Source organism: Vicia villosa, linkage group LG3, assembly GCF_029867415.1.
Source record: "Vicia villosa cultivar HV-30 ecotype Madison, WI linkage group LG3, Vvil1.0, whole genome shotgun sequence".
Taxonomy (NCBI): Eukaryota; Viridiplantae; Streptophyta; class Magnoliopsida; order Fabales; family Fabaceae; genus Vicia; species Vicia villosa.
The window spans coordinates 20738508-20810596 of NC_081182.1; the positions used below are offsets into that span (position 1 = coordinate 20738508).

At 33.8% G+C, this 72089-nt stretch overlaps 4 protein-coding genes and 1 non-coding gene across 5 annotated transcripts in view; 4 read left to right on the forward strand and 1 right to left on the reverse strand.

Moving 5' to 3' along the window:
* LOC131655086 (cryptochrome DASH, chloroplastic/mitochondrial-like) overlaps positions 1-1857 on the forward strand; it is a 3748-nt gene extending 1891 nt beyond the window's left edge. The window contains exons 6-13 of the mRNA XM_058924986.1: positions 35-151; positions 245-291; positions 476-552; positions 647-722; positions 837-906; positions 1024-1147; positions 1213-1262; positions 1363-1857. Of these exons, the coding sequence (XP_058780969.1) occupies positions 35-151; positions 245-291; positions 476-552; positions 647-722; positions 837-906; positions 1024-1147; positions 1213-1262; positions 1363-1572 (771 nt within the window). The 3' untranslated portion in view covers positions 1573-1857. The remainder of the gene's footprint in view (positions 1-34; positions 152-244; positions 292-475; positions 553-646; positions 723-836; positions 907-1023; positions 1148-1212; positions 1263-1362) is intronic.
* Positions 1858-17136: 15279 nt separating this feature from the next.
* Positions 17137-21193, forward strand: LOC131660579 (uncharacterized protein At2g24330-like). Its single transcript, XM_058929839.1, has 6 exons — positions 17137-17336; positions 17587-17872; positions 18582-18726; positions 19380-19489; positions 19909-20341; positions 20483-21193. Exons 2-6 carry the CDS (start codon positions 17603-17605, stop codon positions 20884-20886), a joined length of 1362 nt encoding a protein of 453 aa, XP_058785822.1. The 5' UTR covers positions 17137-17336; positions 17587-17602; the 3' UTR covers positions 20887-21193.
* Positions 21194-33412: 12219 nt separating this feature from the next.
* LOC131660581 (ubiquitin carboxyl-terminal hydrolase 26-like) lies at positions 33413-47133 on the forward strand. The gene is made up of 15 exons (XM_058929840.1): positions 33413-33429; positions 33622-33695; positions 33843-33923; positions 34021-34617; positions 35193-35448; positions 36162-36898; positions 37073-37181; positions 37806-37984; positions 38217-38501; positions 43452-43650; positions 44831-44902; positions 45194-45430; positions 45842-46105; positions 46459-46606; positions 46754-47133. The coding sequence occupies exons 3-15, from the start codon at positions 33844-33846 to the stop codon at positions 46846-46848; spliced, it is 3258 nt and encodes a 1085-aa protein (XP_058785823.1). The 5' UTR covers positions 33413-33429; positions 33622-33695; position 33843; the 3' UTR covers positions 46849-47133.
* Positions 47134-53972: 6839 nt separating this feature from the next.
* TRNAL-UAA (transfer RNA leucine (anticodon UAA)) lies at positions 53973-54055 on the reverse strand. Its single transcript has one exon. It is a non-coding gene; the product is annotated as a tRNA-Leu (tRNA).
* Positions 54056-57851: 3796 nt separating this feature from the next.
* On the forward strand, positions 57852-62671 carry LOC131660582 (syntaxin-32-like). Its single transcript, XM_058929841.1, has 5 exons — positions 57852-58345; positions 58441-58691; positions 58777-58925; positions 59801-59998; positions 62317-62671. The coding sequence occupies exons 1-5, from the start codon at positions 58069-58071 to the stop codon at positions 62474-62476; spliced, it is 1035 nt and encodes a 344-aa protein (XP_058785824.1). The 5' UTR covers positions 57852-58068; the 3' UTR covers positions 62477-62671.
* Positions 62672-72089: the final 9418 nt, after the last annotated feature.

Sequence of the window (72089 nt, forward strand, 5' to 3'; positions counted from 1 at the left end):
TATCTAACTCATTCTTGATATTGCATACGCGTAGGATTTACTCAAGGTATACAAAGAAACCCGAAATGGGATGTTAGGGTCCGATTATTCTACTAAATTCTCACCATGGCTTGCATCAGGAAGCTTGTCACCTCGTCTCATACATGATGAGGTTATAGTTTGATTACATTCTCTGATTTATGTATTACTTGATATTAAAAAGCTAAGTTGTTTTGACAAATTTTTATCGGTCTGCGCATCATAGGTGAAGAGATATGAGAATGAAAGACAAGCAAATAGTTCTACCTACTGGTAACATTCATTTTCTTCTTATTATTGTTATATATTTACACCATCATATATCTTATTGGAATTATCGTATTGCCCCTTTTTAAATTATTCTTGTTTCTCTAGTTGCATTTTGCAAATTTGCTTTAAGTACAACTATAGTAGTAAAGCTCAAGTCTTCTTCTGAAACCATCTTCTTTTTTTACAGGGTTTTGTTCGAGTTGATATGGAGAGATTATTTTCGATTTCTATCAGTCAAATATGGAAATTCACTTTTCCATATAGGTATGGATTGTTCAAAGTCTTTGTGACGCCTATGGTGTTTTTTTTCAGTCTAATTTGTTCAGATTGCTTATTTGTTTTCTTTTTTTCTTTGTAGGTGGACCGAGAAATGTTCAGCGTAATTGGAGCCAAGACAAGAAATTATTTGAATCCTGGAGAGATGGTTGTACAGGGTACAACATCGTCTATCACATTATTAGCAATATTTCTTGTTTATTTTAATGCAATACTATTTCTTGATATTATGTTTGTTTTCCAATCCTCAAACCCGTAAATGACATTTTCAGGTATCCTCTGATAGATGCTAACATGAAAGAACTATCAACTACATGTTTCATGTCAAATCGTGGACGGCAGGTGAATCAAAGTAGTACATAATGTGTTTCTACAGTATAGCAATTGATACATTGAACTAATGCGAATCTGCATACACTTTTTGCATCTGAAACATGAAAATGTTACCTTTTTTGACAGATTGTGTGCTCCTTCCTAGTTCGTGACATGGGCATAGATTGGCGCATGGGCGCAGAATGGTTTGAGACGTGTCTTTTGGATTATGATCCGTGTTCTAATTATGGGAACTGGACTTATGGATCAGGTAAATGTTTGGAAACTTGTGTGGATTTTTCTAATGAAAATCATAATCCATACTCTCTCTTGCAGGAGTTGGGAATGATCCCCGGGAAGACCGTTATTTCAGCATACCGAAACAAGTAAGTGGCTATGAGAAGGTTCATAATTTACTTTTGTAACAAAGATTTGAAACAGAAATAATCAGTAAGTTTTGTGACACTATTATATGCTTGTTGGCAGGCACAAACATATGACCCCGAAGGTGAATATGTTGCGTACTGGTTGCCACAGTTACTAACAATTCCAAAAGAAAAAAGAAATTTTCCTGGTAGTTTATACATTCGTCAAATTGTGCCTCTCAAGTTTGGAACTACTGGGAGACAGAATAAGGAGGAGACTTCATTTGGTGGAGCAAGAAGAAGAAATGATCGAAGATGGAACAGGAATTAGTTTTCTTGTTGTTGAAGGATAGCTTATACTTTGCCTCCTTATAGAGTGGATCATTAAAGAATAAAAAATGATATCATATGATAAATTTGAGTTTGCTTTGCCACCTCTTGTAGTTTTTGTTATTGTTATTCACCGATAGAGACTTTTCATATATGAATTTTTTTAGGTTTTTCTTGGATTCTTTCCTTTTTTTTTGACAAAAGAAAACTCATAGCATATCGTTGCATGACAAATAATTGGTACAAATGATAAATGAAAAGTCAGAATGACAGGTGAAATTATGAATGCTTACGATCACCAGAAACAAACAATTTAGAAGACCTATTTTAAATTTAAAAAGGTGGAAATACTTATCTCATATGATGCAAAGTTGAAGGATAAAAAAATTGATTTTTAAAATGAAAGAGATAAAAGTTAAAAATCATCTAACTAGGGGGACTAAAAATGTATTTAATTAATTTAAAATAGATATAATGCAAAAATAAATAAATAAATATACCTCTCCTTTCCAGACATGCCTAGCAGCATGGTCTACATAGAGATGAAGTAAGAAAATGTCATATGGACCTCATGGATAACTATCTACAAGAACATTTGAATAAGCAGCGGGTTTCTCTTGATTGGCTTCATTGGCTTCGGGGAATTCAAAAGAGGGAGACACGTGGTCTCATGCAGCAGATGTCTGAGTTAGACGACTCCAGGAAGTTGAGGCAGATGGTTGTGAAGCAGTAGCCTCGACTCGTGGCCTTGTAGCCTTAACCGTGGCCCTCTCACGCTGCACAGACGCGTATTGAGACACACAATCGATCCTAATTCTATCATGATTGTATTCATCTATTGTACATGTAATAAATCTAGAAAATCACATCAAAATGTTGGCAGGGGAAATTCGAAGATACATCTCGGAAAACAGTTCAGACAAAATCTAGAGACGCATCTTTGAATAAACACGCGATTTTGTAGAAATGGAGAAACCCCATAGATGCCCTAAACTCCAATCAAATGGGAATGCGTGTCTATACCAACTACCGATTTCGAATTTACTAATATCTAATGCATCTTAAACCACCTATATATGTTACCAAAAACATCATTCAAATCTCAAAAAAAAAAAGAAATGAAATGAGAAACTTACCAAGTTAGTTGTGGATGAAGAAGTTTGGTTGGAATGAGTGACTTTGTAACAAATGAAGTAGAATGGAGTGAGTGACCTTGAATAAACTTGCTCAAATGGGGTTTGAAAATGACTTTGCAACAAAAGATCTCAAATGAGGGTTTTTGTGACTTTGAAGCAAATTAAGAAGAAAGAAGGAAAGGTCTGGAGCAGGCATATGAATAAAACGTGTCCAAAGATGCATCACTGTAAAACTCAATGGATTTTGAATTAAGGATTTTTACAGAGATGCATTTACGGAATCACCTTAATGTTGATACGAAGATGCATCTCCGAATTAAATTTTGGAAAAATAAGTGTGGCACGTCATTTTACGATGAGGAGTAGGTAAAAAAGGTGCGTCCGGATATGCATCTCTGAATTTTAGGGGCAGTTGTGACTTTTTAACATGGTGGGGAAACACCCCTAAGAAAGGGAAAATTAACTCCCAAAAGTTTTTGATATCATCATTTTCAAAAGAGATTAGGCGTGCATCGATTTTATTAAATACCACCATCATCATTATTTTTTGTGCATGAAAAAATGGTGAATAATGAAATCATTGTTAGAAGGTCTTCGATTTTGTAGTGAAAGTCACTCAAGTTAGAGTGGTGAAATTTGTTATTATGTAATAATCGTACCAACGCGGTTATGGGTAGGTTTCTAATGTCTTTGAAGACAGAGTTCATTGATTCCACAAGGTTTGTTGTCATGTGGTCTCATCATCGACCTTCATCATATGCCTTAGTCCACTTCTCCACTAGAATATTATTGACCCACTTTAATGCATATGCATTAGAAAATCTAATTCCACAAACGGGGTCCATTATGGTCCCTTTATCTTTAAAAAGTTCCAAAGTGGTCCTGTCCATTATGGTCCCTCTATCTTTAAAAAGTTCCAAAGTGGTCCTTTAATTGTTCAAAAAGGTTCGCGTTAGTCCTTTCCGTCCAATTTTCACAAACGACGTCAATTTTTGCACTAGTGGCATCTGACAAGGCACCTGGTTATAGGTGTAGCATGTGACTTGGCATACATTGATCTCCTAGGTCATCAAAATAAACGACGTCAATTTTTGCACTAGTGGCATCTGACAAGGCACCTGGTTGTAGGTGTAGCATGTGACTTGGCATACATTGATCTCCTAGGTCATCAAAATTCCAAGAAAAAGTTTAAAAATTTTACTTGAGCTAGGATTTGAACTGGGATCACATGACTTGTCAAGGTAAATACTTTACCACTACACATGTTCACCTTTTGTGATTTTGTTAACAAATTAAATATATTGTTGCATCTGAAAACAAAACAATGGTTCCTTATTATTTTTTCTCAATGTAAACCATTTGAAGAGACTATTAACATTGCAGTCATAGTTTTTCTTCTACCCAACAACTCCAACTTCCTTTGTTGTATCATATGCACTTGAATCAGATTTTCTAATCATTTATGTCAATGAAGTGTTTGAGATTTCAACTGGGTATCAGATTTTCCAATCATTTACCTTGACCCATTTTTCTTAATTAGTAAATTTGATTCTTGTTAGAAAAATCAATTTAAACCGAATGGAATCGAGGCTAGAATCGTGTACGGAACACTTTCCTTATAGTATTTCAAGCACTCCCAATTTGTCTTGGAGTTTCTACGCAGGAATACCCAGGATAATTCAGCCTTATCGAGTTTGCGCAAGACCGGCGAAAACTCGAATGTAGCGAAGAGTGCACTGGAATTATTCTAAAGGATTTGCATTTTTTCTGATTAAGAATTCTGAATCCAAAGTTATGATTTTATAGGCCATGCTGATATTGTTTCACAAGGTAGCGACCCTTGGTGAAACAATTTCTTTTCCAAGAGTTATGACTTTTTGCCCCCAGCATGGTTCACCAACAGTTGCAACATTCCATGAAGAGTTACCACTCTTCGAATTCAAAATTCAAATCATAACATATTTTCCTTGTCATTTTGGAACACAATCATATTATTAATTATCATTAATAATTTGCAACAATCCCCCACTTGTTCTAATAATGACAAGTCTAATTCCAGAATATAGAAAGCAAAAGAGTGTTAATACAGTTAAGTATCTTTCGATTTGAACTTAACCTTAGTAAAGACAACGCAAAGTCTAATCGGAACGTTAGGTAGCTATGCTTTGAACCATTATCCCATGTGATCAGACCGGCATTGCTATACACACACTTTTAAGGTTTTCTTCGCCTACATATCTCGCCTAGCACTATTTATGGCCATGTGCTTTTCCTGTTTTCATGAATTTTTCATGAGAGAAACTCCAACTCTCACTTTGAGACGGCACCATCTCGAAATTCATATAGGTGAAGTTTCATTTGTATCTGTTTCTTGAGATACATATCCTCCTCGATATAAAACTTCATTAAGAGTTTTTAAAGAAACTCAACCCTCAATTATGTAATAGTCAACATTGTCACAAAATGTTGCACCAACTTCCAAATCAACGACTTGTTGTTACCCATTGAATCTTAGGTTAAGATGTATTAACTTCAGATTGGGTTGCTATCATTGTTGGAACACTTATTCAAGAAGTTTCAACCTCACACCTCTTGAGGTTGTCTTTACTAAATCCCTGGCCAGTAGTTTAGTAAATGAATCATTCAAACTATAGATCGATCGTATATGTGAATGAAATGATTATATCTTTAATCAATTTTCTCACGAAAGAATGTCTAAGGCCTCAGTTCCCAGATTTTTTAATTTACACTTATCTGAATTCTCATGCTAAATTGGTTTGATTATCACATTGTGTTAACACCTTTGAAACACTGTATTTAGCCAATGGAACTTTCGACAGAAGGTCCCTCAACCATTAAACTTCTTTGACCAGTGGAAGCAAGATCCACACACCATGGCTCCATGGTTAAAAGAGTGATGCATGTTTGTTTCTTGCTCTTCCAAGAAATCTCACCTCCAACTAGTGTAAATATCCATTAAGTTGTAAATATATGATCTCCAACACTCGATATCCAACTCATATTGGTATATCCTTCTAATATGGCAGGAAACCTACCATAATGGAGGTCAAGATTTTGATTTTTAAAAGATAATCAAAATCCTTGTGATAGCCTCCTAATGCTCACCATTTGTACTTCTAGTAAATCTACTCATTTACTAAGTGCAAATTCTATGTCAGGTCTAGTACATTACATTAGAAAACCAATTTCACTTGCGTATTCTAATATAGCCACATTTCTTCCATCATCATTTTGACACTAAGATCAAATTGAATATTCACTTTCTTGAAACGTGATAGTTTGAACTTATCAAGAACTTTCTCAAAGTGTCTTTGACTAAGTTTATAACCCCCACTATTTTTGCATTACTTTGATCTCCAAAAGAGTGTCAATTAGTCCAAGATCTTTCATCTTGAATGTGGTTTTCTCAACCCCCACTCTTTCGTTTTACTTTGATCGCAAAGAGTGCCCACTATTTCAAGATTTTTCATCTTGAATGTGGAAGTTAGAAACCTCTTTGTTTCTAAGATTTCATTCGTCTCTTTGATAATGATCAACATGGAGACAAAGGAATATCACAAAATTCTTACACAACTTTGTGTACAAACACTTATCACAAGAATTAAATGAAAGAGGTTTTTAGATAATCATGCATGATGATGCAAGAAGGTTTTTAGATGAAGTGAGAGATTAAATTATGAGCAATTTAAAATAAATAGTATGAATTGCAATTAGTACCTTAGTTATATTTACTTCTCTCAAATTTCACTTGAACTTTTATGTTCAACCTTCTTGATCAACTTCATCATTGATGTGAATGATACTTTTGATTTATTTCTTCTTTAATAACCTTTGTCTTCATCAAAACTATATATAAGATATATTTCACAATCTCCCCCTTTTTGATGATGACAAACTCTTTGCATTCTTGTTTTGATAAGAATTAAAAGTCTCCGCCTAAGTTGTGCATCTCCCTTTTAATCTGGGAATCTTGTAATGATAGAATCAAACTTCTAGTGCCATTGTTTCGGTGCATATTTTAATCCACACAAAGATTTGACAAACTTGCACATCTTTTGTTAATTACCAGGAAGCATATAACCTTCTGGTTTCTTCATGTAAATCTCCTCATCGAGATCTCCATTTAGGAGTGTCGTTTTGACATCCTTTTGATGAACTATAAAGTCATTCAAAGAAATTAAACCAAACGAAACTCCAATTTTCGTTGTGTTTGCTGCTATTGTACATGTGTCGACATAATCAACAACTTTCTTTTGTCCAAGCCTTTGTATACTAATTTATCCTTGTAAATTTTAGTATACCATCATTATGATCCTTCGTTCTAAGCGTATCACATATATTATATATAAACAATAATGTATGCCAATTAATGTATGCCAATTATACCATCTTCATAACTTATGGATTTGAAAGTTATAACTACAAATATAATTAGTATAATGATGCATTTTTAAATATTGATACACTATTATTTCAAAGGCAAACTTTCAGAATTTATGTGCACTTTTCAACCCAACAACACATATACATACACGTTCATGTAATTTACGATTCCGCATAAGGAAAAAAAATCAATTATGACATCACAATTAGTTATCTTTTCAAATTTATTGCATCAATTTGATATCAATACTGAACCACATAAAGAATAAAATATATTTTAATAAAACCACATATATATTGCCAAACAACCCACTTCGTTTCAATTATGAATATACTTTTTCAAAATTTCCAAAACAAATTATGATATGTATATGCACCGTAATTATGGTTTATGAATAATGATTAATGTTCATGTCTCTTCCATATAAATGTTTCAGAAATGTAATTTATCATTTGAAACAATTCTAACATTATAGTACTGTTACTATATCTTTATACTCAAATAGAAAACTATAATTTGAGAGATATAATTATTAAAACTAGAACAATATATATTGAATTTGTATCCAGAATTTTCACAAGCCAATGTGTTGGTTCTGTTGCTAGAACAGCCGCCTTTTGATTGAAGGGTTGTGTGTTTGAACCACCCCAAGTTCCATTTTCATCTCATTTCAATTTTATAAACATAAATGAAACACATTAGTTGTTAGAAAATTAATTCAATTTCATATTATATATAATGGTTTTGTCTATGTATCAGCATGCTGCACTGATTATTTTTGTCTTCAACATTTATTATACGAAGTACAGTATAAAACCGCAACTGACAAAATATAATATGTATTCTGCAATTGCTTGCGTTTCAAACATATACACATGTCAATGAAATGTTAACATATATCACATCCAGTTTTAATTTTCCAGACAAAAACGTATCATCAAACAAATAGTGGTATCTCAAAATTTAAATTTTGAGATCAACTAAAAAACACACTCTGAAATTTACTATTGGAAAATTTCATGAAGAATCATAATATTATACTTTTGTAGTGGTTTAATTTCTATGAGAAATTATAAAACATACCTCGACCCATGATATGATTCTTGAAGCGAAAGCTCCGGTTGCCATTCTTGAAACTACTATAAGATTGTTAGAAAAATCAATTTAAACCGAATGGAATCGAGGCTAGAATCGTGTACGGAACACTTTCCTTATAGTATTTCAAGCACTCCCAATTTGTCTTGGAGTTTCTACGCAGGAATACCCAGGATAATTCAGCCTTATCGAGTTTGCGCAAGACCGGCGAAAACTCGAATGTAGCGAAGAGTGCACTGGAATTATTCTAAAGGATTTGCATTTTTTCTGATTAAGAATTCTGAATCCAAAGTTATGATTTTATAGGCCATGCTGATATTGTTTCACAAGGTAGCGACCCTTGGTGAAACAATTTCTTTTCCAAGAGTTATGACTTTTTGCCCCCAGCATGGTTCACCAACAGTTGCAACATTCCATGAAGAGTTACCACTCTTCGAATTCAAAATTCAAATCATAACATATTTTCCTTGTCATTTTGGAACACAATCATATTATTAATTATCATTAATAATTTGCAACAATGAATTGTTAGAAAAATCAATTTAAACCGAATGGAATCGAGGCTAGAATCGTGTACGGAACACTTTCCTTATAGTATTTCAAGCACTCCCAATTTGTCTTGGAGTTTCTACGCAGGAATACCCAGGATAATTCAGCCTTATCGAGTTTGCGCAAGACCGGCGAAAACTCGAATGTAGCGAAGAGTGCACTGGAATTATTCTAAAGGATTTGCATTTTTTCTGATTAAGAATTCTGAATCCAAAGTTATGATTTTATAGGCCATGCTGATATTGTTTCACAAGGTAGCGACCCTTGGTGAAACAATTTCTTTTCCAAGAGTTATGACTTTTTGCCCCCAGCATGGTTCACCAACAGTTGCAACATTCCATGAAGAGTTACCACTCTTCGAATTCAAAATTCAAATCATAACATATTTTCCTTGTCATTTTGGAACACAATCATATTATTAATTATCATTAATAATTTGCAACAATCCCCCACTTGTTCTAATAATGACAAGTCTAATTCCAGAATATAGAAAGCAAAAGAGTGTTAATACAGTTAAGTATCTTTCGATTTGAACTTAACCTTAGTAAAGACAACGCAAAGTCTAATCGGAACGTTAGGTAGCTATGCTTTGAACCATTATCCCATGTGATCAGACCGGCATTGCTATACACACACTTTTAAGGTTTTCTTCGCCTACATATCTCGCCTAGCACTATTTATGGCCATGTGCTTTTCCTGTTTTCATGAATTTTTCATGAGAGAAACTCCAACTCTCACTTTGAGACGGCACCATCTCGAAATTCATATAGGTGAAGTTTCATTTGTATCTGTTTCTTGAGATACATATCCTCCTCGATATAAAACTTCATTAAGAGTTTTTAAAGAAACTCAACCCTCAATTATGTAATAGTCAACATTGTCACAAAATGTTGCACCAACTTCCAAATCAACGACTTGTTGTTACCCATTGAATCTTAGGTTAAGATGTATTAACTTCAGATTGGGTTGCTATCATTGTTGGAACACTTATTCAAGAAGTTTCAACCTCACACCTCTTGAGGTTGTCTTTACTAAATCCCTGGCCAGTAGTTTAGTAAATGAATCATTCAAACTATAGATCGATCGTATATGTGAATGAAATGATTATATCTTTAATCAATTTTCTCACGAAAGAATGTCTAAGGCCTCAGTTCCCAGATTTTTTAATTTACACTTATCTGAATTCTCATGCTAAATTGGTTTGATTATCACATTGTGTTAACACCTTTGAAACACTGTATTTAGCCAATGGAACTTTCGACAGAAGGTCCCTCAACCATTAAACTTCTTTGACCAGTGGAAGCAAGATCCACACACCATGGCTCCATGGTTAAAAGAGTGATGCATGTTTGTTTCTTGCTCTTCCAAGAAATCTCACCTCCAACTAGTGTAAATATCCATTAAGTTGTAAATATATGATCTCCAACACTCGATATCCAACTCATATTGGTATATCCTTCTAATATGGCAGGAAACCTACCATAATGGAGGTCAAGATTTTGATTTTTAAAAGATAATCAAAATCCTTGTGATAGCCTCCTAATGCTCACCATTTGTACTTCTAGTAAATCTACTCATTTACTAAGTGCAAATTCTATGTCAGGTCTAGTACATTACATTAGAAAACCAATTTCACTTGCGTATTCTAATATAGCCACATTTCTTCCATCATCATTTTGACACTAAGATCAAATTGAATATTCACTTTCTTGAAACGTGATAGTTTGAACTTATCAAGAACTTTCTCAAAGTGTCTTTGACTAAGTTTATAACCCCCACTATTTTTGCATTACTTTGATCTCCAAAAGAGTGTCAATTAGTCCAAGATCTTTCATCTTGAATGTGGTTTTCTCAACCCCCACTCTTTCGTTTTACTTTGATCGCAAAGAGTGCCCACTATTTCAAGATTTTTCATCTTGAATGTGGAAGTTAGAAACCTCTTTGTTTCTAAGATTTCATTCGTCTCTTTGATAATGATCAACATGGAGACAAAGGAATATCACAAAATTCTTACACAACTTTGTGTACAAACACTTATCACAAGAATTAAATGAAAGAGGTTTTTAGATAATCATGCATGATGATGCAAGAAGGTTTTTAGATGAAGTGAGAGATTAAATTATGAGCAATTTAAAATAAATAGTATGAATTGCAATTAGTACCTTAGTTATATTTACTTCTCTCAAATTTCACTTGAACTTTTATGTTCAACCTTCTTGATCAACTTCATCATTGATGTGAATGATACTTTTGATTTATTTCTTCTTTAATAACCTTTGTCTTCATCAAAACTATATATAAGATATATTTCACAATCTCCCCCTTTTTGATGATGACAAACTCTTTGCATTCTTGTTTTGATAAGAATTAAAAGTCTCCGCCTAAGTTGTGCATCTCCCTTTTAATCTGGGAATCTTGTAATGATAGAATCAAACTTCTAGTGCCATTGTTTCGGTGCATATTTTAATCCACACAAAGATTTGACAAACTTGCACATCTTTTGTTAATTACCAGGAAGCATATAACCTTCTGGTTTCTTCATGTAAATCTCCTCATCGAGATCTCCATTTAGGAGTGTCGTTTTGACATCCTTTTGATGAACTATAAAGTCATTCAAAGAAATTAAACCAAACGAAACTCCAATTTTCGTTGTGTTTGCTGCTATTGTACATGTGTCGACATAATCAACAACTTTCTTTTGTCCAAGCCTTTGTATACTAATTTATCCTTGTAAATTTTAGTATACCATCATTATGATCCTTCGTTCTAAGCGTATCACATATATTATATATAAACAATAATGTATGCCAATTAATGTATGCCAATTATACCATCTTCATAACTTATGGATTTGAAAGTTATAACTACAAATATAATTAGTATAATGATGCATTTTTAAATATTGATACACTATTATTTCAAAGGCAAACTTTCAGAATTTATGTGCACTTTTCAACCCAACAACACATATACATACACGTTCATGTAATTTACGATTCCGCATAAGGAAAAAAAATCAATTATGACATCACAATTAGTTATCTTTTCAAATTTATTGCATCAATTTGATATCAATACTGAACCACATAAAGAATAAAATATATTTTAATAAAACCACATATATATTGCCAAACAACCCACTTCGTTTCAATTATGAATATACTTTTTCAAAATTTCCAAAACAAATTATGATATGTATATGCACCGTAATTATGGTTTATGAATAATGATTAATGTTCATGTCTCTTCCATATAAATGTTTCAGAAATGTAATTTATCATTTGAAACAATTCTAACATTATAGTACTGTTACTATATCTTTATACTCAAATAGAAAACTATAATTTGAGAGATATAATTATTAAAACTAGAACAATATATATTGAATTTGTATCCAGAATTTTCACAAGCCAATGTGTTGGTTCTGTTGCTAGAACAGCCGCCTTTTGATTGAAGGGTTGTGTGTTTGAACCACCCCAAGTTCCATTTTCATCTCATTTCAATTTTATAAACATAAATGAAACACATTAGTTGTTAGAAAATTAATTCAATTTCATATTATATATAATGGTTTTGTCTATGTATCAGCATGCTGCACTGATTATTTTTGTCTTCAACATTTATTATACGAAGTACAGTATAAAACCGCAACTGACAAAATATAATATGTATTCTGCAATTGCTTGCGTTTCAAACATATACACATGTCAATGAAATGTTAACATATATCACATCCAGTTTTAATTTTCCAGACAAAAACGTATCATCAAACAAATAGTGGTATCTCAAAATTTAAATTTTGAGATCAACTAAAAAACACACTCTGAAATTTACTATTGGAAAATTTCATGAAGAATCATAATATTATACTTTTGTAGTGGTTTAATTTCTATGAGAAATTATAAAACATACCTCGACCCATGATATGATTCTTGAAGCGAAAGCTCCGGTTGCCATTCTTGAAACTACTATAAGATTGTTAGAAAAATCAATTTAAACCGAATGGAATCGAGGCTAGAATCGTGTACGGAACACTTTCCTTATAGTATTTCAAGCACTCCCAATTTGTCTTGGAGTTTCTACGCAGGAATACCCAGGATAATTCAGCCTTATCGAGTTTGCGCAAGACCGGCGAAAACTCGAATGTAGCGAAGAGTGCACTGGAATTATTCTAAAGGATTTGCATTTTTTCTGATTAAGAATTCTGAATCCAAAGTTATGATTTTATAGGCCAGGCTGATATTGTTTCACAAGGTAGCGACCCTTGGTGAAACAATTTCTTTTCCAAGAGTTATGACTTTTTGCCCCCAGCATGGTTCACCAACAGTTGCAACATTCCATGAAGAGTTACCACTCTTCGAATTCAAAATTCAAATCATAACATATTTTCCTTGTCATTTTGGAACACAATCATATTATTAATTATCATTAATAATTTGCAACAATTCTCTCCTCCAAAACCCTACTCTCTCTCCATTTCCAATTCCTCAACAATTCACCTCCCAATCACTCTTTCTTTCACTCCCTCCTTCAGATTCACCGTCTGATTCGTCGTCCATGGAAACGAAAACCGCATCTCACGATTTCGAAAACAAAAACTACAAGCTGCAGCTGCGAGGCGAGTTGGTCGTGAACGAGATAGTGAAAGAGATGGAATTCTGCAGAGGAATTTTCAGCTATCTGAATCTGGGGTTACATTATGAGTAAGTAATAAAACCAAATACAGATGAAAACACAAAATAAATCAGTTGAGAGTAACATATAATTTGCAAAAGAATCTCATACATGATATTATATTCATACAGCAACAAGAGAGATAATAAAAGTTGAAAAGGAACACAAGAAATGGAATCTGTGGTAGTGTACGATTTTAGCTGCAATGGTGGTGAGACGTTGTTGTCACGGTTTTGCTCGGAGAAGAGAACCATAATCCCCTTTCTGATTAATTGAGTTTTTGTCACGGTTTTGTTTTCTTTCCATTAATTAATTAAGAGAAATTTCTAAATATGATTTTCCTTAATTTTCCCCCAAATTGAAGGTGAAATTCAAATCTAAATTGATTTGGGAGGGAGAAACAAGAAGATGAAGATGAAAGTTTTTTGAAAGTCAATTGATATTAGAAACTGTAACATGAAGATGAATAAAGAAAATTGGTTTGGGATCAAATTGGGGTAAACTATAACATGAACATGAAGATGAAACTAAATTGATTTCTTAAAACTGAAATAAACATGGAGCTGAATGGTCTAGTGGTAAATATGAAAGGTAGCACCCAAGGTGTCCTTGGTTCATATCTTATATCAAGGGAATTTTGATAACCTTAGATGCCACGCGTACAAACAAGTGCCACGTCAGATGCCACTAGTGCAAAAGTTAAAGTTGTTTTAAAAAATTGAAAAGACTAACGTGGACCTTTTGGAACAATTAAAGGACCACTTTGGAACTTTTTAAAGATAAGGGACCAGAATGGACCCCGAGGTAAACTTAAGGGACCAAAAAGAGTATTTAGCCTTGATTTAAAGCATACCCTATTTTCATAACTATTTTTCGAAGACTCTTGTTTTTATTTTCCCGCATGAAGTTTTCTGCAATACGTCTAACACAATAGACAAGGTTAGAACGAGGATTTTGACAACCATTATCAGGATTATTGAACGTACTCTCAAAAGATTCATGTATGTCTGAAATCAAACAGAGGTTGAGTTGTGGATCAACATGTGTTATGAGATTCTTGAGAAAGAAACTCCAATCACCACCAGTACCACCTTCAACCGAGTGAAAGCAATGGGAAAATATTACTATTTTTTGTCTTGTGCCACTTTCATAAGTAATGTGCCCTTGTATTTCCCGTACAACCATGTTTCATCAATTCGAATAATAGGTTTGCGCAACAAAAAACCTTTGATGCTTGGTTGAAACGACCAAAAGAGTTGATGGAGTAATCTATTTCCACTAACATACGTGTGAGATATTGGATCAAACTCTAGTATGATCGAAGGGTAGCTTAGTGGTTCGACAGGGTTAAGCATGAAGTCGAAGGTTGTTCACATGCTGGTGTCGAAATGTGCATGTTGTAGTCGAAGATGGATCTAGCATGCAGGTGTCGAAGATGCTAGGGTTGTTAGCATGTTAAATTAGGTTTTAGTGTTTAAACCCTAATTTGTTAAGTTAGCTTGTTTATTAAGTTAGCTTGTTTATTAAGTTAGCTTGTGTAATGGGCCTTGTGGAAAAAACTCATTAGTTAGTATGTTAGGTCTTATTATAAATAGCATACTAGTCTCTCATTATTGCATGTTGCAAATCCTAATTTATGGTGAGAGAGGTTATTTGTTATTCTTGTAAACTTGTAATCTTGTTTTCTAAGAGAAAGTGAAAGAGTAGCAGTTATAATCAATTCTTGTGTTCTTCTTCTTCCTTGCTCTTGGTTCTTTCCTTATGAAACTTTTTTATAGCTCGCACAAAGTCTTCTTTTGTGCGGAACATATCTCCCACTTTTAACTCACCCTCCAACTGCATATATGGGTCGTAAAAAAAATCTAAGGATGGCTCATCTTTATTCAAGTCCAAGTTTGTCATGTGTTGAGGCGGATAATATACATGAATTAAAGATAATGGCTCTTAATCGTCATCTTCAGTGTTGTTGTTTAATATATAATCGACATGTGTCTCATTTTCTTCTTCTTCATCGTCAACGACGTCGATTTCTGCTTCAGATTCATCTCCAGCTTCAACTTGGTCAAATATTAGAGACTGGTCAACAATCTAAGATTGTTGGAGTAAAATATACAACACAATATAGTTGAATCCAGAATGTTCGTGACTAACAAATATACTTTTAACATCTTCATCCTCTCGAACTTTTAGCTGGAAAAATTTAAAATGATTGTTTTAAAAAAAACACAAGATTTTTATATATAATTTGTGATACAAGACTGAACCTTAACTTTGACTCTATTATGTGTTTCAAATGCAAGAAACTTGATTTTCTATTGGTTGCAAACTGGGTAATATCAATATTTCATAAACCAAACCTGGATACATCAGAGACATATATCTCTTTATTGTAGCGAGCATTAATAATGTATTTGGGTGCAAAAGACATAGCTTGAGTTTTTTTGTATGAGTTTGATCTGGAATTGGTTTGAGAGATGTTTAATAGAGCTGAATAATATCTTCATGAGTCATTCCAAATGGCGCTAGCTACTAAAAATGAACATCAACGCCAATTCAACTCCTTTTACTCATGCATGCAAAAGTTGACACGTGAATTATGCATAGCCAGCTAGGGGTACCTACGAATACAAACAACGATATATTCGATCCAATTGGCTCTAGCATTTCCTCTTTAAAAGAAGCGTCAATTAACTTGGCTTGGTGCAGATCACATGCCTGCAAAACCTACAAAGATTGACCAAGCTGCAAAGATACCTTTTAAAATATAATATTTAAAATATAAAAAAAAATTGCATGTACATAGACGCCAAAATACCTCCTCCGATAACTTGTACAATTGAATTGACTTGCCCTATATGAGACATCAATTCAATTGGTTTCGCTTCTAAATTATTTAGTGCTTCCGCCAATTAGATTGACTCCGCTTCTGTTTGGTTGGAGGTAAATGGAGGGGAGGGAATTTTTAATAATTTATGTGTTTTGTTCAAATTTTAAGAGAGGGATGGGAGGTAGATAGAGGGGACCAAATTCCCTCCTGAGCCACTTTTTGTTTCCCCCGATTTGGGGGATTCGGAAGGGAGGGGAGGTGCTCCATACTAATTATAATTATATTTACCCTTATTATAATTATAATTATAATTTTTTATTTTATTTTTTATATTTTATGTTACTTTTTAATTATTGTAATATTTTTGTTTCAAATATTTTTGTTAGATTTTATTTATTCGATAATTTTTGTTAAACTATATATTATAACTGTTATGTTTTTATAAAAAAATTTCATGAATAAATTTGTATTTAAATTATAAATGGTAAATATCGTGAATCTTATTATAAAATTATAAGATTAAAAATATAAATTTGTAAATAAAATTTCTTCCCTCCTCTCCCCTTCATATTTTGAACCAAACATATATTTATAATTAAATTCATCCACTCCTTTCCCCTTACCTCCCCTCGATAAAAAATTCTTCCCCTCCCTTTCCCTCGATTGAATCAAACGGACCCTATATTAAAAAAAAAAAATTGATTATTTTGAAATAAATTACTACGGAGTACTATATAAAAACATGGTTATTTCATTAATTTTTTTAGAAAACTGATTATTTTGAAGAAAAAATTATCAAAGGAATTAAAAAAAAAAAAACACTTCTTGAAGAAAGATGTTATAATAACATGCTATTTACTCAATGATTAATATATGGTGCATGGGTTTTCTTTTTCTCCTTTTCATCTGGATTATTGACATTGAGTGGCATTCAAGTCTTCGTTTTCAAATTGCAATCCCCTGCCACGTGTTTACTCCGCGTTTCAAAACTCTGAAAAAACCGATTGCTTCCTCCTCCGGTAATCCATATTCAATCGTCAGATCTCAACCATCCACGCCATAATCAACCAAAGGAGGAGGTTATTTTCTCCATTTTCTTCATCGTTTTTCTTTTCCAATTTCATTCATCTTTTCTCATTATTCAATTTACCGATTCACTGAATTTTAACATTTATCGTGTTTCCTGTTAGTTATAACTGAATCTGTTATTAACTGAATTAGTAATTGGATCCATAATTCATGTATTTATTCCTTTGAATTTGGTTTCTAATTGTGTGGATTTTGTGTATGTGAGTGTGATTGATGATCGGTTAGAATTTTTGTTTTTAGGAAACAAGAGGGAATAATGACGGATGACAAAGCAGTTGAGGAAGTTGAAAAGAAAGAGACGAGTCCTACTGCTGCTGCTGGGAATGAAAAGAAAAAGGGAAAAGGATTCTTTTCTCGAATTTGGACTGGATTCTTTAGGTTTTTTAGGTTACACGGCGATGATTTTGAGAAGCGCCTTCAGCATATTTCTAAAGAGGAAGCTTCTATTATTGCTAAAGTCGCCAGGAGATCGCGATCAAGGAGGCGCGTGTCCCGCAATCTCATTGTATTTTCTATTATATTTGAGGTATTATGATATATTTTAGTGGTTTCTTTCATTTTTGGAAACTTTCAGTTATTGCTTTAATTATTTGTAGGAACTAGAATTTTAACTTATCTAGTAAAAATATTAGAGTGTTGAGGTAGCACCTATAGTCGAGAAGATGGAAAATAGACTTTGGTGGTTTGGGCATGTAGAGAGAAGACCTGTAGATTTTGTGGTAAGGAGAGTATATCATATGGAGAGAAGTCAAACAATTAGAGGAAGAGGAAGATCTAGAAAGACTATAAGAAAAGTTATTATTAAGAAAGATCTCAAGATTAACAATTTGGATAGAAGCATGGTTCTGGATAGAACATTATGACGAAAGTTGATCCATGTAGACGACTCCACTTAATAGGATAAGACTTGGTTGTTGTTGTTTTTATCAAATATAAAACAAAAGTTATATCTTGTGTTCTGGCTTGTTCTAATTCATGTACCAAGCATTATCTTATTTATAGTTTGGCACAAAGATCAAATGATCCACAGCAGTGGTTATTCAGTTCGGTTTAATATTAGTTACTAGTTCATACTCCATTAGTTATCGATTTTGATTGAATAGCTAATGAATTGGTTATTTGGTATCTATCAGTAAGTAAATTGCTGACTTGCTGCCATGCCCTTAAAATGTACCTTTTTTTTTCCATTGTAATGAAAAATATAATTTTTTGCTGAAAATAGTTTCAACTTTCAGGTCATTGCTATAGGTTATGCTATTATGACAACGCGATCAGTGGGTATCGAATGGAAAATGAGGGCAATCCGGGTTTTACCAATGTTTCTTTTGCCTGCACTATCAACTGCTGCTTATTCAGCATTTATCAGCTTCACAAGAATGTGTAAGTGTTAGAAGCTTTTATTCAGCATTTATTTCTTCTTTCACAATCAGGGCTTCAAATGTACGATGTGTGTTCTACTGTGTGATTGAGTTTACTCTAGTGTTGCTTTGTTTGCAATTGTCATCTATGTGAATGAAATCATAACTTTCATGTCGTAATTCTCAATTTTAATGTCATCCAGTGGTCTTGCTTATGATATAAACTAAACATTTTACAATCACAAGGAGTTATAAATTCATCGCCAATTACAATTTCTACCAGTTTTCTCTTCTATGAGAAAATGTCCTCATAGTTGTTAGAGTCAGTGTAAAAGTCTGCAGTTCAGTTCGTCTTGAATTGAATAGTTTTGATGAAAGAATTTCCTCATGCTATCAATCGATGACTCCAGGGTAGTCCGCACATGCTGATAAAAATGTTTGGTCATAGCAGGTTTTTTTAATTCATTAGATGGTTCTAAAGTTCATTCAATCATGTACAGACAGTTTATGAAACTTGTGTATAGAAAATTGCTTGAAGGAGTAGCTTTTAATTTGATAAAGAAATTTGTTGCCATCAATATGAAGTTATAAAGGCTGTAATGATTTGAACATCAAGAAGTGACGAATAAAATTTCCTAGTTTTGTTGGTTTAATTCATAATGTGTGACTATGTAGGTGATCAAAGGGACCAAAATGTTCTTGAAAAGCTTCGAGCTGAAAGGCAAGCAAAAATTGACGAGCTCAAAGAAAAAACAAACTATTACTCCACACAACAGCTTATTCAGGTGATTGTTTGAAGAATTGAAACAAGGAACAAGGCTTGTTACATGGTTTTCAATATGCTACATAATTTTAATGCTGTTTGGAGCAGACAAAATAAATTTGAGACTTGGTGAACACAATGTGGTCTATGAAGGTTCAATGATGTGAAAATCTAAGTTGATAGGCACAACACATTAGTTCATTTTCAGAATCTTATCAGAGTTTGATGACAGGCCTCCTAATTCTCAGTTAGGTTTTTTTTGTACATGGAAGAATCAATGATTTGAACATACAACATGACTAATTGAATCAAATTTCCATTATTCATTATGAATTAAGCCCATGCGTGTGCTTTAAACTATGTTACAGAGAGTAGCTTTTGATGGTATATATTCACTTCTGCTCTACGATTGCTGACTATTATACCTGTGATGATGTACAGAGATATGATCCAGACCCAGCCGCAAAGGCAGCTGCTGCAACTGTTTTGGCGTCTAAATTGGGTGCAGATTCTGGTTTGCAATGGTACATGGGTGAGGACTCCAATCGCAGCGGTGCTTCAACAGGGAAAAGCAATGATGTTGAACTTGTGCAGTCCTCTGGACTTCGAAATCGGAAACAAGCTCAAACTAGATCCACTGGTACAGGGACAACCTCACCAAATTTTGCTGATCAACAATTAGTAGGTTCAGGTTCAGGTGGATTCGATCAAACCCCGGGGTCTGAGTATAATCAACATGTTGTTGTTGAACATCAACCTCAAAGTTCAAACCCACAAGATGCAGGATGGATTGCAAGAATTGCAGCGTTGCTTGTGGGTGAGGATCCAACTCAATCTTATGCTCTCATATGCGGCAACTGCCACATGCATAACGGTAAGGGGCTGGGTTTTATCGTTTATGCTGTTGTCCCTTTTGCATTTATTGCAGGAAAAACATATGATTGTTATTAACATTGATGAATAGTACATTAACGAAGAAGAATGTATTTTATTTTATCTATTTATTTATGTTCAGGTCTTGCTCGAAAGGAGGATTTCCCATTTATCACTTATTACTGCCCGCATTGCCAAGCGCTGAACAAACCAAAGCAATTGGACGGTGTCTCCGGCCTTCCTTCCCCTAATTCGAGGTCTGTGCAAATGGAAGAACGTATATTGGCTCTTCCTTCCCCTAATGCGGACGGTTCTGTGCAATTGGACGAACATATCTCTGGCCTTCCTTCCCCTAATGCAGGGTCTGTGCAATTGGATGAACACGCCTCGGGCCTTCCTTCTCCCCAAACAGGCGACAGTGGCGCAGTTTTAAATGCTAGTGCTTCTGCTACAGAGAGCACAATCACAGGCAATAGTCCCGTAAACGGCAGCCCTGAGATTGAGGAAGTATCAGAAAGGACAAGTTTAGAGGAGAAAACTGATTGAAATAGCAGCTTCTTTTGGTGATTTGGGTGTTGGAATGTCATGTTTTACCCCTTGTTCCATGGCAGGAGCTGACTATAAGGGGAGAAACTATGCAATTGGTTTCCTTTGTTGGTTTTGCTACACGAAGAGTGCTGAAATACTTTGATACATATTGTGATTTGTTATACATAGATTAGATGGATTGCTTGTGAGATAAGGCAATTTTGGCTTTTTGGTATTCTTTAAAACGTGAGAGAAGTTTTGAAAACTGAGTTATATCCATATTGTGCATTCCTATTTCCTACCATAATATCTCCATTTTTTTTAAGGCTGTGTTTGTTTCCGCGTTGGAATTGTCCAGTGCGTACCTTCGCATTGACCGTTTATAGCTTCCAAATTATCATGATGGATAGTTGTTGCGAGTTGCGACACTCGAAAAATAGCATAAGAATTTTGGTGTATAAATGTATATATATTTTTAAATAGTGACAGCATTTAGTTTAATTGAATTGTCTCACACTCAAAATATGAGTAATTGATTCATAAGATCGAAAGGATATACTTTTGAGATATTAATTAAGGCCATTTCTTAATCCACCCCTATATTAGACACCTAGCGCAATTGCATATGCATTGCCCCTACTTTTGAAGATACATATTAGGAAGTATTTTTTTAACAATTTTTTTTTTCTAAAGCTACATCTACAAAAGTATTTTAAACGGGTATAACACTAAAAAATTTAATATAAAAGTATTATTTTAAAATTGTATATTTAATTTTTTTAATTGTTTTATTTAATAAATTAAAAAGGCTCCTAATGCTATCATTACCAAAGCAAAGCAACAAATGGCGGCAGGTAAAGGAAAAGTGCGGCGAAATTCTATGTGACCATGAAAGTTTAGTTTTGCAATTTCTGGAAATTACGATGAAAGAGATAATAGACGTTGGAAATCACTGTGGAAGAAGTAGTAGACGTGCGTTTGGCTACTCAAACGTCAAACCAGACACACCAAAAATTGATTTGAAAACGTAATTTAAATTATGCAATTAAAATTTTAAAAGGAAAAATATGCAAGAAACTTAAAACTCATACAAATAAATAAAATTATAAATACAATTTGGTATAATATAAGATGCCAGAAGAGGGAATAAGAAAAAAAAATTAAGTCCCCTCTAAAAAAATATAAATAAAATTAAGTGATTAAAAGTTAAAAAATTAATTACATTTATCACTTTAAATAGATCTTTTCTATTCGATGATTCATGAAAGATGCAAGTTTGAGTTTTTACTAAATATTTAGCGTAAATTAAAAATCTTGTGCAATTTTATTTTGAATTTATTAAAAAATTCGGTACATGTTTTGCCCCTATCAGATATTTTAAAAAATTCAATATACTAGATATTTTGAACTATCCGATGTACTGGATTTGTTTAATATGTTTTATTTACATGTTTCATTTGAAATTTGAAATTTTTTTAATCGAGTTATGAGATCTATGAGTAATTTATTTTGTTTTAATTGAAAAAGCTCTCTCTCTCTCTCTCTCTCTCTCTCTCTCTCTCTCTCTCTCTCTCTCTCTCTCTCTCACTCAGTAAAGTGTTATCATAGCACAAATCTATTGGGAGACAACATTTTATTATTGTGGTTACCATTCGTTTTGATATAACAAATAGGCAATAGGCGGGATGGACAAACTGATTCTTAGTTGTGAGAAGGGAGGAAATTATAATAAGAAAGAAAAGTCAGAGGTTACTTGTAGTAGAAGATTTCAATTCTCCTTTAGATTGAGATATGTACCAAGTGGTTGTGATTTGAACATAAAGGTTATATGTGGTATTTACAATCTTACTCTAGTTGAGGATTTAGACGATCATGACATACTAGGTCATCTAAAACTCGAAGAAAAACAATTTGTGAATAACATGACAAAGTACCACATGGCATCAAGGTTTATAATGAGTGCATTGAAATATAGGAATGTTGATAGTCTAACAAATATGGTGCAAGTGTGTAAGGAAATATTGACATATTGGTCTACCAGTAGAGATCCATTTACGAAAATACAACATTTGTTGACCTTAATTCATAATGCGAAATATATGTGTTGTACCAAAGATATGGATAACTCGTATGTTGTGGGTGATATATTATGGACACATCTTGATTTTGTTAAGCTTTTGAATATGTTTCATATGGTTTTAATCTTTGTTTGCACATATAAAATCAACAAGTATAGGCTACCAAGTATAGGCTACCCCTACTTGAGATTGTTGGTGTAATGTCAACCAAATTGATTTTCTTTGTTGAATTTTCTTACTTTGAACATGAAAAAGAGGAAAATTCACATGGGAATTGGAGAAGCTGAAAGAGTTGTTCACATCTGAGAAGTTGTTTTCCAGGGTCTAGGTGACTAATCGCAAACTTTTCGTGATGAGTGCCATTGAGGTTAATAGACAAAAGCATGTGATAGAACTATAGAACAAAGTCATATATTCAAATAGGATGTTTGAGTATGATTAACACTTGTAACATTTGGAGCTAGTATGTGTTGATACCCATTGCTTTGTTGATTATGTTAACCAAACATGGTTGTCACCATATAAGGAGAAATTTATTGTTGCATGCACTAACCAAGTCACTCATTTAGGGAACATGACAACAAACACGTACATTTTTAATATTGCGAGTTTAATATTATTATGTAAATATTAATTAAATTATTTATTACATATTTCTATAATATTGTTGTACAAGATTGAGTATGCCAATTGAAGACTCAAAAACATATTGCATACTAGTATAAGAATTTTGTGTAGATGTTGGGAGATAATCAACACCACGTGGAAGCTGAAGTTAGGTGCAATTAGAGAATCATTTCTAAAAAGTATTGTCAATATTTAGCATCGACATAACACTCATTTTTATTCGAGATTGCAAGACTTCTTATCAATTCAGTGTAAACATTACATTGCAAAAGAGTTAGAACGAGTTAATATAGTAGGTACTGACAACGTTGCATGTGGATGCTTAATTAGGATAATACATGTGTTAGATTGTGCATGTAAACTTGCAAATATTCAAACACAAGGTGATCCCGTTCCATTGGAATTCATTCATGTGTTTTGGAGGAAATTACACATTAAAGAATATGAAGTCATTGAAGAAGAAAGTGAGACACATCTGGACTTAAACGATGAATATGAGGAGTTAAAAAATTATTTCAACACATTAGATATTATTGTTCTAAGAGCTATTTGAGAAAAGGTGCATAAATTTACATATTCATATATAACTTCTATGTGTTCGCTACTAGTGAAGTACAAGCCAAAAAAAGGAGTCAAAAAGAGTAAAAAGGGGATAAAAAGTATTTTGCATCATGATTATTCATATTGGAAGTATGTTTATGCCTTATAGGAAAGTCAAATGTCCAAGAGATCACTTATTAAAGCTCCATCAAGTCAATCGTCTAGCAAGTCTTCAAGACACCTCTTTTTGTCTTAGTTTCCTATTTTCTTGAATGACTGTATTGAATATATTGTAGATATGAAGGATGATTAAAATTGTGGTTTTCGGACTCTTGGATATTTACTTGGATGTGGGTGAAGAGTCATTCCCCTTTGTTTAAATGAGGTTAGAAGGTGAATTTTTTCACAATAATGATTTGTATTTCAAGTTATTCAATGACATAATATCAGAAGTTAGGAGTTCATTATGAATCTCTAGCTTGGTGTTCAATGGTGTGACAAATGCATGAAGATTCCTGACATGAGTTATCTTATTGCTTCTACATACAATTTAATATTGGTCTTGTTGTTGTCATGCAACCTTAACATCACATTCTTCTCACCTGTGATATCTCTATCGAAGTCAACGAGCATGTTAACTTATGTTGATTTATGTTAAGTTATGTTCATGTTATGCTATGCAAGGTTAAGTTGAGTTAAAGTCACAACAAAATAAAATAATTCACAACATCATAAATATAAATAAGTCACAACAACACCAAATAATGTCACATGGACAACAAATAATGACAATGTACAAACATATAAAAGATAAATGGTCCATCACATTAAATGTGTGCTATCAGCAAGGTTATATCATAAATATCACCATTTGGGTTTACGAAACCCACAAGATTATAAAAAAGAAGAGCTATCATTTGCATCCGTTGTTGATCAATCACACCACGTGGTGGATGAGGTGGCATGTCATATAAATATTCTTCAACAAGCAAAGGTCCACCAGTATCTGCATGCTCGGTTGATGCCAAAGTGATGATACAAGGGTGTGATACTCTATAATATCATTCAAATAACCATACAAACATTGTCCAGGAAAATACACAACCACTTCATGTTGTCTAATAACATTAACACTTCTCACAATGTTAGCATGAAACCATCTATCAATTCTAGATGGTACAACAGGCACTGATCTAGGTATGCCCTAGACATAGCCAGACTACTAGATACACCTCTCATGTAAATAAGCAGTAAAAATACTCTCCCGTCGTAGATAGCTAAAAAATAATGTAGTATTGTCGAACTCCCTATACATTTTATGGTATGCGTATAATGTCCATATGACATCATCTAGGGTCAGAGCATCGATCCTCCGCTTGTACTCCTGAAGACCGCTTAGATGAAAATGCTTAGAGCTCTATCTCGTGGCCAGGGGGAGCCATATGAAATAGTACCACGATCACACTTGTCCCAAATCGACGAGAAATATTTGTATATACAACACTATAGTAAAACAAGGGATGACAATGTGTAGGGTATTATAGTACCCGTCCTCATACTCGCAGTTTGAAAAAATCTTTGTACCCGATTCCATATTGGTGTGGGCACCAACCTTTATATTCGTACCCTATGGATACCTAAGCACCCGTTACCCGCAGTTCTAATAAAAATAATTCTATCAATTGAAAAATACCATATCATTTAAATTTTTTAACAAAATTTAAAAAATTCAAAGATTTTATGGTTGATATAGTAAATAAATGAACACTTATATTAAAATGTGTAATAGTTTAATTGTTATATATTATTTTAAAGAGATAGAAATAATTTTTTTTATGATGATATAAATTAAAATACATACATATACATTGTGTGGGTATGGGACGAGGTGGATACTAAGGCACCCGTACCACCACCCATACCCACTTATTTTAATGGGTAATTACTTGTGCACATCCTCGTATCCATTTTGCAGGTTATTATCCTACCCGTTATAGGCATTTTTTGTGGGCACATATTGGATATGGGTATAGTTGCCATCCTTATAGTAAACCATATAATTTTATCACAACAAATTAAACATACTAAATATAACTAATAAATACGTACAAAATAATACATACTAAATATTTATATAAGAATTAGACTCGTGTAACTAGAAAACTGTCCCGTTTCAAAGGTTGTCGACTCTCTAAGAGCAAGATAAAGTATCGTCAAAGCAACATAACCCCATGCCCCACTATAAGATCCAAAGTCAGCGAACAGGGATATATATACCTCACATCGATGTATACATGCGACTTATATGTCAAAATAGAGGTTCTAACAAGATGCAAAATGTATACCCTAAAGGTCGCCTCGTACATAGAATGCACCATCAATGATGCATAAGTCTCCCAGAACCAAGAGAGACGAAAATGAGCTCCCCTATTAACCATAAACTCCTCCAATATTAACCCTCTCGTAGCCCCTAGGTATTGCTCTACAATTATAGTTGCAATCTATGGGCTTATCAGTAAAGGTGAAAATGTTACCCGTAAGAGTAAATGAAAGAAGTTGGAGACATTGTTCATGGTAATCGAAATCTCATAAAATGTAAGATGAAAGGAACATGTCTCTATGTTAACATTTAACAAAAGCAGATAACAATTGACCTTCAAACATAGTGAGCATACAATCAACCAACGAAAGTAGGTCAACATCATCTATAAATATCCTAACCTCCTATGGCATCTGCATTATTGAGAGTTACTTCAACTTTTGACCATGACTAAGGACCTTCAATAGGGCTCGGTCCTATAACAAGTAAAGCATAAATCATTAGTTATTTTCAATTAACCACTAATACATAAAATCAACTTAAATTAAAATATTTATACACCTCCCTATCATAATATGAACGCAACATGATCGACATACCATGTTAGCATTATAGGGTCGGAGGGCCCTTAAAATGGATCCCCTCATATATAGGACTGTCACGATTGTCACTTATGCCAACTTGATCATGCACCTCCGCATGAGCCTCTGACTCAACATAATCAGTTACATCAACATCTGCCTCCTCATCGTGATCTTTCGAGCGACCAACCCTATCTCATTTACGGTGAATACATGGTCTATGACACTCTTCGATCTTATCCCGGTGAGAACCGGTTACTTGCCCGAGTGGCCAAATGTTTGTCTCCATCTTGGTAAGATTTTACCATCTCTTCCTCATGTCCCCACTAAAAAAATGGCCTATCGAAAATTTAAAAAAATCCGGTGATACCCTTACAAACTTATCGCATATTTTAAAAAAGTTGGTGTAATATATAGTATGTACAATGGCAAAGTCATACTACAAATTTTGAGGTGGCCACCAATCTAAACTATAATTTATAGATAAAATATTCAAACCATAATGTATATAAAATATTTAAGTTATAATAATTACAAAGTTGTACATCAAATGATTAAAGAGTATGACATAAAAATACTTTAACATAATGCTTTAAGGTTTTTTAGTAGTTGTCAATAATAGTTTCAAAATCAATACTCACAGCAATTTCTCTTTCAATATTAACTGTCATGCCATCTTCTAAAAAACTAGCCTCCATTTTTCTTCTCAATCTTGTTTTGATAATTTTCATTGTCGAAAAGGATCTTTAAATAATGATTGTAGATACATGAAGATATATTACAAGGAGGAGCATTCTATCAATTAAATAATAAATTTTCTTGTTTTGAGTTGCAACTAAAGATGAACAGAAGTCTTGATGTTGATAAATTGTTCAAACTCGATGCTTGACAAACACATATAATAAAATATCGAAGTTGAAATTGAGAATTAATCCACTCTTGCCCATTAAAGTACATATGATTATATTTTTCAACTAGAATACACATAGTATCAAAGTTAAAAGCCTTGTAACTATGCGTGGGAGTCAGAACATAACTTAGAGTTAACAAATCAATCACTTGATCACAAAATATGATATTCAACTCTTGTAATTGTTTTTCAATGGTAGTGCAAAATATTTCAACTCTAAAATAACGCTGAATGGTTACCCGAGAGTATCTTTAATATGAGAACATCCAAATATTGTTGAATGAACATCATCAAGATCAGGAATCTCAATATTATGTTTTTCACAAAAGATTTTGCAAGTAAATAATTTATCCCAACCATTTTCTCTCAATTATTGAATAAGAACTTTTGTTTTAAAATTCAAATGCATAACATTAACTACATCATGAGATTGTTGTTGTAAGGATTGACAAACGATATTTGTAATCACCATAATTTCTTTCATCATATGCAATATCAATATACATTCAAATGCCCTCAAATAATTGTAAGGACTATCAACATCTCCACGTGAAGCATAATTTAGTCCTTCATTTGTAAAGTTTCTTGAAACAATATAAATTGTTTCACACATATTTGTCAAGCTACAAATATAAGAGAAATATGATCTCCAACGAGTATCTCCAGCTCGTCTCAAAGTATCAATTTGATTTTAACCTTTACCAGTTATAATATCACCAATCTTTAACAAATTTTCAATTTCATCTAATTGTGAAGCTTGTAACTCTTCATGACACTTTTTGGAAGAACAAACAACATTGAAGATAAAAGTTTGGTTCTAAAAAAAATAATGAATTGGTTTAATAATAACCAAGACAAGTTGCAATTGATGAGTAAAACTACAAACATAATATGCATAAGAATAATCCCTCATAAATAGTGCTTGTAAACCGTTTCAATCTCCTCCCACATTACTAGCACCATCATACCTTTGACCATAAATGTTAGAGACATCAAGATTATGTAGAGAAAGTATATCACATACTTTTTTCTTAAGAGTTAAAGATGTTGTGTCATTAACACGTGTAAGACCAAACAATCTCTCTTGTATAAAACCATCTCTATAAAAAAAATCTCAAAACAAGAGACATTTGCCTTCTTTTTTTTGGTTTCATCATGAGCTTCATCTTCAATTACATAAAATTTGGAATCACCAATTTCTGCATGTATATTTTTTTACCGTACTTGAAAGAATGTACAAGATTCCTTTTTGAATTTGATGTGAAGTATACTTGCTACTACATGGAGCATTTTCCAACACAATTTTTGCAACTTCATCGTTGTATAAAGTTAAGAGTTTTACCATTAGAAGAAAATTGTCTTGATTTAATGTTTCTTTACTCTCATTATGACCTTTAAAAGCACAAGCTTTAAAAGTTAACGTAGTCGATTTTTTATAAATTCAATTGAGCTTTGATAAGTCTTGATAAGCTTTCATTATATTGATGTGTGATGAAGAATGATATTTTCCTATGTGTTTAATAAATATACAATGCTTTTTAATTTTTAACTTTCTCTCGACCTCTAAAATATGTAGAAATGAAAACATTTGAACCAAGACGTCCACTTGGTCTTTTGTTAAAAAGATAACATAATAAACAATTAGCAACGTCTTTTAAAGATGAATATTCTAACCATGAAGAAAAAAGACTAAACCAAGTGTATTAAAATAGTTTTGATAGTTTTCTTTACCTTACCACATTTAAAATAAGCTCTTCGTATTTCATCCATTTGATTTAATGGATATTCTCACATTAAAAAATATTTTTCAGGATCTATTAACATTTTCTTTAACTTTTGGATTCTCAAGAACTCTTTGAGTTTCAAATATAAAAGTTAAACTTTCTTCATTTCTTTCTTTCCTCTTACAAAAAAATCAATTTTTTTTACTTTTTATTATCACTTTTGTACTGCAAAATCAATTAAATAAATTAACAAAAATACACTTTAAGTTGAATTTTGTTCAACTAAAATTGAATATAAAATAATCGAACAATATTACAAAAAATACAATTAAAGAACAAAGTAAAATTTCAGTAAAAAAACATAACAAAGTAAAATGAAATCATACATTGAAATGAAAAAAAAAAGAGAAGCAAGTACAAATGATTGTTCGGATGAAGAAGAAGCAATACAGTGTTGTGTTGTGTAGCAAGGGGCGACCGACATGGGTGGTGGACCAATATGCAACGATTAAGAGAGAGAGATGCATTGCTAAGTTTTTCCAATTGTAAAATTTGGTTTGAAAGAGGAACATGACTGTTCTAGAACAAAGAGGCTAATTGTTAAGGTTGTGCAAACTTGTAGTTTTTCAATTTAAGTAGAGTATTTTTTATTTTCACTGTATGAATAAAAAGTCAAAAAAAAGTTTCAGCTATCCGTGGCAGAGCCAGAAATTTTAGACAGTTTTTAGACCATTTGAACAAAAATTTTACACTATTAATTATTCATCTGTTTTTATTTTCACATCCTATTTTTACTAATGTTACCCTTAATTTATCTCTTGATTTTGTCTAAAATCGACTATTAAATTAGAAGAGTACAAAGAAAATATGGATTGAGTCCGGGCGCGTGCCTGGACTCGCTGGGCCTTGGAACCGCTCCTATCAGTTCATGAATACTAAGACATTTGAAAAAATTCGAAAAAAAACCAAATTTTTAAAAATCCAGTATAAATGCATCAAATATATACTTTGATCGAATAAAAATCCATATAATTGGTACTAGATTTTTAAAAATTCAACAATACATTAAATATTAATCAATATCTTTAAACAATTATTAATCATATATGTATATAATTTACATAGGAACACTATTATTTTTAATATAAAGTAGTAATAAATCCGTGCATACGCACGGATTCTGGTCTGTTATTCGTATTTGTTTAGATAATATATTTATTTCAAATAGAATGTTAAAAAAAAATCAATAATAAATTTTTTTGTATATAAAATATTTAAATAAATAAATTTTTTTCGTATACATTTTTAGATCATAAATACCATCTTTTATATATAAAAATATTTAAATTGGCAATAAATATTTTCCCGTGTACAAATATTATTTATGTTTAGGTATCATTTAGAAAAACATATGGATCAATAGTAAATTTTCGTATATAGAAATATTTAAATCAATAATAATTTTTTTCTAGTGTACAATTTTTGAATCATTTTTTTCCTCTAATAAGTAATTTTTTTCTACATTTAAAAAAATATCATTTTTGAATCATAAATACCCTATTTCATATATAAAAATATTGAAATTAATAATAGATTTTTTTCCGTATACAAATATTATTTATGTTTAGGTATCATTTAGAAAAGTATTTGGATCAATAGTAAATTTTCATATATAAAAATATTTAAATAAATAATAGATTTTTTGCCGTAAACAATTTTTGAATCAAAATTTGTTTGATCACAAATACCATTTTTCATATATAAACATATTTAGATCATTAATAGATTTTTCTCATATACAAATATTATTTATGTTTAGGTATCATTTATAAAAATATCGGAATCAATTATAAATTTTCATATATAAAAATATTTAGATCAATACTATTTTTTTTCCCGTATACCTTTTTTGAATAAATTTTTTTGGGATCATAAATACCATTTTTCGTATATAAAAATATTTAGATCAATAATAGATTTTTTTCCGTATACAAATATTATTTTTGTTTACGTTATCATTTAATACTAATAGAATTTGACTATAAATAATAGTTGTATGTTATAATTGAATAAGTAATACATTTTTTCCATATATATATATATATATATATATATATATATATATATATATATATATATATATATATATATATATATATATATATATATATATATATATATATATATATATATATATTGAAAACATATATTTGTTAAATGTCATCAATAACAAATAATTTTTCTAATATTTTATTGTATAATTTTATTTTTGAAAATTAAGCATTACTTTATTATCAAAAAACAAATAAGTACAACCGACTCACGGGTCCCGACAGAGCAAGTCTAATTAAGCATACTCATAAACATGTATGCTTTATACATACGATATCTAGTTTGTAATACTATAAAGAATTCTGTCAACTACTCTCATATTAAGATTTCTATCATGCTTAATTTTCTATACATACGATATCTAGTTGTAATACTATAAAGAATTTTGTCAACTATTCTCATATCAAGATTTCTACCATTGAAAATCCTATCATTTCTCTCGTGCCAAATCTCGTGAATAGTTTTCGCAAAAGTTAGCTTCAAGGTCTTCCTATGCACGCCTTTTGGTTTTGTTGCTTTGGTGATCCAATCCACTACTTGATCCCACTCAAGTGGTCTACGTGTCATTTTGAGCCAAGTAAGAACCTTCTACCATAATTGTATAAACTTCATTAATGACATATATTAATATAATAATATTTTGAGTCATATAAATTAAAGTTAATGATATGACATTCATATTTCTATTTTATTTAATAACACACATTTTCAAGTATATTTTTAATTTTATTTTAATTGAAATAATATTTTTAAAACTAAAATTTTTATTATTTTCTTAAAAAATATTATATCTTAAAATAAAAATTATTTCAAATTATATTTCTTCGTTATTAATATTCAAGTACTAAAGTTAATTTTTAAAAATTAAATACTATTTTAAATGTAAATTAGCAATCATTTAAAATGATCATAATATCTTTTTATTAAAAAATTATTTATTAAAATATTTTGATTAATAATTTATTAGAAATAATAATAATAATAAAGTTATAAAAAGTGATAAGTGAGTTGTAAAGTGAAAAGTGAAAAATGAAAATTGAGTTAAAAAAAACAAAAATAAAGACATTTTTGTCCCCTAATTATTAATTTAAACTAAGTTAACAAAAGAGTATTTTTGTTAATTCTAGAACAACAACCTTTTTTATATTATTAATTATATTTTTTGTTATTAATATTCAGTTATTAAAGTTAATTTTTTAAAATTAAATATTATTTTAAATGTAAATTAACAATCATTTAAAATGATCATAATAATTTTTTATTAAAAAATAATTTATTATATTATTTTGATTAATAATTTATTAAAAATAATAATAAATTATAAAAAGTGAAAAATGAGTTGAAAAATTTTTTTTACCTTCAAATTATTGATTTAGATTAAATTAATTAATAAAATAATTTTTTTATTATTTACAAAACAACAACTATTTATATTATAGATTTTTTGTTGTAATTTTTAAATCAATATCTCTAATAATTTATTGACAAAAATCCATCCATCTGACACAAGAGTTGTATGAGTGACTGAACCATTATACCTTTTCAGTTGTGACATGACATTCCCCATCCCAACAACCAAACAAAACAAATCCCTCTCTATTTTCTCTTTTCTCTCTCTAACAGTCACTTGCTTTATTTTATTTTTCCTTTTCTCTCTCCCCTAAAAAAGGTACTAATTCTGTAAAATTACTCATTCAGTAATTCCGAATTATTACTACCAAATTTAATTAATAATAATAATAATAATAATAATAATAATAATAAAAACAATAATAAAAACAATAATAAAAAAATGTTACTATTGTTCATTCTTTGCTTCTAATTTTTCCAGAAAATTCAAAGCACTTTTCTATCCTTGCAGCTGAAACCAGCTTCAATTCCTCTCTAAACACCACAACAACAATTTCTCTGCTCCACTATCATTCATTCAATCAGGTAATGCCTTCCAATTCTGTTCAAATATTCGCGTTTTCTCATCTCTACATCCCTTTGATTTCGTTAATTTTCCTCTCTCCAAATTCTAGGGTTCTTCTTTTGATTCACCTAATTTCATATCTCAGAATAATCATTTTATCATTGTAGTATGAGTAGACCGATCACCCGGAGCAAAAATAAAAAACTAAAACAGGATGATGATGGTGTCTGTACTAGTGAAATTTGGAGGTACTTTCAGTTTTTTTAATCAGTACGTGATGTGAATTGAAATGTAGTTTTATTTATTACTTGTTTTTATGTATTGTTGTTCAATTTCAATGTGTAGGAAAATTCACGAAACCAGTGTGGTTACTGAGGATGATATTAATCAATTGTATATGATTTATAAACCGGTTTGTTCCGGCTGCCGTGTCAATACGAAAGATAATCCGAATTGCTTTTGTGGATTGGTTCCGCCTTTAAATGGAGCTAGGAAGTCTGGTTTATGGGAGAAGGTGTCGGATTTTGTTGAAAGTCTTGGTCCTGATCCGAACAAGGATCTTCGTGCTTCTGATGATTCGCCTGCAGGTTTAACGAATCTCGGCGCAACGTGTTATGCGAATGGAATACTGCAGTGTTTGTACATGAATAAGTTATTCCGAGAAGGGATGTTTTCTGTGGAGCCGGATGTTTTAAGGCGACAACCGGTGTTAGATCAATTAGCGAGACTTTTTGCGCAGTTGCAAGGTAGTAAGTTGGCTTTTGTAGATTCTTCTCCGTTTGTGAAGACGCTGGAGTTGGATAATGGAGTTCAGCAGGATAGCCATGAGTTCTTGACGTTGCTTTTGTCGTTGCTTGAGCGTTGTCTGAGTCATTCCAAAGTTCCGAAGGCAAGAACAATAGTTCAGGATCTTTTCCGCGGAAGTGTGTCTCATGTGACAACGTATGAATCATTGAATCTGAACAACTTTTTAGCTAATAAACTATCATTTTCTCCATATAATGTTTGTAGTTTTTATAACCTGTTATAGATTTTTCAAATATCCTATAGTTTCTTATTAATATATGACCCCTCTCACTACTACTACCTGCAAGAAATATTCAAAACCAGGCCTAAAGAACAATCACCGATAATGCAGAGCTACTGATCCATAATATGGCTTTGGTTACTGTTGTCAGATCTTCCCACATAATATGCACTGAGTATATTTTCTCAGGAGGAGTATTTTTCATATTGCCAACATCGATTTTGATTATATTTTGTAATAATAACGATGCTAAATGCTTCAATTCTATGTTGAGTACTGTTTATTTTTGAAATATAATTCATGGAACTAGACTTGTTTTTTTCATAACTGGTCAGAACTAAAAAAAAACTATGGTAATTTATGTCAAAATGATCTAAATTATCTTTCTATTTACAATCTACTTTTATATATTAGATGTATGTGTGGCCAGCGGTATCTATATGTATATGACTAATACACATCTCTTCTAATTATATGACTTATTATGCAGGTGCTCACAATGTGGAAGAGATTCTGAAGCTTCTTCCAAAACGGAAGATTTCTATGAGTTGGAGTTGAATGTCAAGGGATTGAAAAGTTTAGATGAGAGCCTGGATGATTACCTAACTGTTGAAGAGCTTCATGGAGACAATCAATATTTTTGTGAGTCATGCAACACAAGAGTTGATGCTACTCGCAGCATCAAGCTGTGTACCCTACCTGATGTACTTAATTTTCAACTTAAACGTTGTGTCTTTCTTCCAAAGGTATTCTGATTGTCTTCATAATTAATTTTCATAATTTTGTTATAATTATGATGGGAAGAATACTACTAGTGGCATACTTTATGTTGTTGTTTACTCATCATAAGAAAGAAAGGAATAAGTATTAGATAAAAAGTAATGTGGCTTCCTCGTCACCATAAATAATCTATGAAGAAAAAATTAGATGGATTAAAAAATTGCCTTTCTATTGATTATCTTCGCTTCACAACTGAGTAATGTAAAAGTACAACCATGCTTGTTTTGCACATCTACCCTCTATTTTGGAAAATGACACTTTCATCACCAGACGAATCAGCGCGCATACTTTGCCTAATTTAATTCAAATAGGCCTTTTAGGGCTGTTTATCTCCAAGGCTCTTAATATCATCATCAGCTAGTTTTGAATCCCTACTATCAACTTTGTGACTTAAAAAGATGATATGAAAATTTTAGATGAAGTTATGAAACCAGTATTAAGAATTTTCAAATGTTAGAGTTGTGCGAAGAGAAAAAATATCTTGGGAAGCTTGTTCATAATTGCTTATTACAATAACAGTTTCATATACATTGAGTGAAATCAAGTTCACAAAATGTTCAACTCTCAAGAGAGGAAAATGTAATATACCCCTTTCATATATGGTGTAAAGTTTGATTTCCTGGACCACTACTTGTATTCTTACAGGTGTGCTTCTCTATTTATCTATTTGTGTTTGCAGACTACTACAAAAAAGAAAATTACTTCTGCATTTTCATTTCCTGTGCAACTTGATATGCGGCATAGACTGTATGAGTTATCTCAGTTTGATTTGGTGTATGACTTGTCAGCTGTACTGATTCACAAGGGATCCGGTGTTAATAGTGGCCATTACATCGCTCACATCAAGGACAAAAATACGGGGCAGTGGTGGGAATTTGATGATGAACACGTTACTAATTTAGGTAACCATCCATTTGGCGAAGGATCTTCTAGTTCTACTACTAAATCCGTTGCAACTGATGCAACTCGCTCTGACTGTTCTGAAGCAAGGATAGCTGAACGTAATGGAAACGGTTTAAACACCACTCATTCACAGTCTTCACTTATGGAAACATTTTCTTCTTGTGATGCTTACATGTTGATGTACCATCTTAAACATACAAAAAATATAAGTGAAAATGGGGGTATAGTTTGTGGAGCTAACCATAGAGAAATAGAAGGCGTTGTAGCTAGTGCACGAGATGATGTTTCTCTTCCTTCTCATCTTTATGATGAAATTCAAAATTTTAATGCCTCATATCTTGATGCTTGTCAACAATACAGTCATGGGAAAGAGTTAGAGCTGAATCGTATTACTGATAGGAGACAAGAAGTTCGATCTGTGTTGGCTGAAGCTCCTGTTCCACCTTTAGAGCGACCTTTTTATTGGATTTCTAGTGATTGGCTTCGCCAGTGGGCTGACAACATTATTCCAACGTTAGTACATATTTTTGTACAATATTATATTGATCACAGACACTTCAATGTTTTTTAAGTAGCGTGTGACTAGATCATTTCCTTGTCGTAACTTGAGGGTTCCTTTTTGTCAATTATTTGTGTAAGGTGAATTGATGTTATTTATAAGTTTTTTACTTTGCAATGTATATGCAGTTCTATTGACAACACAGTCATCCAATGTTTACATGGGAAAGTCCCAGTTTCAAAGGTTACCTCAATAAAGCGACTGTCTGCCAAAGCATGGGATAAGTTGTTTTCCAAGGTCACTTTTGTTTGTTTGCTTTGATTAATATCTTTGGATTATTAGTCATCTTCTTGTATTATGTCACTCATTGTTTGTGGATTTCTATTAATGTATTTATACTTAACCATTTTAACTAAAGTTAGTGCAAGTTATCATGACAATGTATCTTTCAGCATATTTTTACATGTTGTCAGAAAATACTGATAGGAAAGATGAAGCAAAAACTTATCAGGTGGAGCTGTTTCATACGTAATGGTCTATAGGTGAAAGTACTTAAGAAATTGAGGGAGTAATTTGTTTTAATCATGAAGTACTGCCTGTTACTTCATGGTGTTTGTCATTAAGAAAATTGGAGTCATATGGAAACCTGATATAAGAGAACTTGTCTTTGTGAAGTATTTAGATGAAGTGTTTTGTTTTTGTTAGGAGAATGCAGTGCACTAGTCTGAATGAATCAGTATCTAACAAAAAGGATAGGAAATTCATGCTCTTCAAAGAGATTTAAACATTGATGTTTTTTTTTATGGATTATTTTATTTGTATATCTCCTCCACGTTCATGATTCTAATTGCTACTTCATGTATTCCATTTTCTTTATACACTATTCATGACATGTTCCCTTTATTGGGTTGCAAAATTCAGTATGGTGGGATGCCAACACTGTCTCATGATGATCATTGTCGGGATTGTCTGATACACGGGGCTCAGACAGTGGTATCAGCTGACACCTATCGGGGTAGAAGAGAATCATTGAAGTCACTTGCACGGGATGTTCTTGATGGGAATTGTCCGGATGGAAAGTATTTCATATCCAGACCATGGTATGACAACAAATCTTCTCTCACAGCCTTCATGCTTCAAATGATAAGGAATGGGACAAGTGGTTCTATTTCCTGTATTTGGGAACAGTTAATATCTTGACCAACTGACCCGGTTATAAATAATTCTGCAACCTGTTCTGATTAATTTCAATTTCCTTCCTTTTTTTTCCATCTCACTATACCGATGAGTATATTTTTAGAAGTTGTTTTGCTGATGAGGAAATTTTTGAAGGTTGCAGCAATGGTGGAAAAGAAAAGTCCTTGATGCTCCATCTGAAGCTGATGCTGGACTAACAGCGGCTATTAGTTGTCCACATGGTCTATTGATGCCTGAGCAAGCTCCTGGTGCTAAACGGGTGCTTATTCCTGAGACTTTTTGGCTCTTCTTATATGAAGATGCTATTTCTGTAAAACCTGATGATGCTTTAGGTGGCCTGATTCTTCCTTCAGGTTCTACAGAGTGTTCCCAATGCATTAATGAATTATCTGAAGCAGCATGCTTGGAGGATTCTTTGAGGTTATTTCATTTGTGTTGATATTTGTAAATATAGTGTTAAGAATATTTGTATATAGAATAGTCCCACATCGACTATATTATGTAATTAGCTGTAATCTCTCTATATATAATAAAGTCTCCGTAGTGCTTTACAAGACACACGGTTTATTCAAATGCCTCTTAGTCTTTCGTATCTTAACATGGTATCTAGAGCCTACTAAGAGGAAATTCTTCGCCGTGTTTTACCCGGTTGACCTACTGTCTTCCGGTGAGAAATTTCCTTCTGCAAACCGTGTCATCACTCCGGTTTGTCTATTTTTTTTTTTTTTTTTTTCGGCGACTTTTTCGGTACTGTTCATCGCGCGTACTGTTCATCGTGTGTACTGTTCATCAACCGGCACTGTTTACCGGCGCGGCACTGTTCACCGACCGGTACTGTTCACTGCGCGGTACTGTTCACCAAAAAAAAAATTTTTTTGCTCAGTTTTGTTCTCTGATCGCAGATCCGCTCTCGGTTTATTCTTCCGACTCGCAAAAATCTACCCTCCAGTACAAACAGCCCCGTTCTTGTTAACTTGAAGCTATGGGAGACTCGTTTACTAAAGTTCCGCTAATCCCATGTGAAAAACTAACCGGATCAGCAAACTATAACATATGGGCTCGTGCTGTCGATATGTGGTTTCACGGTCAGGGATTTGAAGAGCACCTAACCACAAAATTGTCTGCCGTTGCAACCGACAAACTCGCTAAATGGAAGAAAACTGATGCCTCTCTATGTACTGTGTTGTGGTTTTCCATAGCACCTAACCTCCAAGCTCAGTACCAAGCCTACTCCACTTGTTATGAGGTATGGGAAAAGGCCAAGAAAGTCTTTTCCAACGACGTTCACTCTCTATACAGTGTCATCCACAAACTCAACACACTGACGTTGGAAAATATGGATGTGCAAGCTTATCTGAGTAAGCTTGATGCCTTGAAAGCCAGTTATGAAACCCTCATGCCTTACGCAAAAGATGAAACAGCTCATGCCGAACAGCAGAGTAAATATTTCATGGTCATGGCACTTAAAGGACTACCATCAGAACTCGAATCCGTTCGTAACCAGATTTTATCAGGTACTATTGTTCCTAGCTATGATACAGTTAGTGAACAACTGTTGCGCTTGGCTACACCTCATGAGTTTGGTCCGGTTTCTCCTCCATCTATTGCTGCTCCAACACCAGGTGACACTGCTGCCCTTGCATCTCTTGGAAACAATCACAATCGCCTTCGAGGAGGGTCATCCAACTCCAAACCTCGTCCCAAGTGTGACCATTGTAATCGGCTTGGGCATACTATCGACCGTTGCTGGAAGCTGCATGGCAGACCTCCACGTCAGGTAAATACAGCTCAAATTGATTATCCCGATACTATGCAGACTTCACCTTCACTTCAAAATCCTACGCCAAGCTACGACGATTTTCTCAGGTGGTGTAAGACTAATCAGAACTCTGGTTCCACGGCTTCGGTTGCACACATTGGTAATTCATCTGTTTGCCTCTCTCAATCATCTCCTCTTGGTCCTTGGGTCCTCGATTCTGGTGCGTCTGATCATGTTACCGGTAATAAAGGTTTTTTCTCTTCCATCTCTACCTCTGGTTTCTTACCTAGTATAACCGCCGCAAATGGTTCTAAAACCCAATCCCAAGGGATTGGTACTGTTCAAATCCTACCATCTCTCTCTGTTACTTCTGTCCTATATGTACCTAATTGTCCGTTTAATTTACTGTCAGTCAGTCGTTTAACTCGTGCCCTTAATTGTTCTATCACCTTTACTAATAGTGCTGTTACTTTGCAGGATCGGAGTTCGGGGAAGACGATTGGCGTCGGATGTGAGTCTCAAGGCCTTTACTACTTCTCTGCGTCATCCACCACATGCTCTGCCACAGATTCTCCACTCATTATACATGCGCAGTTAGGTCATCCAGGTCTCCCCAAGCTCCAAAAGATGGTGTCCAGCTTATCTAAATTATCTAGTTTACATTGTGAGTCTTGTCAGTTAGGGAAACATACTCGTAGTCACTTTCCCAATCGAGTCAATAAACGGGCTGCGTCCCCTTTTGCTTTAGTTCACTCCGATGTTTGGGGTCCTTCGCGTACTGAGTCTACTTTTGGGTCTAGGTATTTTGTCACTTTTATTGATGATTTTTCACGTTGCACGTGGCTATTTTTAATGAAGAACAGATCAGAATTGTTTTCTATTTTTGAAAAATTTTATCAAGAAATAAGAACCCAATTTGGCTTGTCTATCCGTACCTTAAGAAGTGACAATGCACGCGAATATTTATCTCAACAATTTCAAATTTTTATGTCATCCAATGGTATTCTGCACCAAACATCTTGTCCCCATACACCTCAACAAAATGGGGTAGCCGAACGTAAAAATCGGCATCTCGTAGAAACCACTCGGACCCTACTTCTCCATGGTAATGTTCCTCTCCGGTTTTGGGGGGATGCGGTGCTCACGGCATGTTACCTCATTAATCGCATGCCCTCATCTGTCCTTAATAATAAAATCCCTCACTCAATCCTGTTTCCAAACTCTCCTCTTCACCCAGTTCCTCCTCGAGTTTTCGGGTCTACGTGTTTTGTACACAATCTCTCCCCTGGTCTTGATAAACTATCAGCTCGATCACTAAAGTGTATCTTTCTTGGTTATCATCGATCCCAAAAGGGATATCGTTGCTACTCACATACTCTACAACGATACCTCGTATCGGCCGATGTTACCTTCTTCGAGTCAATTCCATACTTCGAGTCCAGCCAAGTAACTCCGGAACCCCTTCAGGAAAGTACTCCTACACCTCTTCCGGAAGTCTCATTTCCTCTTATCCCCCACCATTCAAGCCTTACGGTTGACCCTCCCACTACTCGCCCATTTCAAACATATCAGCGTCGCCAACCCACTTCTGTCGTACCTATTCCTGAGGCAGTACCTGTCCCTGAGGTCAGTGCAGACTCTCCTCCGACGCCTTCGCCATCACCGGATCCGATCCCGCAACCTGAGTCCGATCTTCCGATTGCTCTTCGAAAAGGTATACGTCAAACACGAAATCCTTCTCCACATTATATTGATTTATGTTATCATCGTCTTTCTCCTTTGCAGTATACTTGCTTGTCTTCTTTGTCTTCTGTTTCTATTCCTAACACTCCAGGTGAAGCATTATCTCACCCTGAGTGGAGGCAAGCAATGATTGACGAAATGTGTGCTCTTCAAAGCAGTGGTACTTGGGAACTGGTTCATCTACCCCCTGGGAAATCGTTAGTAGGTTGTCGTTGGCTTTACACAGTGAAGGTTGGTCCAGATGGTAAGATTGATCGTTTTAAAGCTCGTTTGGTAGCCAAAGGATACACTCAGATTTTTGGGTTGGATTATAGTGATACTTTTTCGCCTGTAGCAAAGATGGCATCTGTTCGACTTCTTCTAGCCATTGCAGCCATTCGACATTGGCCTCTTCATCAACTTGACATCAAAAATGCCTTTTTACATGGTGATCTTGAAGAGGAAGTATATATGGAGCAACCACCTGGGTTTGTTGCTCAGGGGGAGTCCTCACAAATGGTTTGTAGGCTACACAGGTCTCTTTATGGTCTTAAGCAGTCTCCGAGAGCTTGGTTTGGCAGATTCAGCACTGTAGTACAACAGTTTAGTATGGTCCGTAGTGAAGCTGATCACTCTGTGTTTTATCGTCACTCTGCCCAAGGGTGTATCTATCTTATTGTATATGTGGATGATATTGTGATAACTGGCAGTGATCATCAAGGAATACTCCAGTTGAAACAACATCTCTCGAATCAATTTCAAACAAAAGATCTTGGTAAACTCCGTTATTTCTTGGGAATTGAGGTGGCCCAATCTAAAGATGGCTTGGTGATATCCCAGCGGAAATATGCTATGGATATTTTGCAAGAAACAGGGTTGTTGAACGCTAAATCAGCTGATACTCCTATGGATCCAAGTGTCAAATTGCTACCCAATCAGGGGGAGCCTCTATCTGATCCAGGTAGGTATAGGAGATTGGTTGGAAAGTTGAATTATCTCACAGTCACTCGTCCGGACATCTCTTTTGCAGTTAGTGTGGTAAGCCAATTCTTAAATTCTCCTTGCCAAGAACACATGGATGCTGTTGTCCGGATTCTGAGATACATCAAGTGTGCTCCAGGAAAAGGTCTCGTGTATGAAGATAAAGGACATACTCAGATAGTTGGATACTCTGATGCTGATTGGGCAGGGTCACCCATTGATAGACGATCTACTTCTGGGTATTGTGTACTTGTTGGAGGAAACCTTATATCCTGGAAAAGTAAGAAACAAAATGTAGTTGCAAGATCAAGTGCCGAGGCAGAGTATAGGGCCATGGCATTGGCAACATGCGAACTCATTTGGTTAAAACAGTTACTCAAAGAACTTCAAATTGAAGAAGCAAGATCAATGACACTTATTTGTGATAATCAAGCTGCATTGCACATTGCTTCAAATCCAGTCTTCCATGAAAGAACTAAACATATTGAGATAGACTGTCACTTTGTCAGAGAGAAGATTGAATCAGGCGAAATTGTTACAAGTTTTGTCAACTCCAATGATCAATTAGCAGATGTGTTTACAAAATCCCTGCGAAGTCCCAGAACTAATTATATATGTGGCAAGCTTGGTGCATTTGACTTATATGCTCAAGCTTGAGGGGGAGTGTTGATATTTGTAAATATAGTGTTAAGAATATTTGTATATAGAATAGTCCCACATCGACTATATTATGTAATTAGCTGTAATCTCTCTATATATAATAAAGTCTCCGTAGTGCTTTACAAGACACACGGTTTATTCAAATGCCTCTTAGTCTTTCGTATCTTAACAATTTGTAATTGCCATTGATATAGAGCTAATATTGTTTATAGACACCGTTTAAGGTGATTTCTGCATTTATGCTGCAGGTCCGTTAAACAAAAGCAACGCCAGAATCATGAGAAATTATTCCATGCTAAAAGTATGCCTCTCTCTGTGGATTGTAAATATTTCTTGCTGCCTTCTTCATGGATTTCAAAATGGAGAAATTACATCAGTCCATCATTCAAGAATCCAGATATACCTGAAACTTTAGACGGGGTAATTGATTCACTGATGTGTGAAAAGGTACATTTGTTATTTTACTCTGGAATTTGGTGTCGTTTTGCATTTTAGTCGTTGCTACATGATTAATTTGCTTTAGCTACTGCACAAATGATTGTGATTGCTATTTGGAAAAATTAAAATGAAATTTTTGTATGCAACAGTTATAAAAAGGTATTTCATGAAGAGGAGATCGGATACCAATTTTGACCCATTGTATGGGGAGGCTGTATGATAGGATAAGCTTATCCTATTAACTTATTCTATCTATCTTACTCAGTTGTTAAAAAATAACCTGGAATCAAGGACTAGGTTAGAAATCAATATCATAAGATAGATATATTCTTCTCCTCTCCCTCTTGTTTGTGACCCTGTCTTCTCTTTTCTCTCCATCCCTTCATGAACAGCACCCGGTGCCACCCACCATCAACTACTTACAGCGCATCTGACACCTCCACCACTGCGTGATACTCTCCACCTCCTTGCATCCTCTATCATTGCCACCCCAACACCTTTTTCCACCACCACTGCTTGTCAACACCCACCACCATCGCCTGACACCATTCCCCACTGCCACTGAATATAAGGGTAGTGCTGTCATTTGAAAATAATTTATATCAATTCCTACCATTATCTGGTCCACCTCAAACGAGATAGGATAACATGTTCGATCTGATGGATTATCTATTGGATAGGATAAGAAATTTATCAGGCTGATATCAGACAGATATTATGATTAAACACAAAATTTTACATAAACTACACTAAGGGTCCAAACTACAAAATTCACACCATTGATGCCTCCCAACCCTCGACCTATGTAATGTATAATACATAACAGCTAGCTGACTGTTCTACGAAATTAAAGACATGATTGTTCTGCATAATTAAATACTTAACGGTTCTAGATTACTGTCCAGTGGCAGAGTTCTACATCGATGCATCCTTACATCCAAATAAGTGGTTTATTGGATTTGACTCCCATCAATATCCTATTCATTCTACTTTAATTTTCACTGTCTTTATCCTATTTTCACCACCAAACAAGCCTATCCCACATGTGTTAGTGACTTTACGTAGCAGAGCTTATTGATCAACTAAACATGGTTGTATGTGCATATTTAATATCTATATAGCAATTTGATTCTTTCTTCATGATTTGATCCCCAGCAATTTATGATGAATTTTGTATCTGTTGTATCAGCACTCTCAACTTGTTGAAAGACCTCCTCAACTGGTTTTCAGACGTGGTGCTATATTCCAGAGAGAATCTTCTGTAAGTCGGTTATGAAAAGAAAAGAAAAAGAAATTGTTTTCTGTACTCATTATCTGTACGTTAATGCAGGCAATCACATGTCAATTTCTCTATGACAAATTTGTTCACCTGTTTTAGTATATGCTTATAATCCCTAAAAATTAAACTAGTAAATTATGAATTCTTGATATCCATTTGCTCTTTCACTTCGTTTCTTCTTTCTTCATTTTCACATGTTGATGGGTGTAGTTTTAGTTCTTTTATGTTAATTTGGTGCCTCTCAAATTTCCACTTCCCTTTTGTGGGTTACAGGCAGGTGGCTTAACTATCATACCGGAGAATGATTGGATATGCTTTTGTGAAGAATGGGGTGGTACCAAGACCAAAGGGATATCGGCAACAATTGAGCATATTAATTATTCAGAGAACTTTTTGACTGGGTCCAGTGACAAGATGTTGATATGCGAAGATCAGTTACAGACAGGGGATAAAGTGAAAAATGAAAATGGAACTGGAAGTGAACAAATTTTGATCAAGACTTGTCCCAAGGTAATCCAAAACTCTGTTATGTTACTGGCCCATCCTACTTTTTTTGCACTGTTCTTTTAGACATTGAGTCTTATAGTACCGCACTTAGTTTTGAAAGCCGTGTCATCGGTTTTTCTATTTTTCATCCTCTTTCTTTTTCAGCATATGCACAATACATATTTTGGTTCTATGGTAAATGTTGCTTAATGAATGCATCTCATGTTGAAAAAGGTGATTCTCAGTCTGTGGATCTTACTTGACTGACAAATTATTGAACTCGGGTGAATAATGTAGTAATGTAACTGAAGTTTGAAAGTCGTCTGTTTTTTTTTTTCAGTTGACTAAATATTACAATCTTCTCGACTCTCATTGATTGGATTCTATATATCAACTTTCATTTCAACTATTATTTCTTTTCCTTTCAATATCCAGGTTTGTGAAAGTTGCATTGGCGAAAAAGAAAGCTGTGAATTAATGCATAAACTTAACTATTGCAATGAGGACATAAGTGTAATTCTTGTACGTGGTAAGGAGGTACCTAAATCAATCTTGGAGGCCTCAAAGGGATTAACTGAAACAGATCGGCGGGTTTCCAAGCGCTCCCGGAAGACTAAAAATGGGAATTCAGCTAGTCTAAAAGTTTCTGCTTCAACATCACTATACCAGTTGAAGATGATGATATGGGAATCTTTTGGGGTAAGTAAACTCTGTTGTATACATATGCCTTAGTTCATTTTAATTGTCTTCTCAAGCGCATACTCCTATTTAAAATAACCAAGCTCTTTAACACTTTCGGCTTACATGCATATCATTACAAAAATTGACAGGTTATATTAGTATACACATGAATTGACACGTCGTAGGTGTTTACTTTCACATTTATCAGATAGTTTTTGTTATTGATAATAGCCAGTCAAGTGAAATTTCGTGTTAGAAAGGAATCATCTTCACCATTAATGATAATCAGTGAATTGCTATGCTAGAGTGCAAAGCATCATAATGTCTAAATCTCTTTTCATGAATCTCATCAATTATAGTTGTATTCCCAGGTTGTCAAGGAAAACCAGATACTACATAAAGCTGATAGGATAATTGATATTGATGATGAGAGTGCTACCCTTGCAGATGCAAATATATTTGCCGGGGATCAGATTATAGTGAGGGATTCCGAGATCCATGAGAATCGAGATATTGCTGGTAAGCTATTTGATAGAACCATAATGGTGATAAAATCACTTCATGTTATAGCCGTGGCCATTATGAAGTACATGTAATCTTTTATGTTCCCCCAAGTAAATACTAAGATACATAAAGTCAAAAATGAATTGTATTCGTCTTTTGCAGATGAGCTCTGCAGTGATAAGATGGAACTACAGCATACCGAGGAAGGTTTTCGTGGAACACTTCTTACAGCAAACATTTCATCCCAGGTTGTTTAAGAAACGCGCTTTCAATAGGCGATATATTTATGATATCTTTTTGCTGGTGTATATACATATAAAGAAAAATCAGTTGAGTGAAGAAAAAAATAGTTGTGTACATTACAACCATGTAAATCAATATGTCTGGTGCTTTCTTATTGTTGAGCACCACTTGTTATCCTAAAGCCTAGATAAAGGCAAATTTTGGAATGTATTTTGCTACTTAAATACTAGTGATACTGATATGTTTACTTGGATTTAATTCTTAAACAGAAATTAGTCAAAAAAGATTCTTAAACAGAATTTTTTTTTCAGACTGGTCTCCACACATGAATGCTATCTCTATGAAGCTGTTAAATACAAGACATTAACTAGTTTATTTATTTTATAGTTCTGGCATAGAAATTAGTAAATTAATATGAAGTATACCCGTTACATACTACGCATTCATTCTTAATGCTTTTCATGGGAATTCAAATAGAATATTTCACAAGTTTTGGTGTTTTCATTATTATTAAGATTGATTAACTAGCTCAAGAATTTCAAAACCGAGGAATTAACTAGCCACCTCACCCTTCATATTTCATGCTTTTATCATTACACACTTGCTTAAAGTTATCAACTTTTAAAGTTATCAATTTCGAAATTTTCATTAGTTTTTACTTAAAATTTTGAAAAAGTACTGAAATTTTTACTGGCAATTTTGAAATGTATGCGTTTTTATGGGAAATTTCAAAATTTTTAGAAAAAGTTTATGAAAATTTTTTATCAGCAATTTCGAAATGTGTGTTTTTACTGGAAATTTTGAAATTTTAACTTGAATTGATTTTTTTTTTTTTTGAACAAAGCAAAACTATGATTTCTCATTCATAGTCAAAAGTTCAATACAAGGAGGAATTACATGAAGAATACTACGTCTAGCCCAAGAATTGGCCGCCTTTGCTAACGAGTGAGCGTTGAAAAATTATGAAGTAACAACTTAATATCGCTAACTATAGAATAAAATTTAGAGTTTCCTGCAGTAACAGATTGACAAGCTTGAATCACTTTAATAGAGTCACTTTCAAAAATAACCCGATCAAGGTGTAACATAGTAACACTTTGAATAGCTTCCTTGAGGGCTAAAGCTTCTGCCTCAAGAACCGAAAGGTTACTTGAATCCCACGCAGTCCCTGCTGTAATAAAGTTACCGAAATTATCTCTAAGACACCATCCTCTATTTGCCGTGCCTCTATTGCTATTAAATCCCGTGTCAACATTACACTTAATCCAACCGTTAGGTGGCGGAAACCAATGGAGAGAGTGTTGTTCCACGTTGTTATTAATAGGGATATGTTGTACCGAAAACCACTCACGCCAGTTATGATACGCAAGCCACCCAATTTTGGAACCATCTTCGTGATCATTGTTCCAAATAAGATTGTTCCTATTTTTCCACATAACATCAATTGTAACAACAACTTTCCCCGCCGTGTTCCTATCTTCCTTGCTGCAAATATCAAGGATGAGCGATTTTATATCATGAAAATAATGAGTTCTATGGTCAATAATGTTGCTCAAACCTGCAGAGATCCAACAACTGTAAGTAGCATGACAACCAAAGAACACATGTCAGTCATCCTCGTCGTTATTACCGCAAAACAGACATGTTTCTATGGACTGAACATGATGTTGCCTGAGCCGTATACGGGTAGGTAGACAATTCTGACAGATTCTCCACAAAAGATGTTTCACTCTAGCCCGTACTTTAATACTCCTGATATTATTCCAATTTTCATCGGAATTAAGATTGGAAGGTATCTTCTTAGCATTCCGCCAAACTCGATAACCCGATCGCACGGTGTAGCACCCATTTTCATATTCATAACAATTATGGATAGCAATTGTTTATATTGTAAGAGAGACGCCATTTTAACTCAATTCTGCATCATTATGGATAGCAATTTTGAAATATACTTTAAAAGAATTTCTTAGCCTATCCTATACATCTCTCAGATATCACCGAATTGGCAACAGCTTTCGCAGATGAATCTTCGGAAATTCTTTTTTTTTTGTTTAATGTTGATTTGTTCTGTAGATGTACATATGAAAGTTTCAATAGATGTATCTACGGAAGCATTTGACGTTATAACTCATGTCAGATCCTTCCCCTCCCTCATTCTTCACATTTCAAATACTCAAACTCTCTCAACCCCAAATATTAAACTTCCCCAATAGTGCATTTTTTCTCCCGAGTTCGGCCGACATTGTCAACATCAAGTATCAACACATTCCATCAAGTTCAAAACTCTATTTAATCGGTAAATTTTTTATTATTCGAGTTATTTTGAGTATTTGTAAAATCAAGTTAGAATTCAATATTTAGGTGTATAAATGATTGAATATGTTTAGAATTATAGTTAAGAGACAATGTAGGTGTTGTTTGACGTTTAAAACGCATGATCAAGCCACAAAAATCAAGTTTTTTAGTTCTTGAACAGTGGACTTCTGCCATTGTTGAGTTTCTGAGTTTCAAAAACCTCCGGAGATGCATCTACGGAAGAGATGATCTTTAAGGCATTCCATAGATGCATCTACGGTAGCACCACAATTTTTTGAAATCAAGGTTATTACGTAGATACATCTACGGGAGAGTAATTTTTTGTTTTTCTTTTCTTGTTTATTTATAAATACACAATATCTAACTGGAGGTTGTTTGTATCACAATGAAGACATTATGGCCCACGATCCAGATAGGGATATGCATGGGAGGACTGCACAACATGCATTCGTGGGGTGCGGACGAGTGCGTGTAGTATCTCAGATCTCTGATGGAGCTGCCGTTGCAGCAGATGCACCTGATACATCCGCTCCAGCCGGACCTTCTCCATTTGATACACCCGCTCCAGCTGGACCTTTTCCATCTGTTCCACTTGACTTTTCTTCCCCATCTACTACTACACCTCTGAGCTTGACGCTAGATGCAGAGCCAGCAGAGGGCGTGGTGGACGGAGAGGCGGAGGCGGGGCCAGAGGCAGAGGAGAGGCGCAAGATAATGTCTGACATACACAGTAGTGATGCCTGTTATTTTTTATGTGTATTTTTATTTCATTTATGTATGTTATTTTGATAATGTATTCGACATTATGAACGACATTATACGATGTATTTTTTTGGTCTACCTACTATTGTCTTTACATTGCACTACTTTAAATTGAATTTGAAGTGAAATGAACATGATTTGAAAATATAGCAGACTGTTCTGTAGGTGCATCTACGAAACACTCTGTTTTCACCACGTTTCGTATGTGCATATACGAAAGGATTGCTGAACTGAAATAAGTTGAATTTAACTATACTATACTATGTTTTTTAACGGTTCCGCAGATGCATCTACGGAAGGAGTCAATTTTTTTGCAAAATAAGGGTGCTTTCGGATGTGCATCTACGGAAGCAGTGGGCAAATTTAGAATTTCGCGTGGTGTCTAAGAGATTCATGGGGTCTATTGAAAAATTCACTACTTTAATTGATGGGGACGAATTATTCCTAAATATTAGTGTAAAATTCACACGCTTAGAACTTTAATAACACATATTCAAAATTTTAAAATCTAATACATTGAGTTTTTTATTTTTTTAAACTATTTTTTTTTTTTTGGAAAAGGAAATTGTCACCAAAAATAGTTATTAATATTTTGTATTATTTATCTCAAAATAAAACTATATTCATAAAAGTAAACTGTTTCAAAATAATTAATTCATTTTAATTTTTTATTTTGTTTCATTTTTAATATTTAATTAATATTACTTGCTTTTTAAAAATAATTATATATATATATATATATATATATATATATATATATATATATATATATATATATATATATATATATATATATATATATATATATATATATATATATATATATATATATATATATATAATATATAATATATATATATATATATATATATCGGTGTTGAAGGCTTTGGATTGGATTCGTCAAATACAGTATCTTTAACTTGAAAATGAAGCATTGGTTTTCTAGTGCTATTGTATTTAATTAAAGTATACTATGAGTTATTCTTTTTATATCACTATCGATCCATAATTAGAGTTGTTCTTTTTACTCAAAAACAAAGGTGTTTGCTATGTTCTTACATAATGGGTTCTAACAAAACATGTTCTTTTTATGATCATGGATTCTAGTTTATATAGATAACCTTCTTGTTCAATGGGTCATTGATCATTTTTTTAGTACAAGGTGCATAAAAGATATGGAATTGGATCCTTCCAATTTTAAATATCTAAAACTTTCTTCATTCTTGACCCTTGAATTAAATTAGTAGAAATATAAATTGAAAAATTAAATAAAATAAGTATAGTTAACTATTACTCATCATTCAGTTATTTAATGTCATGTTATTTCTAAATATTAATTCAATAAGTTTTATTTATAGATACAATACTTAATCAAACTTGAGATAGAAAGAAAATGTTGATGAGATATTTTTTGAGACGAAGGAACTATTATCGATAACCTTTTTGATAACATTTTTGACATTTGCTAAGAATTTTTTATAAGATATATTGAATGCATTATCTATATTATTCATTAAAAGTAAAATGTTAAAAATGCTAGGTTTTACTAATTTTGTATCCCAACATATTTGAAAATTAGTATAGTGAAAATTAGTAATTTTTTCCGTTGCGAAACTATAAATGATGATGATTGCAAAACCTACGGTGTAACGGAGTTTTAGATACATTTCACGGATGCGACATCATGGGTCGAATGTTGAGATCACAGTGCTCCTTGAATCAGAGGTATCGATGCTGATACGACGCTGATAAATAATATTGTTATCTTTGATTCAGTGGACCTAGGGGGTTACATGCATGGTCATCACTCCAATGTCGACGTCAGTTTAGGGTTCAAGATAGGTGATAGTGAAAATGGAGATTAAAGATTGTGTATATTAGAACCCTTTATAAAGGTATTTATATCTTGGGTCAAGCGAAGTAAGCTAGGTAATGGGCTTCGTGCCTTTGGACCTTTACTCACGAGGACTAATGGAGTTAAGTATTTGGTCGGCGCAAACCAGTGGATCCTAGATCTTGGTTGGCACAGGCTGGTAAGTCCATCTTTGGCCGACACTGAATAATTTCCCCCAAAGAATCGTCAGACATGTTTGATGTTGGAGAAGTTTTTCAATAATAGTGGTCAGCTTTAAGGAAAATTCATCTAGGTGTCGGCTCCTTCGACAGAACCGTTTCATATAGGTTTTGGCCTTAAGGGAATTTCAACTAGGTGTCAGCTCTTTGAGCTCGATCAAGTAATTCGATACTTCCAATTTGATCCTCTGGTTACCGTTTCAACAGAACCCTTTCTTCGAAGCTTTCACTCGGCTGAATCCAAATTGTGAATGTATCGTAACCCAAGATTACCAAAGTGATCCTTCGGTTACCTTTACTCCTTTGACAAAAACCCCTATTCTTCAAAGGCTTCACTCAGCTGAATCCAAATTGTGCAATCTTGTGAAAAACTCCCAAATCAATCCCTGATTTTGGAAGAAAACCCCGATGGATTTATCTTGAAACCCCAACAGAATTTCCAACCCAATTTATTACACCGAATCCTAATTGAACCTTATCAAACTATCTCAAGATCACATAACAAAAATGATTATATGTAGTTATTGTATGTATGCATTGAGGGAATGAAGATGATGAACAATTTTGTGTATATTTTTGGTTTCAATAGTGAAAAATGATGCATGAATGAGTATATATATATTTATATATATATATGTGTGTGTGTGTGTGTGTGTGTGTGTGTGTGTGTGTGTGTGTGTGTGTTTTGCAAAATTACAAAATTGAACATTTTGATCAGTGGGAGCCTATCCATTCGAAGTGAGAGTCGACTCCTAGGGGCAAGGGAGTCGACCCTTTCGAGGTAGGAGTCGACTCCTTTTGGACAAAAAAGAATTTCTCAAAAATAGATTTAGTAGGAGTCGAAGCACAACAGTGGAAGTCGACTCCTTCGTATTATGTATCAACTCCAAAAGCTTGGGAGTCGACTCCTTCTTAGCAGAGAAATTTTTTTGAAAACGCTTTTAATGGGAGTCGATCCAAAGCTCGAGAGAGTCAACTCCTTCACGCCGTGTATCGACTCCTAGAGGCTATATATCGACTCCTTTTGACTAGATAGTTATTTTTCAAAAAAAATTCAATGAGAGTTGACTCCTAATATGGGGTAAGATGACTCCAAGCATGATTTTTCACAAAAATGCATATTTTTGACATTTTAAACTAGTCCAAAAACTTCTGACATGATCTAGAAATGTCCTAAGATGAAAATGAAACCTAGACATAGAGAGATAAATTCCAATGTACAAATACAATATAATTCATAGTTTTGACATCATTCAAAACATCTAAGCGAGGATATTGCATTCATATACTCTCCCTTTTTTATGATGGAAAAACGTGCAACGTATTTGTAATATCTGATCATATCTCCCCCTAAATATGTGTATCTTCCTTTGACAACATCAAAAAGAGAAAAAATCCACAAAACGTAAAACACACAAGGAAACTTATACCACTCAGAGGCGTTACATGTAATCTTTTTTTTTTGGTTTATCACCACCGGTATAGTCCGATTCGGGGGTCAATTATGGCATCAAGTGGTTCCAGTCCCTTCTCGATCGTAGTTGCAGGGATCGAGTCGCGGTCCTCCCTACCAAGTTCAGCGTCAATCACCACTGAACCAACTAACGATTGGTAGATAATTTTGATCAACAATCACAACACTCACATAGAATGACATTAAAGTGAAAATGCATGCACATAAATAGAGCATTCAATTATGATAAAGTAGTATGAAATAATTGCAAATTAAGTATACGAAAGTCAGAATAGAACAACATAGTATCATAAAATAGAAAGCATAATAAAGTAGCATAAGATCATAAAATAAAATGCAAAAAATCTTGAGCCGCTTCAAAAGTGTCGCGTTTACGTACGTATATTTCAACTAGATCATGACTTTATGGGGAAAGCATAATAAAGTAGCATAGGATCATAAAATAAAATGAAAAAAAATCTTGAGCCGCTTCAAAATCGTGTCTATGTAAGTGAGATATATTTTTATCAAAATTGCTGGCTGTGGGGTTCGAACCCACGCGCACTTATGTGCAGAAGATCTTAAGTCTTCCCCCTTAACCTCTCGGGCAAACTAGCTATTTATGTTAAAAGTTAATAAATATTTTCATAATACAATTATTTCTATCAAAATTTATTTGAAATCATGAATAATTTCATCGAATATATTTTGTCATTTATTTTCTTTTTTATTAAGTCTCTTTTATTCTATTTTATGATGATTTATTCATAAAAAATACTTATTAACTATGATATTTAACTCAAATAGTTAATGTATTATATTTAAAGACAAATTGTTAAAAAATTTAAATTTTAAATCAAATAATTTATGGCTAAATTTTCCTTCTCTCCGATGGAATTACATATTATCAATATTGTGTGAGATTCTACCTTGTATCATTTGAGATGAGATTTTTAGGGATAGATTTGATTTGTCTAGTTTTAGTTTAGCCTGAGTTGGGTGTCGGGTCGTCAAGTTGGTTAGGTATGACTTATGGATCTTTTGTCTGGTTTCTTTTTTATTTTCGTTCGATTTCTTTTCCCATATTAAGTATAGACACTACGTCTATATATCTTTTTTTTCTTTATATAAGTGTACTCCAGTGTTAAAAAATATAGGTTTGAATGTACTTTTGGTCCTCCATTTAGATGTTTTTAACTTTTTGATTCTTCTATTTCGAAATTCAGCTTTTTAAACCCTTAATTTTATTTTTCTTATGATTTTTTGGTCCCCTCCCTTTTCGCAAATGTGGAAGTGATGATTAAAACATGAAGTCACTATAAGCATATGGATTGAAAACACTCAAAGGTTAATCAACAAATTTTTTGGAAGTGAACATTCATGGGATTGCATCATACATCAATTATATCACATAAACATACAACCAAGTTTCAAGAGACATACATAAGCAATGCAATATATAAAACCTACGGACAAAGGGATAAGTGAAACGATATTACCTCATAGGATGAGAAACGGGGGATGCACTCACATGAACTAGAAATTTCAAACAAAGGTTACAATTATAGAGAGAGTTCATGCATCAAGCTATTTAGGAAAATTTTGAGATATCAAAAATTCCCAATTCTCGACGAATATTGAAAAATGGTTTGGTCGCAAGAGGGTTTGTGAAAATATCCACAAGTTGATTTTTGCTATCAACATGCTCAAAAACGACATCCCTTTTTTCAACATGATCGCATAAGAAATGATTATGCATCTCAATATGTTTAGTACGCGAGTGTAACACATGATTTTTAGTTAGGTAATAGCACTAGTATTATCGCACATTATGGGAATACGTTGAAGTTTAATGTCTAAATCAAGTAATTGTTGTTTAAGCCACAAATTTTGAGCACAACAACTACCCGCAGTGACGTATTCCGCCTCAACAGTTGACAAAGCAATATAAACTTGATTCTTGTTATGCCAACTAACTAAAGAATTTGAAAATAAGTGGCAAGTTCCACTACTGCTCTTCTTATATGATTTGCAATCAGAAAAGTCGAAATCGACGTAACCAACTACATTGCAATCACATCCTTTAGGATACCAAATCCCATACTTAGAAGTACCATGAAGATATCTAAGGATGTGCTTTACGATATTTAAATGAGATTCCTTAGGAGCAGGTTAATATCTAGCGCACATGCACACACTAAACATAATGTTGGGCCTAGATACTGTAAGATATAAGAGAAATACAATCATACCTCTATACCTTTTGACATTAACATCCTTACCATTTTCATCTTTGCATGGCCATGAGGGAGTCGACCTTACTCATTCGTGTTGTGTATTGAATCCAAATACGTGGGAGTCAACTCCTTCTTCGCAGAGAAAAGCTTTTGAAAACACTTTTAGTGGGAGTCGACCTATAGCTCGAGGGAGTCGACTCCTTCGCGTTGTGTATCAACTCCAATAGGCTATGTATCGACTCTTTTTGACCAGAGAGTTATTTTTCAAAAATATTTTAGTGAGAGTCGACCCCTACCATGGGTGAGTTGACTCCAAGCATGATGTTTTTTCACAAAAATGCATATTTTTAACATTTTAAACTAGTTCAAATACTTATGACATGATCTTGAAATATCCTAAGATGAAAGTGAAATCTAGATAGTGAGAGATAAGGTCCAATGTACAAATACTACATAATTCCTAGTTTCGACATCATTCAAAATATCTAAGCGAGGATATTGCACTCACAAGAAGACATGGGGAATATTTTAGCATTTTTGCAGATTGAGTTTCCATTGTCTCTTTGAGTTTTTGTTTTTTTATATCAATTAATTTCCAGAGTAACCGTTGTCGTACATATAGAATTTTAAAACATTAAAGCCTCGATATTTCAGCTCTCTTCCTCATTTTAGAGTCTTTGCCTTCCTATTTGAAGGTACCTTATCTTCTTCCAAGCTTTTACTCAAATTTTTATTGCATTTTTATTACGATGTGTAGTAACCCTATTATCGTCGAGAGTGGCTCAGAGGGTAGTGTTTCTTCATCTTCGAAAAGGGGAATGGAGTCCGAGTCGCATTCCTTCTTCATTGTTAGTGAAGGTTTTGAATCAAGAATCATTGTATTGAATGATGATTCGAAGATAGAGGATTTGTCTAGAGAATCTCTGTCAAATAACACTATTTCTATGAATACTTCAGAATCTCGGTTTCTTGTGGAATTCGGTGGGTAAAAACCTTGACGAGATACTGATTCCCCCTCCTGTCTTGGTCGAGTTAAAAATAGAGGTTGCTTGTCAAAGGAGGGAACGTGTTGGTCATTTTGTTCAAACATATCGAGAGTCAATTGGTTATGATCCTAGTGATGCATATTTTTCTCTTCACTTGAAATGTGAAGGGAAACATGACATTGTATCTTGGGCTAATCCTAGTGATCATTATGAAGTCGGCGTATTGGCTCGCAAAGGTCTTAACTTAATAGCATTAGCGAATGAAAATAGCTACCATTGGGTGGTCGTTGAAAGAGTTAAGACTCCTTCTGCCCTGAACATTGTCGAAGCTATAACCCAAGCCAACATCGTAATAGGCAATAAACCAAATTGGGAGACTCTGCCAGTAGGTTCATATGAGAGGATGTGTAGAGCTTTTGAGTGTCGCTCGGTTCCCCTGTATAAGTGTCTCTTCACTAGGTTAGGGTGTGTGTCTATCCTTCTCTGACTTTGAGGTGGCCATGATGAACCATCTAAAAGTTGCCCCCTCACAAGTTCATCTTAGAGCTTGAGCTTTCATGTTGACGTTCCAGCTTTATTTCAAGTAAAAGTCTTGGAAGCCTTTATTGGGGATCTTCTTTAATATGGACAATACCTAATGAAGAGAAAGGATGAAGTATTCACCTAGTATAAACGTCGATGCAGGGAAGGGTTTTAAGGCTTTTGACATCTATCAAATGGGTGTATAAGTTTGGTTTTGATAGTGTGGTTTTGAGATGGATGTTAAAAATGTAATGGATAGTGTGAATAGTCAACATCCAAATGATAAAGGTTATGGTGCTATTACTAGTTAATGTAAGCACTTACTAGCTATCTTGTTTAAAAACTCTTATGTTTCCGTTTGGAAACAAGTTGATCTTGGTTTAGCACATATGACCCCATCTTTTACTAGTCTTCATTGTTTTATTAATGTACCAAGATGTATTTAAAATCTTACTACTACTTAAATGAATTAAGTTTATTCCCGTAAAAACAAATCATATTCATAAATGAATCATGTTGAAATGAAATTGCACACTAATTAAAATCTTATGATTTCTTTAAAAACAAAGACTAATACAAAATTAATTAAATTATTAATTTTTTTTAGACAAACAATAAGATTCATGGTTAATGTAAATAATCTTTTCATATAACACATGGTGACTAGTCATAAGCATATGATTTTATGTTGTAACAATCAACATGAAAGCTGGATCTTCCAATTCCCAATCCCAAATCCGTTAAGACAAACCTCCTCTTTCTTCTCCCCCTTTCTAATCATTCGAACCATCTCATCACTTCCTTAACCAATCCAACCTATACACAACCCCAAACGCACCCCAATTCCAATCAGATCTAGGGTTTCAACACAGATCGCTCCACAAGATGCAATTCAAATCAACGCAATCCTCATTTCGAGATCGCACACATGAATTCCACACCGTCGCAGAAAAATTGAAGAAATCACTATCATCAACCTCAAACGGAGCCACCACCAACACTCATCATCCTCCTTCTTCCTCTTCTCCTTCTTCGTCTTCCTCTTCCAGATCCGACGATCCCCGAACCGCCGTCGCAATTCAATCAGAGTTTAATCGAAGAGCTTCCAAGATTGGATATGGAATTCACCAAACCTCTATGAAACTCTCCAAGCTCGCAAAATGTAATTATTCGTAATTTCATATTCACTTTTATTCAATTCTTCATTCATGTATTGTTAATGCTGATTAATGTTTGTTTTTTTGTTTTGATTTGTAGTGGCGAAAAGGACTTCGGTTTTTGATGATCCAACTATGGAAATTCAGGAACTAACGAGTGTTATTAAGCAAGATATTACCGCGCTTAACTCTGCGGTTGTGGATCTTCAATTGGTCAGCAATTCTAGAAATGAGAGTGGGAATGTTTCTACAGATACGACTAGTCATTCGACGACGGTTGTGGATGATTTAAAGACGCGATTGATGAGCACTACGAAAGAGTTTAAAGATGTTCTCACCATGAGAACTGAGGTATTGTTTTTTTTTTTTGTGATTTGTAAATGTGTGTATGTGCTATGGTAGTTGCTGACGATGGTTTTGAATTTTTTTTATGAAGAACTTGAAAACGCATGAGAGTAGAAGACAATTGTTTTCGTCCACTGCTTCTAAGGAGTCTGCAAATCCTTTCATCCGTCAACGTCCTTTAGCTACAAAGTCTTCCGCTAGTAGTTCTAATGCTCCTGCACCACCTCCATGGGCTAGTGGGTAAGTTATGCTCTTTTTCTTTGGTTGATTGTACTGTTAGAGACTTTAGTTAAGCATGTAAGATAGCTTGAATCACTTTGCTATCTGTCAAATTAACTTGTTTCATACTTGATTAGATTATCAAGTGCATAGATTTTGTTCTAAGAAACAAGAGGTTCTAAGTGACCCGGTTTATCAAATTAAGCATATAAGATTACTTGAATCACTTTGCTTTTCATCAAATTAACTTGTGTCATACTTGATTAGATTATCAAGTTCATAGATTTTGTTCCAGAAACAAGAGATTCTAAGTGACTCGGTTTATCAAGTAGAATAGAGTAAAATGCTATAGTGTGGTCACCCACCTTTTATCGATTTATTCTTTTTGGATGTTTATTGCTGTATGAAGTGTTGTTAAATAGTGGCTATAGCACAATTGCATAGTGGAATTTCAACAATTTGCTTTTGTTTTGAAATATGCTATTTAGTATAAAATATTGTGAAATAGCGGCACTATAGAATTGTTGAGTAACAGAATTTGAACAAAACTGCTATTTTCCGAGGTCTGCAATTGACAATCTCACAATCCTAAGAATCACTCAATTTTCAAAAACTATGTCACAGCTAGCCATTGTACTGATATTAATTTCATACCACGAGCTTTGTATTTGTTCAAAGTGATAAGGTTTTAAATAAAGAGGGAAGTGATATAATATAGATTTTGATTTATTATTATATGGTTTGATATGGTTGATGATTTAATATAAAAGACTAATCATTAGTTAGTTATATTGGCATTTTGAGTTTCTTTCAAGTTTGGTTGAATTATATCTTCAACTCTACTTTCATACATTTTTATTTTATTTTTTCACGGTCTTCACATCCACATTCCACAGGAAGCAGGTGGATGGGGAGAGTCAACCATTGCTGCAACAACAGCAGCAGCAGCAACAACAGGTAGTTCCATTGCAGGACACTTACATGCAAAGCAGGGCTGAAGCTCTTCAAAATGTTGAGTCTACTATTCACGAGCTCGGCAGCATCTTTAATCAACTAGCAACACTTGTCTCCCAGCAAGGAGAGATTGCCATCAGGTTTTCTATTTGCCTAACTTGTCTATTGTCCTTTATTATTTTATTCCAACACGATTTATGATGGGTGTTACTATTATTTACAAACTTGCTCTGATCTTAAGTAATTTTTTTACCAAATGAATCTGTGGCTGCTATTAACCTTAAGAGTTGAGTTAAGTTAGGGCTTTGATATGTATAGAGAACCATGGCTTTGATTTGCGGTTATTTGTGCAAGATGATTTGATCATTTTGTCTTCATTAACAATAAATTTGTGGTCTTTTGGTATGCCATGTTATTCGAAATGCTTGTTTGTCTACTCTTTGAGGATTGAGGAAAGAAATTACTTGCGCAAGAATTAAACTAATATAAAACACTGGGTGAGCCTTAAAGAGGAAAAGCAAATGTGGTTGCGCGTAAGGTTGCTCGCCTCAGGGAAAATTGAGTTATTTAGCTACTAATGAGCTGAGAAATGGTTTGTATAAAAATTTAGCATCCTCTAATTTACAAGGTGAACTTTATAATGTAGTAAATTGCAAGCGGATACCCGTTAATTAAAAAGTGAGTAGATTGAGAAAAAGGTTATAAACCTATATTGCTTTCTAATGAGTGGCTGTTCATATGTGCTTTGTTTTTTAACATGCCTGAAACACATGATATTCCCTTTTGCCTATTGCTTTAATTACTTCATTGGTCCTATTTGCTCCTTTAGAAATGTAATGGTCTTGCCACGGATGTGGTATACATAGGAATAACATTGTAAACTAATTAGTGTTTTTCCTTATTGAATCTTTGATGACTGGTGAGTATTGATTTAATGATACTGGTGGAAGAGTCATAGGTAGCAATTTTTTTCTTTTTCCTTTTAAATGCTTGGATTTATCTTGATTAGGTTTCCTGATTCTGAATGCAGTTTTTTAATCAGCTTGTCAATTTGTCTGAATCCTCTTAAGAAAATTTGATGAACTGATAAGTAGAAGGCGTTAAAGTCTCTAAATCTATGTTTTCAAGCCTTTGAACTGCTTAACTCAATAATATACATGTTTGAAAATGTTCTTTTATTAAGAAGATTGTCATGATCAGATTCAAAGAAGTTTGTAAGATATCATGAATTAATTATTTCGATCTTAAAGTTGTGAACAATTTCATTTAGGTGTTTAGATTCCTTACATGTGATTATGAAAATATAAATTTGTTTCTATTTTGTAATTATGAACTTATGAAGATTAAATCTTATAAAGAAGTCAGAGAATAGATTGGGTTAAAGATGCATCAATGAATGTTCGTGTGTTTTTGAAGGAAGAGGATACAATTTAGGGATTTAGGTCGGGTACCGATATGTGTTATTCATGTTAGAAAACCAAATCATGATGGAAAACCGCATCCCAATGGAAAAAATGTGAAAAGCTTTTGAGTTGATGTGGACATTTAAGCAACATGGTGATCAAATTAATGGACACAGTGGATGAGAACATTAAATGTCAGCAAAAAAAATCAATTTTTTCGATGGATGTTCAGTGTCCCTTGGTTTAATTTTGTGAAGGACTACATACTGTATATTTTTTTTTTGGTAAAGAACCAAATTGAGTCTCAAATTTTCTTAGGGGCCACAAGGATTCTTCACTCTTAAATTTATAAATTACTTGAAGTAGTAATCATGAAAAAGCCGGCCTAGGTTAGCTTTGCTAATTGTTATACATAACCGGTCCCAAGCCAGGATAAAAGGATAGGTTTGTGTTAGGCAGTCGTCAGCCAACGTAAAACTTTGTCGAATCTCTATGACATGTGTCGTCTGCATGGTCCTTTTTAGAACATTATGGCGAAAGTTGATCCATATAGCTGACCCCACTTAGTGGGACAAGGCTTTGTTGTTGTTGTTAGTAATCGGGAAAGTAATATACTATCTCATACAAGATAACTTGCATGTTTAGGAATAAGTTTAAATGGTAAAAAGTTAAGATGATGGAATTTATTGGTAGCTATAATAATCATCAATCTTATGTTGCAAGGGAGTGTTGGGCTTATTGACCCTATAGTATACTCGCACCAACACACCATCTTTGTCTATCCACTATCCACATTAGGGTATTATCAGCTATTATCTAAAGACGGGTTTGCTGGAACTTGCTTGTTTGACAACCTTGATGCTCATTTATAACTAGAAATTTGATGCAAATAATTGCATGCGTATTTTGATTGATAAAATGATCATTTATGTCTATTTTTTGGGTATGTAATTTATGAGTATTTTGATTGCTAATATGTGATTTGTCTCTTGATTTTTGTTTTTATATTGGCCAATTGAGATTTTGGTGGGCTGACAAAGGAACTTAATTTGCAGGATTGATGAGAACATGGATGATACTTTGACGAATGTAGAGGGGGCACAAGGGGCTTTGTTGAAGTATCTGAATAGCATATCTTCTAATAGGTGGCTGATGATCAAGATTTTCTTTGTTTTGATGTTTTTTCTTATGGTTTTCTTATTTTTTGTGGCGTAGTTGCTCCAGAGACAGGAAATTGACCAAAAAACGAGGTTCATAGCGGTGATAAGCCTTTTGTATTCCATTACTGTATCTCTGTTTCTTTAAATATATATTCATTATGACAGAGTTTAGCTTTGGACCAACTTTGTCAAATTTTATACATGTACGTATTGATATTGATGCATATAAAGAAGCTAAGTACTGTGTGCATTGCATTTGTAATGGTGATTATACCCTGTTTTGTTGAGATTAATTAATGAAATAATTCAAAATGCCAACAAGATTTCATCTTGATATAAATTTATTTCTGTGATTAAGTAAAATTTCAAAATTTTGAATTTTATTACTCTTTCTATATAAGAATACTAGTGGGATACCCGTGCAACGCACGGGTACCGGTGCGTTTCGCACATTTATTTTTAAAATATAAAAGAAAAAGAAAAAAAAAACAAAATTGCTTGATCAAAAGAGTTTATTATTATTTTTTCATACATACAAATATTTTAATCAATCCGATTTTTTCTCGCATATAAATATTTTTATTTTGTTGACAATATTTAAAAAAATATTTGAATCAATAATAAATTTGTTCTCATAGATAATTTATCTAAATGGATTTTATTATAAATCTAGCCATAAGGGATATTTAAAATAGTAATCAAACATCTTAATATCAATTGTACTTCTTTAGAATTAAACATTATGTAATGTTGTATGAAATCATAAAAAATTAAGAATAGTCTAATTATACTACAGTTCATACAAAGATAAAAAAAAAAATTAATTTGTTTAACCAAAAAACATTTTAAATGATATTAGAGGGAAATCAGCCTCACAAGATTGACTCGACAAAATATTCTCCGGAAGACCGAAACTTTCTTATCGAAAAAATGGTTAGATATATTAAGTAATGCAGGCAATACAAAATATGTCAATGTACATAAAGTTAGAGGGAAATCAGCCTCACAAGATTGACTCGACAAAATATTCTCCAGGAGACCGAAACTTTCTTATCGAAAAAATGGTTAGATATATTAAGTAATGCAGGCAATACAAAATATGTCAATGTACATAAAATTAGGATATCTTATGTTTGTTTACTCAATATAACACCACATGGAACTTGTGCTGCTTTTACGTATCGAATTCTTCCTCGGACCACGTCTTTATCCAAGTGATTTTTCATGGATTTGAGCACTTGGTATCATGGATTTGAGCACTTGGTTTTTGCCTCCGATTTTTTTCAGTATAACCACTCATCAATGACATAGAAGTGTTTTGATCGTACCTGATCAGAAGAATCGTCAAGGCAGCAGAATCTGGCTTGGAGAGCAAGATGGGGGGGATACCTGCAAGGTTCTCCGATGCTTAAGTTAGTAGCTATCAGAGAATGAGGGTTGAGAGTGAAGAATAGAATACCTGACCCTCTAGTGAAAGAGGGTATTTATAGCCCCCAGCACTGGGCCAAGGTTCCCTAATTGGGCCAGATCCAATTGGAGGCCCACGTGCTAGGGAACTGCCAGAACGTCCCGTGCTAGGGCTGAGTCAGCAGGAGACTCACGTTCTGGATGCACATAGCGTAGGGTTCGGAGATGGTTGACCGAATCCTTCGCTGAGACGTGACGCGTGGTCTTCGCGCGTGGATAGCTCTTGGTGGTTATCCAGTGAGTGGGCCCAAAAGATTTGGGCCTGCTCGGCCGGAGTCTTCGCGCGGGGGAAGCCCTTAACGGTTGCCCAGCAATTGGGCCTAAGGGAATTGGGCCTGCTCGGCTGGTAACAAGGGTTGGGCCTGCTCGGCCCAGTCCAGAACATGTTTGTTAGCCATAAGCCTGTTATAGTTTAAATATTTAAATTAATAAACTTGTTCAAGGAGAAGTCTTGGCAGAACCAAACAAAGACACTACGTGAGCAATATAAAACCGTGTTCTCTGCTTCACCATTTGTAATGCAGCATGTTGCTCTTTACCTCAAGGATCCAGCTTCAGTAAATCCAATCATATGTAACATGAATCATATAATTGCCTCACCTGCTTCTGATCTGCGACATATACGTTTTTAATTTGTACTCTACACAAATGTCAGAATTACGTATTTAATTCCTTTTGACAAGCTAGCATACAATCCAACATCGTTTGACATATTATCAGTGCATATTGAACGACAATGGTCAATTGATTTAGTTAACAGAATAAGTAAAAAATAACTTATCTTTTAGTGGTATCAACGACACGGTGTTTGGCATCGTTTCAGTGAGACGATTTGGGACATCATTTCGGAGACTTTGTCGAGAGCCTCAAGTCGGTCAATCTCTAGTAGTGCTCGGATAAATGCTTTAACCACTCAAGTATTGCTGCTATAATGCATTTGTAACTGCTCCGAGTGTGGAACTCAGACTGTTACTCTTAACGACCGCGGCGGCATTATAATGCTTCTGTCATGTTGGCATGGAAATGCTCACGCAGCTAACACCTCTTTTCGGGCCGGTGTCAATGATGTGTTTGACTTTGTAGCAGACACTTAGGTTGTAGCTTCTTGGCTGTCATGAGATGAATTCCCACAAACTGCATCGATATATGCCCGAGTTTCATTGGATTTCAGCTGTAATTCTGTATACACATTGAAATACAAGAAGCTAACCAGATAGCAAAGTAAGCACCTTATTTGCAATTATTATAGCCTAAGCAATACAAAACAACATGACTGACATATAAAAACTCAGTTTAGCAGCGCTGATATAAAACAGAACCGATTACATGAATTGGTGTTTACCTGAAAGACACTGAATCGATGCAAAAAAGACACCGAGTTTAGGTCTGAAATAGGAAAACATGAAACCAACACCGAGTTCAGCCAAAGCAGCTACACGATGATGATTCTATTGGTTGAAGCACGATACTAAGTCATTTAAAAGCAACGCTGCCGCAAACATAACTGATGAACTATAATAAAAATCAGAAATCAATTGAACATAAGGAAAGAAAGTTTAAAATAAAGCTACAAATAAAATTGTCAAGAAATATAAATCTCTGTAAAGAAAAACCTACAAGATGCACTGCTCTGTTGACTTCACGTCCAGACTGTTGTCGAAAGTTGCGATTTAAGCTTGTAGAACTTTTTAATCTAGTGATAATCTCTGATAAAATCCTTGTCCATAACCCTCACAGCACCATAACAACTCGACGAGTAAACTTGCTATTATATAACTCCAGTCAACTCGACGAATTTTTTTCCTACATTGTTATTTCTATTGGCTTCTCTCATCCTAGTCTGAAGCATTAGAAGATGTAAATGTAAGTACATTAAGGCAATTCAAAAAGCTAAATAAAGAATTCATTTTCTTTGATTAAAAACAATTAATTTCAAGTACTAAGCGAGATACCTTGAGAATTTGATGAAAATGGGAGATATTATCTGGTCTAGGGGTGCTCGCGGTGCGGTTTGGGCGGTTTTGACGAAAAAAATCATCCGAACCGCAAGAGAAAAAATAGTGCGGTTTGGTTTGGTTCGGTTGGCTTTTAAAAAAAATACGAACCAAACCAAACCAAACTAATGCGGTTTGGTTCGGTTCGGTTGGTTTGGTTTTTTACAAATATTTTATTGAGCCATACATACACATATAGATGATAACATAATTTTGTATTTATACATTCATACACTATCAAATAACAACAAAACTCGTCATATTTTGACAACAATTTTCCATTTAATATGTAAAAATTAAATTAGACAAAAGTGGAATATTAAACATAAAATAATAGCATAAAACAATATAAAAATTATTATAACAAAACAAAAAAATAGAAGAGACGAAAGATTAGTGAAAGTGAAAAAGAAAAAAAGTGTTGAGAGATTAGAGAAGAAGATATGTGATAAAAACGAAACTGAAATACGGAACATTTACATAAAAATGAAAAGGTGAAAAAGAAAGAATATAAGAGAGTAGAGATTATAGAAGAAGAGGGAAGATGTATGTGGCAAAGAAGGTGCGATAATGTTATTAGAGATTTTAGAAGATCGGGACTGAAATTATATGTGTAAGGATGAGAAAATTGTTCGTAATCATAATGCTAATGTATAATAAGTTTAAGTTTGGGTTGGATGTGAGTTAGTAAAATTTAGGTTGTAACATAGTGCGGTTTGATTCGGTTTGGTTCGGTTTACAAAATACAAACCGCAAACCGAACCGAACCGTGCGGTTTTGTAAAAACTGACCCAAACTAATCCGAACCAAATGCGATTTTTTGCGGTTTCGGTTTGGTTTGGTTTGGTTTGCGGTTTCGGTTTGGTTTGCGGTTTTCTATTGGGTTGGTTTGGTTTTGATCACCCCTAATTTGGTCCCACTCTAGGAGGGCAGCTGATGTAGAAATATGGTTCAAAGCTGTGAACCCTGCAGTAAACATTGTTTTAAACCAGTCCTGTTTCAAGTTATCACACTTTAACAAATCCCTCCACCCAAAGGACAAGGCGAGCGATTTATCAATTTGTACAGAACCATAGCACAAAATAAAAGATAATCCATACCTTCAAAACATAATCAGGACTTGATAACAAAATCATTTATTCTCAATGAATGTAAGAATAGATTTAGCAAGACCCGTTTATTTGGTATAATAATGTTAAAAAGATCTTGCAGTTCACGATTAGTAGCAGCAGTAACAACTTTTCCCACTGTTATTAGATAACTCCATTCACAGTGATATTTCTTATTCCAGCATGTATTTTACATTGTCATCATTATACAAACCTTATACAATTAATAATAATTGTCACAAAGTACTTTATTTATGTTTTATTGGCAAAATGACTTCAGAATTTAAGTCTTAAAACTTTGGCAGTTCACCACCAAAATAGACCAACAGATTGGACTCTAGTGACCAACATATTCCACATTCAAAAGACTTCAAACTGGGACTTCCAAAACCTGTCTATAGACGCAAAACGCCGCTACTGTACCACTACAAAACCACTGTATAAACAACATTGGCCCTTATATGCACAATAATGAAAGTGTACAGAAGCAGGTTCTATTGCAATAATAGTGATTTCTTGAAGAGGTGACTGAAAAATTAGCAAGTAACATGTTCAAATCTCGAGGCCTCACGACAAAGTAGGTTGGATACATTGGTCCCACATAAACCATAACAGCATAATATCAATGTCAATCCAATAAACAAAATGATGCTAAAATCGGAAAAAGGGCAATTTTAAAAGTTACTGCTTACTCTTTCTAAATGTTGAATAAGAGTAGTTTTAAATTGCCAAACACCACAACCACTTGAAGTCAGGTCCAACCTATGAGCTTTATCAAACGCGTAAAACCGACCTACAATAGCATAACACATACCCTCAAATCAAAATACATTCCAACACCAATCACTTATGATTATTAGATAACATTCTTAAAAACTAATTGATATAAACAATTGTTTCTTCTCTTACATCGGTCAATATAATTTTTTGAGTAGTGAAACCAAGTTTAGACTTAACATTTAAGTAGTTTAGCATCTCCTTGGCCGCAGGGATGCAGACAATAGCGCAGCTTCAACGCGGATTATATACTTATTTTACGAAGGGCTCTATGGAGAGTGAGTGTCCAAGATTGATAATATAAAAAACATACACTGACAAGCAAACATACAACACCAGCAACTACAGGACATGCAACACTGGTTCCTGATAAACTTTTACAGCCCGAACTAATCTTTGATCCCATTATGTACTGTCTATATGCAACAATGTCTGGTTTCACACGACCATAACTGCAAGTATAAACATTTACCAGCGAGTCAGAAACAAATCTCATAAATATATTTTAGAAAATCACAAACAGTGACAAAAAAAAAACAAAAAGCAAGGGGAGCTCTTTCTTCTTCAACAATAACGATACTACTTTTCCTTCAACAAATATAAAACATGCAGCCACAACAACAAAGAATATCAAAGAACAAAGGGAAAATATAAGATACCTTACGTTTGTGATGCTTTTGGATGATGGGTTACAACCGCAACAGTTTCGCAGAAAAAAAAAGTAGTTCACGATGGATCTTGCCTGATCTGAAACACGAGCTTCAGTGATTGACGGTAATAAAGGGTGGTGAGTGAACAACCAAGAGGATGGTGATGATGTGACCGAAAACAAAATCCCAACGACAAAGACGACTGTCGTATTCCTTTCAGAGTTGTGAGATGCATCGACTATGGCGTGTTGTAGTGGTGAGGGATCATTTGTGTCTCTTCCTTTAGTGAGATATCAAAAGAACAAAACAACGTTGAGGAAGACGAAGAAGAGGGAGAAGGAAGAAGGAAGAAGAAGAGGAAGACGAACTTCAGAGAGAGAGAGAGAAATGAGGAGAGAGAGAGAGAGAGAGAGAGAGAGAGAGAGAGAGAGAGAGAGAGACGGGAAGATAGAGAGAGAGAGAGAGAGAGAGAGAGAGAGAGAGAGAGAGTATTGATGTTATTGGGAGCAGAAGTGACGATTGCTTTTTCTGAAACCAGTTCAAAAAAGTCTGCATTGGGAAGGTGATAAAATGGTGGTTTGGTTTCATTTGAAGTCTTAAGCGTCGGCCAAATTGCTAATGAAAAACAACAACATTAACAAAGTAGTAGTAATATTTGGACCAAACAGACAATTAGTTACAAAAAGCTTTTTTAGGATAAGATTTAACCCCAAAAAAGATGTGGAGGATTTTAAAAAAAGGGCAGAATTGGTATTTCCAGGTATATTTATTTTCTTATTTGATAGATATATAAGACCTAAAAAAGCTAGGCCAAGAATTCAAGTGCCTTTCAACTTAAAGACCTTGAGTTCAAATGTAACTTAGACATTATACCGTCAAAATTTGTGCCTCGGGAATCAGTTCACTAGAGATATCAGCATAAACCTTCTGAAAAAGTTTATTTGGAACTGCTTAAGAAATCGATAAACTCATCTCTTAAAAGTATTTTACTTTCCACTTTTGTCCCTGCAGGTTCCTCCATATGAAATTTCATTGTAAAAAAGAGTGTTAAATGATGGGTTTGACTGGAGATATGAAATTTCTTTGTCGGGTCACATCTACGATCTTACTTAAAAATGTAACCCTAATCTCAACCGCTTCCCAACATATACTCTCGAAACCCGAAACCCTAAGCATTCAACCACATGGCTAACGAACAACCACGTGTTACACAACCTTCTGTGGTGCAATTTGATTTTACTCCAGAAATGATTCTCAATCTGAAGAAGGGAATTTATCGGCATCACACAAAAAGGGAGAAATGGATGGCCATTGTAGCCGATCCAGAATACGGTTTTACACCCGGTCTGAAATGAAAAGTTTTTCGTGTATGTTGCTAAATTTGCTTCTATATTGCTATATTACTAGATTTGTATTAATTTGTGATTTATATTACTAGATTTGTGATTTATATTACTAAATATGTATTAATCTGTGATTTATACGACTAGATTTGTATTAATATGTGATTTATATTACTAGTGTTAGATGTATATTACTAGATCTGTCACTTGTTAAAGATATGTTAGTAGATTTGTATTAATATGTAATTTATACTATTAGATCTGTATTAATCTGTGATTTATATTATTAGATTTTATTGACCTGTGATTTATTTTTTATTTTGCTAAATTAGATCTGATGTTTTGTATTTGATTATGATAAGTTTATGTGGATGCAAATTCCAGCGTTGAGACAATTACTGGGGCAATTAGATGTGTGATCTAATAATGCTAAATCAGACATTTTTACATTGGGCTAAATTAGACCTATCGGATGTGTGATATGTGTTTCTATATTGCTAAATTAATTCGGAAATCAATATTAGCTAATTAGCCTATGATCTGTTTTAAGTTTCTCTGCTACTACAACTCAAATTTGCAGTCTCTTGTGAATAGTGATCTAGGTCTGTCATTTCTTTTGCGGAACCATCGGTTGACGCAGAGGTGATGTTGGGCCTTTGTGATGCACCTGGACCGATTGTCCCTGCTGGTAATCCTACTGCTGGTAATCCTATTGTCCCCTGCTGGTAACCCCTAGATTACCACCAGTAGATCTACAATAGGATTACCAACAAATGGACAGTAGGATTACCAGGGGGACAATAGGATTACCAGTCGAGACTTCGTTACCAGCATTACCACTAGGGAACTTCATTACCAGGGACTTCATTACCAGCAAATAACCGGTCCAGGTGCAACACGAAGGCCCAACATCACCTCGACCTCCCCGATGGTTCCCAAACGAATTGACAGACCAGGATCACTGTTTAGAAGAGACCGCCATTAGAGCTGCAAGTAGCTGAGAATATTAAAACAGATCACAGACTAATATAGATTTCAGAATTAATACAACAATATAGAAGCACAGATCACATATTTAGTAGATTTAATTTAGCCCAATGTAAAAAGTTCTGATTTAGCACAGTGAGATCACACGTCTAATTGCCCCAATAATTGCCTCTAAGGCTGGAATTTGCATGCACCAAAATTTACCATAATCAAATGCAAAACATCATATCTAATTTAGCGACAGAAAAAACAGTTCACAGATTAATACATATCTACTAATATAAATCACATATTAATAAAAATCTAGTAATATAAATCACAGATTAATACATATCTAGTAATATAAATCACAAATTAATATAGATCTAGTAATATACATCTAACAGATCATAGATTTAGTAATATAAATCACAAATTAATACAGACCTAGTAATATAATTACCAGATTAAATCTAGTAATATACATCTAACAGATCACAAATATAGTAATATACATCTACCAAATCACATATCTATTAATATAAATTACATATTAATACATATATAGTAATATAAACCATAGATTAATACAAAACTAGTAATATCGATCACAAATATAGCAATATATAAGCAGATTTAGCAACGTACACGAAGAATTTCTCCTTTCAGACCGGGTGGAAAATCGTATTCTAGATCTGCTACAATAGCCATCCGTTTCTTCCTTTTTGTATGTGAAACAATCGGAACGAAATCATCATGAATCAATGAAGTCGCTATCGATTGTTTATTTATCCCAAGAGATGAGAAAGGAAAACATCGAGTAAAACCTAAAAGGAAATAAACAAAGGTCTTTCGACCAAGAGAAAAGGTAAGGATGTCGGTTACGCAAGGGAAACGTATTAGCATCCCTCACGTCCGTCGTACTCGACGGGATCCGCTCTTGTTAGTCTAATCTATGGGTGTTATCTAAAAGTCTAAAACTAAAAGCTAAAGGGAAACGCACAAAAAAGGAAGAGAAAAGAAAGAAATATTTACAAGATTGTGTTCGTTCAGGCCTCGCGACCTAATGTCTACGTATCCTTTTAAGGAATCAGAGAAACTGTAGTTCGGCTTACAAGTTTTGAAGTGTTTTGTGTTTTTTAAATGAACGATGTTAAACGTCGCATTCCACTGCTGCTCGACCTTTGGAGACTTAAACAATTATCGTGGAAATGAATTAACATGTTCTTAAAGGGAAAAGAAAAATTGAATTGGTTGGTATTTTTTATGGTGAAAGCATATTAAATGATCCCTCAAATGAATTAACATGTTCTTAAAGTATTTGAATGCTTTATTTGATGAAAGTATGTCAAATGATCCTTC

What these genes read in the sequence shown, in the direction of transcription:
- LOC131660582 (XM_058929841.1), top strand. Translation starts at nt 58,069, where the DNA reads ATGCAATTCAAATCAACGCAATCCTCATTTCGAGATCGCACACATGAA. An exon ending in ACTCTCCAAGCTCGCAAAAT is followed by an intron (nt 58,346 to 58,440) that starts GTAATTATTCGT and finishes TTTGATTTGTAG; the next exon opens with TGGCGAAAAGGACTTCGGTT. An exon ending in CCACCTCCATGGGCTAGTGG is followed by an intron (nt 58,926 to 59,800) that starts GTAAGTTATGCT and finishes CACATTCCACAG; the next exon opens with GAAGCAGGTGGATGGGGAGA.
- LOC131660579 (XM_058929839.1), top strand. Translation starts at nt 17,603, where the DNA reads ATGACGGATGACAAAGCAGTTGAGGAAGTTGAAAAGAAAGAGACGAGT. An exon ending in CCACACAACAGCTTATTCAG is followed by an intron (nt 19,490 to 19,908) that starts GTGATTGTTTGA and finishes GATGATGTACAG; the next exon opens with AGATATGATCCAGACCCAGC. An exon ending in CAACTGCCACATGCATAACG is followed by an intron (nt 20,342 to 20,482) that starts GTAAGGGGCTGG and finishes ATTTATGTTCAG; the next exon opens with GTCTTGCTCGAAAGGAGGAT.
- LOC131660581 (XM_058929840.1), top strand. Translation starts at nt 33,844, where the DNA reads ATGAGTAGACCGATCACCCGGAGCAAAAATAAAAAACTAAAACAGGAT. An exon ending in TATTCCAGAGAGAATCTTCT is followed by an intron (nt 44,903 to 45,193) that starts GTAAGTCGGTTA and finishes TGTGGGTTACAG; the next exon opens with GCAGGTGGCTTAACTATCAT. An exon ending in TGAGAATCGAGATATTGCTG is followed by an intron (nt 46,607 to 46,753) that starts GTAAGCTATTTG and finishes CGTCTTTTGCAG; the next exon opens with ATGAGCTCTGCAGTGATAAG.